General features: G+C 39.0%; 1 protein-coding gene and 1 pseudogene across 1 annotated transcript; one reads left to right on the forward strand and one right to left on the reverse strand.

Annotated features, from left to right (window-relative positions):
- Positions 1 to 20387: 20387 nt before the first annotated feature.
- Gabarapl1 (GABA type A receptor associated protein like 1) lies at positions 20388 to 28851 on the reverse strand. The gene is given in 4 exon segments (NM_001172950.1): positions 20388 to 21707; positions 23010 to 23128; positions 24173 to 24251; positions 28450 to 28851. Coding segments are annotated over 4 exon segments (354 nt in total). The 5' UTR covers positions 28540 to 28851; the 3' UTR covers positions 20388 to 21641.
- A 43212-nt stretch (positions 28852 to 72063) lies between these two features.
- Positions 72064 to 72089, forward strand: part of LOC100724755 (hsc70-interacting protein-like) — a 1189-nt pseudogene continuing 1163 nt past the window's right edge.

Genomic DNA, 72089 nt, shown 5'->3' on the forward strand with positions numbered 1-72089 from the left:
TTTTCTCTATTCTGCTTTGCTTGATAGTACCAAGATTGAATAAGATTCATTATGACGCCCATTCCGATTGACTATTATTTTCTTTTAAAATCCTGTAATGTCTCCAATGCTTTGGTTTTATTCTTTACTGTTTAGTTCAATTTTATTATAACTGCCAATTCTTAAAATAGCAAGAGGTAGTATGGTAACCATTGTTGATCACCTTATATTTTGTTTTTACATTATCTATTATGTCCATCCTTTTGATTTGACTGACTCTGTTCTGATATATCGCATTTGGTTTTACTCTCTTCAAAAAAAAATAATAAGAACTGTGGGAGTAATAAAACACAAAATATGTAATTGTCATTCTACAAAAAAAAAAAGAAAGAAAAGAAAGTGCTCTAAAGGTTTTAACTGCATATATGTTTAAGTGTATAAGATAGATAACCATATTATTGAGTGTTTTTTTGGATCACTGAACAAAACTGTTTGTACTCTCACTGTTTGAAAGTCCACTTTATGTGATTCAATTTTGTAACTTGAACAACTATTTCTAAGATGAGAATATGTAATCTATTAACTAGTGAGTTCTTACTGTTTATTTTTTAAATTTTATATTATGTGTACCCTTTTTCTGTTTTTTTTTTTCCTTTTTTCTCCTTAAATAAAAAAAATTTAAAAAATAAGGTTTTTGTTGAAGGAAGCTTTTAATTCAGTTCACTGAGTTCACCACAAGACAGATGTGAAGTTAGATTTTCTTGATACAGTTTTTAAAAGTCTTTGTATGATATGCTTCGGTTATTTCTGAATGATTTTGTTAATATCATTGTGAAAAATAAAATTGTAATTTATCTCACTCAAGTCAAATGAAATCAACACAGCATGAAGAGTCCAAATGCAACTGCAAATAGCATAATCAACATTTTACAAAACAAATTGAAGAGCTGAACAAAAATTGAAATCCACACATTCCTCTCATTTTCTTTTATTGCTTCTGTTTGACTAAAATCTGGAAGACACAGATGTTTCCATTTGGTAAAAAACAAAAAAACAAAAAAAAAACACTGAGCAACAATAATAAAAAATCAGTCAACTCTTAGAACAGTGCCTCTAGCTAAAAAGAGAAAAAAAAAAAGGAACCCAATGACCTTCAACAAACCATCCATGCAGACTGTAAAGTCCGGATTTAAAATTATAGAATTTTCAGACAGAAATAGGCTTTTTAAGTTAATGTACACAGTATGGGGTTAAATAAATATCATGTCTATAACATTCTTGAATCTGGTTCAAATATGTATGTAATGATACTTCTGTACTATTTAGTATTAGAGAGAGAGAGAGAGAGAGAGAGAGAGAGAGAGAGAATGTGATTGAAGAGCCACTCTACTAATTAGACATGGTCATGATAAAATCATGAATTAAAGCTGAACAATCAAAAATCAAAGCAGAGGGAAAAAAAGAAATTTTCAAAGCAGAAATAATCATTGAGAATACCTAAATATATCACCTGTGGTAATTTTCTTCAAAAGGAAATTACAATGGGGAAACAATTTTTAAAAAGTTATCATTGAGCAAAATGTTTTAAGAAAAAGTGTCTAGCAATGAAGTCTAATCCAGAAAGTAATAAAAATATAAAAATACCACTTGTGAAGATTTTCAAAAAACACTTAATGCCCATGCCCGCCGTATAACATTGGTGATTCTGAGGTCCCCATTTGTCAGATGAAGCATCTAAGCTAGAGAGAATGTTACTATTTTACTCTAAGCTTGAATCTGTAAGTGGAGGAACTGGGATTTGAGGATATAACAGGGAGGTGGGGCCCGATTGGAAGACTCTTCAGTACTTAACCAGCCCTCCTGTGACTGTGTATTATATGCTAGAGATCTACATCAGGGTGCTTCACTGCACACACATACTTGATTTGCCATCATGAAACCCTCAAAATTTAGTTTCTAGATTGGATGGATAATACTTAAAAATACATACCGACTTCAGACATTACTATTCAGCTTCGTATCCTTAGGGAAAGCAAAGTAATTCACTACAAAGTAGCATTAAAATAAAAACTTTAGTACAGAAGACAATAATGCTGGAAAGGAGCAAAGATCAACTTTTGACGTCAAGTCCTATCATCAAGGAACAAAGGAGGTAAGAATCTATGACACCAAATTGGGATCTGTCCTACAGAACAGGTCATAAAGCAATTCTGCATCTTCCTGGTACCTGAGCTTCTTAAAACCCATATTTTTAAAAATAAATTTTACGAGAGTACGTGTCACATTATAGATTTTTCTAATCTGGATATGTCAGATTGCCTTGATCACCTGTTCCATCCTTGGCCAAAGCCTCAAGAGAAGCCTAGTCCCACAATATTAGACACATTTCATAGTATCCTTTTGTGTTACACTATGCTGACATACTTAAGTGACTAAATACAACAAAACCAAGACAAAGCAAAAAGTTGGATGAAAGTTGTTCCCCCTAGTCAGATCTTTCAGAGTTTGAGCCTCTCCAGCATCTTAGTAGCAATAATGAGGTAAGCACTGGGACACACTTCTGGAGTTTCAAAGCTTTGGTGTAAGTGGATGAACTGGAAAAAGATAAAGCCCAGAAACCAGAAACCTGATCTTTAATGCACCCACTGTTAACTTCCATTATATCAGAAGTCACTACAGTCACTAAGAAGTCACTACAGTAAATAACATGGATGGAAAAATCTCTCTAATTTAGACCCAAATAGCTGAGAGAATTGTCCATCTCGCCAACAAAATTTTCATGCAGTACTTTGTTGAAGTAATACATGCTAGATTACATCAGGCAGGATATCATTGGTTCTACGATTTGTGCTCTACATATATAAATCTCTGGGTCAGTGAGGTTGGTTTTCTTTTCCTCATAGGACTCTGGTTATCTCTTAATAGTCATCTAAGCATTATCTACTTACAATAAATTTTAAGAGTGTAAACTCCTACTACTTTTTTCTCCATTAATATGTGAAACATTTTTCAAAGGGAGACTTCTTTCTAAAGAGTTTCCATCATTTAAGAAATACTTTTATTACATCAGCCAGGCTAATACCTGACACATAACAGACATGCAATAAATATCTGCTAAGTGATGAAATTATTGAATGAAATGCAAGCATCATCTCTGGCCCTCATGAAAACTACATTCTAATAAAGAATCATAAAATCTAAGTGAAAAAGCAAATTTAAAATCTAGAAGTTCCAATTCAAGTTATAAATGAAACAAAAAACATCTGAGGTTCTGCAAGAGTGGAAGGGACCTACTGTTACTGGATAGTTTGTTTCAAGAAAATGTCTCCCTTACTAAATGTTACTGAGTCCTGGACTGCTGGCTTTCTCTTCTGGAGTTGGGTTCCAGATTCTTCTTGCCTTGAATAAAAATTGAATCAAAGGAACAAAAAGCTGTGGCAAAAGTTATTTGAGAAAATAAAAGCGAAAAGTGGGAGAGAAACTTGCTTGGAAGAGAAAGCTTGGACTGAGTAAATGGAAAAATAGGGTGAGAGCAAAGGTAAAAATGCATGTTACATCTGGGAAACAGCATGGGCTACTGTGGAAAGTTATGATAACAAAGCTTTCCTAGGGCCGATAGGTCCTTTCATGCTGTCCAAATGTCAAGGAAACCCATGAGAACTTCTGTATACTGATCCTGAGAGGCAATGCTGGGATCCCACTCAAGCTGATGTCAGCTCTAGGCCATTCTGCTGAAAATCTGCTCAAATGCTTGCAAGAAGTCCATGGGCAGGGCTGTGAGAACTGTTCGGTGGTGCAGGAGTCCAGGATCTTGTAATTAACGGGCCACCCTTATTTCCTCCGTCAATTTTTGCCATGCCGTAATCTCCTATCTCATTAGGATCTCTGAATGATCAGAGATTATTATATTTAAGACAAAATAATGAGAATGAGCTTAAGAAGGAGCAGTTCAGCAGAGCATACCAACATATACACAGCCCTGTGATGCAGAAAGCAGAATACAGTTCACAAAAATGACTAAGCGACCCAGACCGAAAGATGATGCTGTTCAAATTGAACCAGACCCCAACCTGTGAGGCTCCAGTAAGCAGACCATTGCCTGTGTTTCTGCAGGTAAGGCACAGGGGAAGTGCTGCTCATCAGTATGGTTGCCATCCAGACCAAAATATTATTGCTGGAGGAGGCCTGAGGCCTGGGGAGAAGCCATATGTGGCAGCAATCTGCCAAGCCTGTGAGGAGGTTAGAGGGACATTGGGAAGAGTAACTGGAATTGCTGAGCACCAGAAGAGGAAGCACAGGCTGTATGAAGACTCATTAAAACAGGGAGAGAGAATGGTTTAAAAGAGAAGACACCATGAAAGTGTTGCAGTATCACAAATACGTGCAGGCATTGTACCTTGAAACACTGAGGCAGGCTACTCTGTCAAAAGGGAATCCGGGTGGTACCCACCACACACTCAGTTTCTCCTCAGAGCCTGTGTCAGGCATTGGAGTATTAGAGGCAGCTAAGCTAGACAAAAATTAATATATAAGCAAAAATGGACAGGGAACTTGAGAAAGTTGATGAAAATTAGGGACATCAGAGTTGTGGCTGGAGGCACATCTGAAGGAGATAAATCCTCAAAATTAAAATCACAATGGGAGGCTAAATGGGATTTAGCTCCTCACAAATTGAAAGGTCCTGAGTTTGATCCCCAATAACAATAAATAAGTAAATAAATAACGTCACAACGGTCAGATTTACATACTTCTCTAGTGGAAATTTGAGATTATATACTGTAATTGGCCCCATCCTCTTGGGATTTCCCACAGAAACAAATCATTATCTTATAGGTGTGGACCATCCTCTCCTATAGATTAAGACTAAGACTCAAATTTGTTGATTAAGATTAATGATGTCAATCATATCCCTTGCTATGTGTCCCACTCCCTTCTTGGATCAGTATTAGTTAAGCTGCTATACTTGTAATTATATTGATTGATAATAGTCTGACCCACGTTGGACCCTCCTCGTGACTTTGCCCTATAAAACATTCTCAGAGAGATGACATTGGCGGTAGTCCACTCAGGATCTTTCCTGTCTCAGGAGCTATTCCTGTTCCCCAATAAACCTTTCCTACTCTTAACCTCCTTTATCTTCTGGAGTTTATTCTTCAGTTTAGAGAACACAAACTCAGTATATCTGACATCTATCAGGTTGGGAATTGTATTTCTCCTACATAAAGATGACTGCAGACTTACTGCAAGAAAGGTGATTTTCTCACTTCCTCTAAGAGATGGTTGGTATTTGGAAACTAGGTTGAAGCACGGATCTTCCCTCTTACCCTGGCTCCTTTAACCTCTCCTCACTGGCCTCTTCTTTCAAAGAAAGCTTGACAGGCAGCAAAGAAAGGACTTATGAGTAATGTTACTGTTTGGTGGTAAGTGATGGGATTTTTTTCTTCTCTTACTGAAGGGTAGGGCATGTCATTGGTAAGTACTTCTGTGAATGATCTGTTGCGTCTTTTTCACACTCCTATACCCGTCTGAAAGTGTCCCCACCTTGGGTTCTAAAGTGTTCCTGTTTGTCTCATCCCAGCCCTGACTAGATACTTTCTTTGATTAAAAAAATTATTAAAAGATACAAATGTGAGATGAAACTTTTCATGAATTTGCCCTCTGATGTGTTGTTTAATCCATTATTAAGTTGCTCACTGTCACTGCAGGTTACATTTATCTGCACATTACATATTGAACTTATAATACATAAATACACGACTTTTAGAAGAGAAATTTAACTATTTCACATTGCAAGTAATTTTTTTAATTCACAGTGTTTCTATAATGGAGATCCTTACACTTATTTTACATTTGCCAAGATAATAAAAGCCAATTTGTTTTCCTAAAGTTAGGATAACAACTGTGAACATATGATACATCTCCCTCCTTTCGGGGAAGATATAAAACAAACTGATGAGCAATGAAAAAGACAATGTCTCCTACTTTTGTTTATTGTCAAGATTCTGTGGTCTTTGTTTACAGAAAAGCGACACACTTGTGTGAATGACTGGTTGAAAAGGGAAAATGATAGCTGTAGCCAGCAGCCAAGGGGGCAGGGAATTACTACATGGGTCTGGTCTGCCACCTAGTGGTCATGCTTACTCTGTCACTGTAGCCTCTGAACTGTGGAGTGGGCTGGAAGTTGGTTTAGGTTGGGGAGCTGCCTTGCAAATTAATCAGTCATTCAGGCAGAGCAAAATAGAAGAGAGGAGACAGAAGATAAGTTGTTTTTTTCTTGATATCGGACATCAAATTCACAACTTTGCGTTTGCCAAGCAGGCACTTACTCTGCTGAACTAAACCCCCAGCCTGTATGGCTTGTTTTCTTACAGATTAAAAAAGAAGATTCATGCTATAGCAAGCTAATTTTTCAGCTCGTATTGTCTTTGATTATTCAGCAATGCAAAACTAAGATAGAAAAAATATAGATCTGGTATAAATTATTCTGTATCTTAGAAATAAAATAAGACAAATTCAGAATATGAGTTCTGCATTAGTCAAAGTTCTCCAGAGAAACAGAATCAAATTATATTTCTAGATCTATACATAGAGATTATGGAGACTATGGGAACTGACACACGCAATTATGGAGGTGGAGAAATATCATCTACTGTCAAGCAGGAGAAATGGGAAAGCCAGTAATGTAATTGAGTCCAAGTCCAGAGGCCTGCAAACCAAAAGAGCCAACAGCAGAAATTCTGAAATAAAGAAAGCTTCTGTCTGAAACAGAGACATAAGGGGTCCTCAGTGGGTTGCCAAAGACTCTGTCTTTTTTAGAGACTTTTATAGAGTAAAACCACTAAATGAGGCAGGTCTAAGGTGAGGAAAACATGGCAACATGCAAGGCAGGTGGGTATGAGGTAGGACAGAACAATGGTCAAACAGTAAGATTTCTTCTTGTGTAAAACTGACTAAATTGGGGACAAATGGGGAAGCGAATCACAATGGAAGCGGGCATACTTAAACAGCAGTGACTCTTCCCATAGGGGGTTGGAATGGTGACTTCTGGCTTCCTGGGGTAATAAAGAGTCCTATTTAGAACATCAATCCTTAGAATGTGGGTGTATTTGCTTAATCTTTTGTCTCAATGCCTGGCCCACAGACGTTTTCCACAGTTGCAAGGTATCTGGCCTGCTCTGGTTCCTTCGAGGAGCTAGCCTTGTCTGCCTATAATATTTCTATGTAACTCAGTTGCTTATAACAGAGCCTTCAGAAGGTGTGGCCTCATAGGAGGAAGTTACACCAGCGGGGACAGGTCTTTGAAGGGGACAATGGACCATAGCCTCTCTCTTGTTCTCTCAGCTTCATTACCACCATGAGAAAACAGTCTTCTGCTGGACCCTCCAGCTACTATGATGTACTGTGCTACCAGATGCCCAAAACAACCAAGCCAAGTGACCATGGTCTGAAACTCTGAAACCGTGAGCTAAGACAACTCTTTTCTTCTCAGACACAGATCATCTCAGGTATTTTGTCACAGCAACAGAAAGCTGACTAACATAGTCTCTGAGGTTATTTTCTCATTAAACATTAGAAAGGAAAAGATGTATCCAGTACCCAGAGCCAAGAACTTTGCTTCAAGCTTTGCTGTTACTCCAGTTCATCAATATCACATGACTGTAGTTAGCAGGACTTCTGATTCATAGATGAGAGACACGTAAGTCAGAAAGGCAGGCATAACCCTAATCTCGGGTCTGCTCACCTTTTGATGGTGTTTCCCTAGTTGCAAAAGTGGATGACAACGTCATGAGTATATTGTGAGGATCACGTATAGAGTGGCCTTTAAAAAGATTTGTAGCCAGCTTTAGTGGTGCACACCTGTATTCCCAGCACTTAGGGAGGCTGCTGTGAGATCAAATTGCTCAGGGTCAGTCTGAACCACTCGGGACAACTCAGGGTTTTATAGAAACCCTGTGTCAAAATAAAAAATAAAAATGGCCCAGAGAAGTTGCTCAGTGGGAAGGGCCTGGGCTCAATTCCAGGACTGGAAAAAAAAAAAAAAGACCCACAAAAACCAAAAACCATTGTTTCTGTGTTTTGCCTGAGTGATAGACTGAGCTTGAGCAACTAATACATACAAAGAACAGCTTTTAAGTTTTCAGATAAGCCTCATACTTGAGAATCCTATAGATATTTTCAGAAGTTTCAAAGAAAACAACCAACCAAATAACATAAAAATAATTTAAAAAAAAAAAAAAACCCTGGCTCTGCCTGGGAAAAACTCTGGCTCCGCCTGGCTGCGTCTGCCTTGCTACCCTCTCAGCCTGAGCTGCAACTGCAGCAGCAAGAGCTGAGCAGAACACACTCCCTGCAGGAACAGAAGGACACCGGTGTCCAGCTGGGCGGCAGCTGCGCTGATCAGAGCCCTGGGAGCAAAGCTGGTGTTGTGCATCAGTAGACAAAACGAGGCATCTCTTGACTGTTCTAGGAGCAACCATAGATCAATAGGAGCTTCCGCCTGCACTCCTGCAATGTTATTGTCTTTTTCCCTCCTATTGGACATGCACTGATTTGTTTCTATGGCCACATGACAGTACTTCTGGCTTCCTGTTTCAAAGAGAAGAGAGGTGGGTAAAACAAACCTAGAACCACGCAATGCATTTTTAGCATTTTTATTGTGCAACTTTGTTCATTTGAGGAATCAGTTATGAAGTATACTAAGCAGGGTAGGCACCGATAAAGTATGCGCATAGAATAAATGTAATAGGTGGGTAATGTTCTTTTTAGTGTTTTATGCCTTGTAAGCTTTTCTATGTTAATATGACATGCTCAAAACATATTGTTAAAAATTAATATGATTTTCTGAATTTCTGGGATTAACACATTAACATTTACCCATGGAAACAAGAAAATTTGTAGAATACAAATGAAATAATAATATTGAAATCTTGCATTTGGAGATAAGATTAAGGGTGTAAATTATTTCTGCATTAGCCTATTACTCAACAAAATTTATATTAAAATAAATCAAAGCATAAGTTGAAGTAAATGCATTAAAATACATTAAAAATAGAAAAATAAAAAGGAAATATTCCCATGCTGATAATGCAATTCTTATAAAATTAACCTAAGGAGAAGGCTTAAGTACATGATAATAAATACTTCTCCGGACAAATGATCCCACTGCCTAAAATGCAAATACTGCAGCTTTTTTTTTTTTTACTTAAATTTATTAAACTCATGACAAATGTAAAAATATGCTGAGCAATAGGGGGAAATGAGAAAGAAATCCAATTTGGATGTTCCTCTTATAGATTGGATTCCAGTGGGAGAAAGAATCAGGAAAATTATTTATAAATATAAGTTTAAAAAATATACATATCAAGCTGTTACATTTTCCATGAAGTAAGTAATCTTTGCAAGCAATGCTCAGAGGGAACTGACTTAAAAGCAAAATTTCAGGGAATTCTCCAAAGAAAAAGAGTGAAGCTATCTATATAAAGAAGCAAATGGTAAGTAATATAACTTACCAATTTATATCCTGCAGTACTTCATTTTGAAGGTTTAGTTTTGCTTCCAAAGGTACCTTACCTCCTTGATAGCTAATTTTGAGATTTGTAGTTTATATGCAGGCTATGAAAATTACCCAATCTGTTTAGTCTTAATTACCACACAGTAGTTTTAGATTTAGCAAAAATGTATTAGGAGTCAGGTATTGGGACACAGATTAACCATTGTTACAATTTAGGTTCCAAGTGTCCTCTACACATCCCATATGTTCCTAGGTGGAGCTTATGGGAGGTGATTGGATCCTAGGGGTGCTACACGCATCAGTGGTGTTGTGAGGAGGAGCTTTTTGGAGGAAGTGGGTCACTGGGGTATTTTTGGAGAGTTTCTCTCTCTCTCTCTTTCTCTCTCTCTCTCTCTCTCTCCTCTCCCCTCCTCCCCTCCCCTCCCCAGCCCTCCCCTCCCCTCTCCTTCCCTCCCCTTTCCATCCCCTCCCCTTCTCTCTCTCTCTCTCTCTCTCTCTCTCTCTCTCTCTCTCTCTCTCTCTCTCCTCCTGTTCTTCCTGCTTCCAGCTGCATGCCTTGAGCAACTTTCCTTCACCAAGCACTTTGGCTGTGCCATTTCTGTCTTGAAGCCAAAAAACCATAGACTGACTAGCTAAACTAACCCTCTCTTCCTATACGTGGTGATGTCAGGTATTTTGTCCTAGGCTTCAAAGAACTCCAGACAATAGCAGAGACTCATCTAAAAGTTATTATATTTTTAAGTAGTATGCTCTAGTGGAACTATATACAAGATGTGGAATCTTGAGAAGGAGGCATTATTTCTAATTTGTAAATGAGGAAATTGATATTAACAAGGATTAACTGGCATATTTATCCAGAACTGCAAGGAGAGAAGGAAAATCCAGTCTCTATTTTATTTCTCTAGTTAACAAATCCACCACTAAGGGAGCAGAGTACGATCAATGCTGAGAAACAACAAACCATCTGTCATCGCTCTTGTGACTGAACTCTTATGACTATACTTTTACAATTCTTTAAAACTCCAAGATCTTCTAAGATTCTTTCTAAAATTTTCATAATTAGTATCTTGCACAGATTCCAGTGGTAGGTTTAGAAAAAGATAGCAAGTCATCTTTCTTCTAAAAATGACTTATACAAATGTGTTCACAAAGTATAAAATATGTCAATACTTAACTTTTTTTAAATGATGAAATTAGTCATCCATGACGGTGTAGTTCCGTAATTCCAGCACTCTGGGAGACTGAAGTAGAAGGGTGCAAGATCAAGCCCAATCTGAACAATTTTGTAATTTACTGAGACCCTATCTCAAAATAGAAGGTTGAATGGGCTGTGGATATAGGTCAGTTTAGAAGTTCTGTGTTCAATCCTCACAACAGGAAAAAAATTGAGCACATTATGAAAATCACTTAACCTGTCTCCAGATATAGGATTCAAAGCAATAATTCTCTTAATGTCTCCCCAAGTAAAGTGGGGAGAAAAAAGGTAGGGAAGTTCAATTAGCTTAAAATTCATAAAAATAACTGAGTTCCGTACTTTTAATAAAATGAACATGAGAATTTAACAGTGATGTTATAACTTTATTCCTGTGTGGCTATCACATTAGGCACATTTATTTATTTATAACTGTATCACAGTGATAAAAACATTTTAAGTTTCTTTTAGGGTATGGGGCCCACATATCTTATGGTTTGGTCCCCCAAAGACCAATATACTAAAGACTTGGTTACCAGCCTATGGTATTATTGGGTAGTGGTGAACTTTTTAAAAGGTGGCTGGCAGAAGAACGTTGTTTAGAGCATACCTTAAAGGGGGATTAGGACCCCCAGCTCCTTCCTTTCCGTTTCTGGATACCATTCAGGCTTGTTGTCCTTTGCTTCATGCATCCACAATGTAATATGCTGCCACAGGCCCAAAGCACTGTGAGCAAAGGACTATAAACTAAAATTTCTGAAACCATGATCCAAAATACACCTTTTTTCCTTTAAGTTCATTTGTCTCAGGCATTCCATCACAGACTACCACAGAAACTTGCTAGCAAGAAATAGGGTCACTGCTCTTCAGTGACAATACCTGATGATGTGGTTCATAAGTTCAAAAGAAGCTAAAGCAGTCCCAAAATGTTGTAAACAGGGCTGGCATGGGTTTGAGCTCAAAAGGCCAGGATGTTAGTAAGAATGTGAATAGAAAAGGCCAAACTAGCCGGGTGTGGTGGCTCATGCCTGTAATCCCAGCATTCAGGAGGCTGAGGCAGGAGGATTGTTGTGATCTCCAGACCAGCCTGGGCTACAAAGTGAGCTCAAGGCCAGCCTGCATGGCGAGAGCTTGTCTAAAAAAGAAAAAAAAAAAAAAAAGAAAGAAAAGAAAAAGCCAAGCTGTGAGGTTTCAAATAGCAACAAGGACTTTATAGTAAGTCCTCAGCTAACAAATGAGTTCCCTTCCAGAAGAACATTTGTTTGTAAATTGCATTCATTCCTAAGTGTAACAAAATGGGTGCTATACAGAATACCTGCTAAACTTTGTAACCCAGTGCTCAAAAGTCAGAAAGTTATTGTATTGGGAATTGGACTAAAGGTCACTAGGTTACTGTCAGAAAAAAAAAAAAATTGTCTACATTTTATCCATGTCTTGAGATTTTGTGTGAGCTTGATTGTAAAGGTAGTAGACTAATTAATCTTGCAGAAATTTTAAGGCAGCACGGTTTTCAGGCTCTAGTATAAGGGCCTGTTTTTAGCAGGATTTACAGTGAGCATTGAGAACAAAAAGATTTGAAAAACAGTTTGGCAGAAGAGGAGTCCATTTAAATTTGTTGTCAAGGAATGTGTAACTGTAATTGCACTATTATAAAGAAGTGAATTAGGATCAGGAGAATTAGAAAGATGTTTCAAAGGTAACTCAGTAAGATTCTACCTATTTAAAGACTTTTGTTTGAGAAGAGAGTCCTGGAAGTATTCAAATGGTACTACTAAGCCAATTCTTTCTCTGAGATTCCAGCCTTTGTGTTTAGCCTCCAGAGACTCAGAGGACACAGCAGACACAGTTCAAGCTGGCCCAGATACAGCTTGCATTGTTAGCAGAACTCTGCATATTCCATATGGTGCTGGTGTTGCCACTGTGCACACTGTAAGCTTTGGAATCACTGAGGCATTCATCAAGATTTCAAAGGAAAGCCTGGGAAACCAGGGAGTATGTGACAGGATTTAAGTCCCTGCTAGCAGTTCCTGAAAGGCTCATGCTTGAAGTTACGGGTGTAAAGCCAAAGCTGCACCAGAGACCTCAGGGAGTTGGAAATGCCAGGAACTCAGGGCATGTACCAAGGAAAGCTACAAGTAGTGAACAGAGCCAGCCCAAGAAAGAGGCCAAGTCAATAGCAAGGTTATTGGGGTGGGGCTGCTGAGTTTATTTGCCCTTTTTGATTTCATTCTTGCCTTGGTCAAATTCCTCATTATTTACCTATTCCTTCCTTTGGAAATGATGTTTACTCCTTTGTATCTTGGAGTACATAACTTATTTTTTTTTTCCCTACAGGGGCATGTAACTGAGTTTGCATTGAGTTTAAGATGACAGAATTTTGAGCAATCCTGGAACTATTAAAAACTTGGAGCTGAGTATAGGGGTGCATGCCTATAATCAAAGCACTTGGGAGCCTGAGAAGGAAAGATGACCAGATTGAGGCCAGCCTGGGCTACATAGTGAGTTCAAGGAGAACTGAATTGGATAGGAAGAACTTGTCTCAAAAACAAACGAAAAACTCCAAGCAGACCAAAAATAATAATAATAATAATTATTATTATTATTATTATTATTGTTATTATTATTAAAAATAAGTAAAATAAACCAACAACAACTCGGGTACATCTGGAGATGAACTGACTATATTTTTCGTTATGAAATGGTCATGAGTCTTTGGGGGTTAGGGAGGTGAATGTTATGGTTTGGCTCTTTTTTTTTCTGTGCTGCATTCTTTATTATTTCATATACACAGCCTCTCATTGAAGAAAAGATAGTTGAGTGTGGTGGCACACTTCCGTCATCCCAGCACGCAGGAGGCTGAGACAGGAGGAACAGAGTTCAAGACCAGCCTGGGCTGCCTAATGAACTCAAGGCCAGCCTGAACTTACAGAGTGAGACCTTGTCTCAAAAAAAAGAAAGAAAGAAAAGAGAAGAAAAGGAGATAAAAGATAAATACTGCCTTGAACTTCAGATGCACCAGTGACACACTCAGGCATCCTCTGACAGGTGACCTGATTGGCCCTACAGCAATCAGCAAGGACCACAGTGCATAGGTTGCACTGGCATAGCAAGCTCATGTTCACAAGCTGTGCAGAAAAGCCGCTTGTCACTAGATTAGGTGGGGCCTATGTGCAGTTGGAGGTTCACTGTTTAGGGAGCACAGCCAAGCCCCTTTGCTGCTGTGCTCAGGCCTGCCAGCGTCCTGAGGCCTGCAGAATGTTCTACCACTGCTGTTTTCTCAGATGGTCCAGATTTAAACTCTCTGGAAGAGCCTCAGATATGTTGCCTAGGCCCAGAAATCTCAAGTTTTTCCTCCTTCCTATTTTTCTGCTGCAGCCCAACTGAGGCAGGGGTGGGGGGTATTGGTTGGTGTTTTTCTACTGCTGACTTGAGATGCTCTCTATACTTTAAAATCACTTTCTATTCCTCATCTCCTTGTTATATTATTTCTTTATCCCTCCCAGGGTCAGCTCTTTCTCTGAGATAACAGACGGCCCTCAGACTTTCCCTTTTCATGTTACAGACACGTGTCACCTCCTCAGGCATCACATGTGAGATCAAGAAGACACACAAAGCACACACCCAGTGGCTCATGGGATCAGACCTCTCTCACTGTCCTCTCCGGAACTCGGTTAGCATTTTGGTGACTGTGGCCCTGATCTCTCTTGGGGAGCAGCCAGGTAGTTGGTACCAGAAGGCTATCAAATCAACACTCCTTCCTCTCTTTTTCAGTCCTCATGAATCAGATCCTCATTGTTTCCTTATTTAGGTTCAGCTCAAGTCTTCAGAAGCCAGGCACCAAGGCATGAGTGGGCTTCAGGATTATATGGGGAGGGCCGAAGATATAGTTCAGTGGTACAAGTGCCTGTCTGGCAAGTGCAAGGTCCTGAGGTCAATTCTTGGTACCAAAAAAAAAAAAAAAAAAGATTATATGGAGGGATTTGTCACTCTGAAGCTCCCAGGGCACTTTTGAACTTGCCTAGAAGTTCAGATTCAGAAAGGTCTGAGGCAAAGTGGCATGGGGTAATCCGATGATCTGCCTGCTGCTTGCTAAGGTAAGCATAGGACATAACCTCCTCGTCAACCTGGGATGGCTCTTGGGAAAATTCTTTGAAGTGAGGCCACTGGCTTCCAAGGGGGAGGTTCAAAGCGTGAAAATCAGGTGGAGACCTGGCATGTGGCTGTTCCACCTCATAAGTCACAAGTACATGAGATCAATCATTCTGGTCAGGAAAAGCTGCACAAGGACACATGGCCCAGGCCTTCAGACACACACACAGAGATCTGAAGTCCTTTATAGTACACTGTGGCTCAGGCAGGCTCAGGATAAGCCATCTGCAACCCTCAACCTTCCTCTGAGATCCACAAATGTGAAATACACGTCTCAGCCAAGTTGAACCTGGAAATCTCTCTTCTGTGTATTCATCCAGCTAACATTTATCCATCCAACCTACTAGGTTCACAGGGGCAGATTCGAGGGACACAAAGAATCTATCTGCTCCCTGAAGAACAGTATTCTGTGCTGGGCATGGTGGTGCCCACCTGGAATCCTAGCTTTCGGAGGCCAAAGCAGGTGGTTAACCATGAGACCAGTGCAGGCTACATAATAAGATCATAGCAAGACTCTGCTTTAAAAAAACAAACAAAAACATTACTTTGTTCTCTGGAGGCCTGGAAAAGTGCTACTGACTAACTGGTACAGAAAGCAAACTAAAGACACAGGAGGTAAAATGTCCTGTTAACAATAGACAAAACAAAAAAAAAACTAGGTTACAGTGTGGGCAAGGCAGGCAAGACAGGAAGAGATGAGGATGCTAATGGTGGGTTCTGGGCCGAGGACAGCTGGGTGCAGCTGGACTTCAGAACAGTTACCCTGACCTACCCTGCCAAACAGTTTAGATCTTTTTTTTTTTTTTTTTTGTCTTTTTCATTTTTATCGGTACCAGGGATTGAACTCATGACCGCCTGCTTGCAAGGCAGGTGCTTATGCCGCTGAGCTAAATCCCCAGCCCCCAAACAGTTTAGATCTTAAATGGCTCCCAACGGCCTATATTCCAAAGATCTGGCCAGCATCCTGTGGTGCCACTGGTGTTTCTGCTAGCAAGCACTTCTGGGGTGCAGAAGTTGCCCGAGATAAGGGCATGACCTTTGGAAGGCCAAGTTTCACAGTTCATTCTTCTTGGGATAGAATTTAATGGATAGGAGTTGGTTACATTTGTTAATGTATACACAGCATTATATATCTAGAAATTTTAAATCATCTAGGTCAAAATGTCAGAAGTTTAGCAAGATTTATATTTAACTTCAGTCAGGTAAGTATGAAATATGTTCAGTCTACTGTGTCTCACATCTAGGTTTCACCTGCTGCTGTAGAAAGATCCACAGTACCATCTTTGATGATAAATAGCCACTGATATCAAGAGAATCAGTCATAAATAGGAATGTAGCTAAAAGGAAAAAAGCTCTCTCTGCTATGTTTTAAGTCAAGTCTAAGAGCTGGCTTCTAAAATATTTCAGTTCAACATATTCTGTTTAATTTTCCCTGATTCATGTCATATGCTACATCTGCTATTTCTAATGAAATGAAAAAGAACTGAAAAATGAGAAGATCCCTGGCAACTAGCCCATGTTACTGGCATTTTTGTTTTAAGTTAAATTTATTTTTTGGGGGGGGACAGGGGACACTGGGGATTGAACTCTCAACCTTATGCTTACGAGACAGGCACTCAAATGCCATTGAGTTAAATCCCCAGTAAGTGAAATTTATTCTTAGTAAGTAAAAATGTCTATTGATTTGCAACAGATTTACTTAATATCTCCAACAAACTAAGATACAATTATGTATCTATTACATAAGAAAACCAAAAATTTCATTTGTATTGATGATAAATGGCCCCATTCACAGAGCCAGTCAAGTAGCAGATCTGGGATTTGAGCCTTACTTTCTGTCTTTCTCGTAAGCTACAATCGGTTTCCAAAGTTCCTTAAATGGCCTGTTTGTAGCTTGTTCTGACTAATTTACTTCTCAATTGAATTACCTAATGCTCATCTTATCAGCACCTACAATTTCAATATTTTGTAGGCACTAACAATATGCCACTGTTCTGAGCAATTTGTGCAAATCAAAAGTTTCTGTCTTCATGGATCTTACTGTCTGAAGAGAGGGGACAGGCAATAAACAAATTATTACAAGTAATCAGTGCTAAGCCAAACCTATCAAGGGCAAGATAAGAAAGACTGGGTGAGTTGGAAGTGGGCAGGGTGTTGCAATATAGAGGCTGTTAGGGTGAATTCCTCCAGATGACACCTGAGACAGGAGGGTTGGGAATTAGGGAACTAAGCAGTGCAAGCACTTGAAATAAGACGTGTTTGGGAATATCACATGCATGTTGCTTAAATCAAGCAATAAAAAATTATCAGGTCTTACTGAATGATGTGAGGCAACTTCGAGCTTATTAGACATATAGAACAGAAAATGTTTTAACTCTCAAAAGAATTCACAATCATTTTATGAAAGAGCTAAGTATCTTGAAACAAATCATAAAGATCTGAAATACACTGCTGTGTAGAAAACAGAACTGTCAGAACAGATTATCTCACACTGGTGAGTATACACAAGAATGACTTCAACCTTCTGTTAGTCACTGTTGAAAAACTATGCACACCTGCCAAGAGTATGGTGAAATATGTCATATGACTATGACTGCTTCTGAGTGTGATCACTTCCTGCTACTTCACCCTTGGCAAATAATCTGGTTGTTTACAAAGTACCAAACTGCGCAGAACTTAAGGAAAATAACATGAGATAACAAAATAATAAAAGTTGAAAACATCAGTTCAGAGATATTACAGCAAGGATATTTGTAAGTTTTCTGGTCACATATTAAAATAACTGAGGAAAATAAATTTTGTGTCCTTGTCACCGTCGGGATGACATGCCATGGCTGAAGCCCTTGCACTGTAATAGTATCCAGGTAAGTTGTTGTTCATCCAGTGAACAGTTGGGCAGCAGGCATGAGCTAGAAAGTAAATACTTTCCTAGGGCTGCACTAGAGACCACCAGGACTCAAGTTTATGGAAAAACAGACTGGTTTCTGAAAGTACTAGATGGTATCACACAGCTAAAAAGACAGCAGACTGAATGCATGGGGTTTGTTCAAATCTGTCAAAGTAGAAATAACTGAAAGCACCTTCAACTAGAAATTCTGTTAAAATTTCATGTAGAGGGTTGGGAGTGTACCTCAGCACTAGAGTGCTTGCCTACCATATGTGAGTCTCCAGGTTTGAGCCTTAGCAAAGAAAAAATGTAGAATAAAAGCTAGATGAAAGTTTTGTTTTCCAGAACAGGATTTTATTGGAGCTGACTTGATGATGTACCCAAAGGTGTTTATGCACGTCTCCCTTCCACACATAGCTTCAAAATCGTATCATACCTGTGTTTAAGTTGATGACACAAACACAACCTAGGATTGTAAGCTTACTAAACAATGTAGTATCATCCAGGCAATGGGAGGTAATTTCCAAAGGGCTACTGCAGTGCCCAGAAAACTAACATGTGAGCCACTGGTGACTACTGTTAACTTACCAGGCACTCCAGTCCTGTCCAGTAGCCACTGCACATAGTTAACTATCATGTTTTAGTTTTTTGAAGTGTTAACCTCTGATTGCAAACAGTCTAACCTTTTTAAAAAGAGGTGCATGGTGTTTCATTCTAAGAAAACAATTTGGCATTGGGGGAAATGGAATAAAGGAGTCTGTCATTGACAAGTGCAATTCTTTTCCTAGTGTCCATTTGCACAGGGTTGAGGTTCTTACTGGGTATATTCAATCTGGGTGGTGCATGCACATTTCCAGATAGAAGGGACTAACTTCAGCTTTTATACTAAATACAAAGTGAGTAACTGTGTGTTTTGTTCACAAAAGTACTTTTGACCTGCAGAATGAATAAATCAATCAGGACAATAAAGTCAAGATTATCTCTGGCAAATGTAGATTTAACCCTCATTTATTTGAGCTCTATCAGTATATGGAAAAACCAGAGGACCCCTTAATCTGTTTATCTCTGATATACCACTTAAAACTGCATTCCTCCCAAAAAGTATTAGAAGTCAACCTAACATAGGATATTCATAGGAGGATACTTCCTAATGTGTTTAGTCATGAAAACCTTTGCCACAGCCCCAGGATAAGCTTTGAAAGACAGGCTGGCAGGAATCCCAGGTCTGGCACTAGAGACAAAATGACTTATAGAAAATCCAGATCCTAGACCTCAGAAGTACCTGGACTGCCTTTGCCTCTGAACTTACCTAAGTTATTCAAAGTTCATGTATCTGTAAAAATCAGTGGGCTACTCTAAAATGGCATGTAACATCCTATCCAAGGATTTAAAGTTCCCCTGCTGCTATGTTCAGATAGAACAAGCAAAGGCTTCTTGCAAAGATAGACCCTCTATTCAAACTACATCTGCCATAATCTACAGACTGTGCACAGGGACTGTTGCAAACGTGGAGGGGAAATATCTGCTGTGTACTTTTTTTGCGATTATTTTGATTTTTTTGACACAAGGAATATGTAGCCCAGGCTGGTCTTGAATCTTCTTGCCTCAGCTTCCTGAGCTGGTATTACATTCGACCCAGCTACTTGGGTATTACAAGTCCAGCTACAACACTGAATTCCTCGGAAGTAGGTTAAGTCTGTTTATTTCAATGTGCAGTTTATAGCTTAACTGAAGTATCAGCTTCCTCTTAGCTTTATTAGGGAACAACACCCTGGTATTTTTGTTTGGACAGGTGTCCATTTTAGTATTTTGTTTGAAATTAATTCCTGCAGAGCTTCCGTTTTTAGAAAATTACGTAGTGCTCACTTTGCTTGGGCTTCTTCCTCTCCTCAGCCTTTAGGTAACTTTTCCCATGAAAACCTGGGCATATTCTAGTTGTTGGTGGAATCCTACCACAGATCTACTTTTTTTGTGGTTATTTTGTTCTTTAGAGCTATCCAGGAAGATACCACCTCCTGATAAAATTACTGTCAAGAGACAGGTTACAGGGCTTTCTGGAGAGTGTTTATTCCTGTCTTGGTAGTTTAGCCTCTCATACAATTACACTGAAGGCTCTTCAGTCAGAACACACTTGTGCAGACTGGAAGAAGTGTTACTTGCTGTTTTGGCAGACAGTGGTCTCAAACAGAAAAAGCTGTGATGGAGAAAAGGTGGTATGGCTGACTTGCAGGCAATCTGGGAGAAGAGAGCAAACTTCAGTACGCAGAATTATATGAGGAGCTCATTAAAAATCAGACACCCACATTATGATTCGGAGTCAGCAAACTGGGACAAGGCCTCAACATCTGCATCTGTGATTAGCACATCTCCACCCCCTTGGCTGTGATACAAGCAGTGTTCCACCTCCAACTTTGTGAAACACAAAGCGATGCCACAGCACCTAATCCGCTGAGGAGAAAAACCATCCATACATCAGAAGCATACTAGGCACAACTGTGACATTCACCCTTAGACAGCTACTCCTGGTCAGAGAAGAGCTGAGCAAACACAGATGCGCTGAACACAAGGGAGCACTCACTGCCAACAGCCATCCCACACGAAGCTTTCTTTTTAGGAGTCCACACGTTGACAAGCTCACACCAAAGAAAGGCAGCAGTACTGAACTCAGTAGAGTTTTACAATAAGCAATTATTTTATTTCCTTGGCCTGACAAGATTGACCTCATTATACAAGAACCTGAAGCTGACAGGACACACGGATTTCCCCCAATGGAAGGATCCTTTTCATTAGCAGAGATGAAATGTCACATCTGAGCGCAAGTCCTGCTCCCCACCCCCACCCTCAACCCTTAAATGAAAATAAACGAATTAAACTCCCATGAATTACTAACGTCATCCCTCCAAACATTTCTAAGTAGCAGCTGCAGTGGATGAAAACCAAAGGAGGGAAGCAGCTGGCCATTGCTTAGCTTTTTCCTGTCTGTGCGTGAGACTGAGGGACAACAGCGAGGGAGCAAAAATTCTGGACGTGTGCAAAGTGTAGATAATCTACCTACCTCATACCTGCCCCTTCCACATGAAAGACACCTCTGTCTCTGTACATGGAAACTGCTAAAGGTAACAAGAAACAACTGGCTTTAGCCTGCAAATGAAAGTGCCCAGGGTTCAGGAAATTCCAAAATAGGTGTGGGATAAGGGGCACGAGAGAGAGAGCAGTTTAAGACAAAAGCTCAGCACTCAAGTCATTTCCAGTTTAATGCTATCAAAACTAACAGGCATCACCTTCTGTAGGACTGCCATTTTCCAAAGTTAAGACAGTTCCTTCTGAATGTGTGGGTGTCTACTGCCACCTCTGGGGTGTGACATTCATATACGAGAAGAGACTATCAGCTGATGCAGGAAGGGGAGAAACAGAAGCAATCAAAGGCTATGGTGCTTTAATTACTGTAGGTATGTTTTGGTCCCCAGGTATGGTCCGCTACTACAGTTCCTAAGGAATTCTTGTTCCCTTTCCTATTTCGTTTTGTGCAAATGTCAAAAATTGAAACTCTGCCCAAAGAGATGGGAATTGCTACTGGATTACATTCACCTCTGGCTTTAACCTGCCCACCTTCTCACCTACTATGAAATCACAAAAGAACTTAGTTCTTGGGAATGCCATGAACTTAGGCTATCTCTATTCTCTTATCAAAGCCAGTCCAGCAGCTCTGTCCTGACATGCTTTCTCCCTGGGCCAAAGAAGCAGCAAAAAAACATCAACTGAGCATGTGAAAATATGACGCCAATGTGTGCAGTGTAATGTTTCCAATGTCTTCACCTTCTGTCTTCTCCATGGTGGGAGCCCTCCTTCTCTTCCCTCAAGTCCCACTCACAGCCCGCCCCACCCCCGAGTCCAGGTGCTCCCATCTGCTGGGTTTCCACCACTCACTTCCCATAGACACTCTCATCACTGTAGGCCACGTACAGAAAATAGTCTTCTTCATGGTTGTCCTAGAAAAATAGATATGATGACAGTTCAGAAAATATTCACACTCATTATCTCTGGGATTCCAAGCCTCATACCACCTAGTAAACCAGGTATGGAAGTTATTATTCACCTCCACTGAAAAAAACAGGGCTGGGATGTAGACCCATGGTAGAGCACTGTCTGCCATGGGCAAGGTCCCGAGTTTGATCCCCAGCAGTAAAAAAAAAAAAAAAAGAATAAATAGGCAGAAGTGGCTAGAATTAAGTTCTGATTTCACAGAAAAACCTCCATTGAGAACACAATACACATTGGTATCATTCTTACTCTTAAAAGTTCATTTTAATGGGGCTGAGGATTTAGCTCAGCAGTGTAAGCGCTTGCCTGGCAAGTGCAGTCATGAATTCAACCCCCGGTACCACCAAAAAAGACAAAAACAAAAGCCTAGCCAAAAGTTCATTCTAGCAACACAGATACTACAAGACACATATATCAGAATAAATACTAAAATGAAATGTATACTATGAAATAAGGCTAGATTAGGCATTACTCAATGTTTATGTAATTCCCTAATGGGAGACAATGAAAAGGCACTGGCTATATGAGATCTTTTAAGGAATAATGCAGTTCTAGTCCTAGATTATAATTATGCTTACAGTAGCTAAAGCCCTTAACAATAGCTTTTCTCAGATTCTGGAATTTTACCAGTTAAACCAAACCATGTAACATAAATGAATAAACTTAAGTACCTGGCCTTAGATTTCACTTCATCTGATTCATTTTGGTGTCAGATAATGAAATATCTGCTTCAAGATTTTTGTTTTGTTCCTAAGAAAAGCTTGAGCCAAATACTCCGAGTTTATATAGGAACCATGAAGACACAGCTTCAAGGATGTTACCTTCAGTGTGAGAAGAGTAGAGCTAGCTTATTCACGTTTGTTTTCTCTGTCTGTTGCTAAATGGGAATATAATGAACTGGGATTGGAGTGAGTTAATTCAGTCACAAATTATACATTACCGACAACAGTAAAGCTACTTTGCAACTTTTTGCTGTCAGGAAGTATTTCCTGCTACTTCAATAAAGGGGAGCCAGCATTAAAGCACTAGTCAGGCAAGAATGAGAAGAGATTTCAAAAGGATTAAATCTAGTAGAGCGCCCAATCTCTACCAGGACAAAAGGTATCTAATCTCCCACAGCCTTACACTGCCACGTGTAAGAGGATCCTGACAAAAAACACCTCCTGACCCACTTCCAGCTATGTCATCAGCATACACTGAATAAAAGCAGGAGGATGGCACCCTCTTCAGCATTGTGACAGGACCATTACCTCATACAGTTGGCCCATGGTTGCGCTAGTGGGAGGGATAGTGTTGTTGACAAAGAAGAATAAGGCGTCCTCAGGTCTCAGGTGGATCCTCTTCCGGATTAAGAAATAGAACTGGCCAACTGAATGTAGGAAAGGAAAAGGGCAAGGAGAAAAAAAACAACAGGGAATTAGTACGAGCTCTAAATACTATCCAAACACGTTCAAGTACCGACCAAGAGCTTTGGTAATAAACAGCAAAACTCAAAGGGGCCTTTATAATCCCTGACATGCCATACTGGTACCACTCCTCCTTAGTTTCAGACCTAATGTCAGCATATCCACTCAAGAATCTAAGTAGCACACGTTGGGGAGCATACACAGTCTAAGACAGCCCCACCTTTGTCTAACACTGACTTGAAATGCTTCTCTATCCCTACTTCCACCCTAAGACACACTAATGGGGGAAGGAGGGCCTGGGACTCCAGTAATATCGGCACTCAACCCACTGTTGAGGCCAAGAGAGGGTTCAGTGTTTAACGTTTTCCTGAGAGTACTGAAAAACTTCCAGAAAAGTGACAATCTGCTGTATTAATTCTGGAGCAAATTTATCTACAGAACCCAGGGTTATCCAGGATACAATGGAAATTACACTAAGAATGCAGGTAGAGACTGAGTATGTTCAATTCCAAATGGAATCTACAAAACATGTTTATAAAAGAAACTACACCTTTAAGAGATAAACATTTAATTAAGAACCTCTAAAATGTGATTCTCCCAAGCCAGGGCTAGTTTTTGTTTTGGAACAAATTATTACCATAGGAACAAGGTTGAATTTTTAGTGGTTTAAAAATGAATGAGTATTGGGGCTGGGGATTTAGTTCAGCGGCATAAGCGCCTGCCTTGCAAGCAGGCAGTCGTGAGTTCGATCCCTGGTACCGATAAAAATGAAAAAAACAAAACAAAAAAAAAAAATTGAATGAGTATCTCATTTTTAAAATATCTTTTGTTTTGCTGCATCTAAATCAAACAAGATACAGTGGAAAATGGTTCAGGTGATGAGTTAGATCACTTTTGATGGTGCTCTCTGACAAATCCCCTCTGTGTTCACCAATTCTCATGCATGTTACAAGTACTGAGAATGGTCTGTCAGCAAATGAAGGTCCCTGGTAGGAAAACAACGTTACCAGTGAGGTCAGAGGGCACTAGGTACTTCCTCTTGTCCAGATCAGGCACCCTGGCCTTAGGAGCCTTCTCCACAATGACCTGGGAAGACAGGAGAAGAATGGGAATCAAAACTAAACACCACCAGTGCTTTCCTTTCATACACTGCCAACCCCACGGGAAGGAAGACTGTCTAGGCCCAACACAATTTTCAACTCCTCACATCACATCACATATCCCTCTTTCTTGATTTTATGTAGTTATAAGTTCCTATGAGGTACACTACAGCACATTTACTTTCTGGTATTTAATTAGAATATCAAGACTTACTGGCTTTTTCTCAGGTAGTTCTATCACCTATTAGTGTTATTCTGCCTTTAAAATGCAATTTACACACCTGTGATCCCAGAATTTGGGAAGCTGAGGCAGAATCACCACAAGGTCAAAGCCAGCCTGGGTTACATGTTAAGTTCAAGGCCAGATTGAACTACACAGGCAGGACCCTCTCTTAGAAAAACAAAGTCTAAATGATTCAATGCTACATTTTACATTTTAAGTATCTCCCAGAGGCCCGCATGTTAAATGACTGGACCCCAGCTAGATGATAATGAGGGTGGTAGAAATCTGAAGAGGTGAAGCTTTAGGCCACTGAGAGCCTAGCCTCCAAGGAGACAGTGAGAGCCTGTCTCTTGTTCTTTCTCATTCATTTCCACACGCAAGGTAAGTAGTTTTACTCCACCATGACATGCTCTTTTGTCAAATGCAGGAAACAATGGAGCCAATTTACCATAGAATTAAACCACTGAAAACGATGGCCAAAACAAACCTGCTCTCTTTAAATTGATTTTCCTTAAGAATTTGTTACACTACTAATGGAAAGCTAACTAAAATAAAATCATAATGAGGTTTATCAAAAGTTTCAATAATCACTATACAAGTATACAACATACTATTAAGTCAAAATGTATTTTGAAAAGTTTTCATAACAAACGAGATTGATAGTAATACATTAAATCATTTATCAATGTTGGTTATATTAGGGCTTAAAGTGCACAATAGACACTTGTTTAATACCTCAAATTTTATAAACATCATGTATTTCTGAAATCAAAAATTCTCTAAACATAAACATTAATTTGAAGGGTAGGACTGGAAGTTTTTAAATTAAATATTGGGGGCTTTACTTAAAGTCAGCGTGTATGAAGCCCTTGGTTCAAAGTGCAGTAACAAAGAATTTCTAAATAAATCAGAATAAAAGCTGGTGTGGACAGAGGTGAGTCTAAGTTGCAAAGAAATAGTAGAAGAGTTTCAGAGGGAGCCCACCAAAGGCCACCAAATGCAGATGGACAGGAAACTGCAGAGCTCTTTTATAACTCAAGAGGAACAGACAGCCTGGCAAGCCATGACAGGCACAAGGTCTAGCAGCTCCTGTGGAGAAGAGACAGAAGGAAACCAGAGGGGGGAGGAGCAGGAAGGTAACAAAACAGATTGAAGCCATAGCTGTGGGGGATTTGGGGAAGAACAGGAAGATAAAAGGTAATTTTTTTAAGGCCTTGATTGATCAGAAGATGTCTAGGTTTCTAGGAAATCCAACCGTACTCCTTGCAGTGAAACCTGAGCAAGACACTCTGGGTCTCAGTTTCCCCTTTTGAAACATGGCTAACACTGGGGAGGCATATTTACATTTTTTAAAAAATAGACAATCCGGGCAGGCATGCTAGTGCACTACCTCTAATTCTAGCATTCAGGAGGCTGAGACCAGCCCCAGTTTGTTTTAAGACCAGCCTGAACAACACAGTGAGTTGAGGGTTAACCTGGACTACATAGCAAGAGCCTGTGGCAAACAATACAAGAGACAATCTATTCCTAGCAGTTTCCTGCTGTTGTGAGTTTTTCGATCCCTATAGCTATTATTTCAGGATCCAATGATCCTCTCTTCTCCCAAGGTAGCTGCACACTTACTGAGGGCCTAAGCTCAAATTATCTGATTAATCTGAATTGGGGGCTTGAGAAACCCTTTCTGTTTCCTGTAAAGACACTTTGCAAGGAAAGACTGAGGATTTGGCCTACAATTTCTGCTACAGCACAGAATGAAAGCAAAATCTCTTGGGACAGGAGTGTAGCTCAGAGGTAACAGTAATTGCGTCTCATGCTGCAGGTCCTAGGGTCAAATCCAGAGACATTAAAAAATTTCCAGCACTCGGCAGAGCCCTTCCAACTCACTTATAGCCACTGTAGGAGGCACAGCATAAATTAAAACATAACTGAAAGAGCCAGAGATCTGAGTGATGGTTTTCATCATTTGTAAATTATAATACAAGTAAAACACTGTAAATTATAATAGAAGTAAAACATTTCGTACTGAACGACGAACAAGAAAACAATCAGGAAGATTAGTGAAAACATGCAGGGCCAATTCAAGTAAAAGACAAACTGGATTCTTTTTTGAAGAAATATATGAGCATTTTAATTTGGGGTCAGGTACACACCAAATTTCATGATTTATGCAAAGCTACCAGAACACAGTTTCTCCTTGTTGAATTCTGAATAAAGAGAATTCTACTTAAGTTACCTTGCAGGAACCAGGCTATCCTGTTAACTCTTTTTTTTTTTTTTTTTTTTTTGTCTTTTTTTCATTGGTACCGGGGATTGAACTCAAGAGCGCCTGCTTGCGAGGCAGGTGCTTATGCCACTGAGCTAAATCCCCAGCCCCTTATCCTGTTAACTCTTGAGGGTAGCAACAGTTTATCTCAGGACTCAGCAATGTAACATATACTGCGTATTATTAATTCTGGCTAATAAAAGTGTAAATTCAAAAAACGATACCGCATAGAGATCAGGGGCTCTCAAAGGTCCACCATGTGACCACCAGGGCTGGAATCCCAGCACTGTCACAAGCCAGCAAAGGCACACTTGTAGGAAGTTACTTCACCTCTCTGTAATTCAGATTCTTTGTCCATAGAATGGGGCTAACAGTGATGTGAGGACTATGTGAACCTATAAACAGGAAGACTCAGAATACTGCCAGGGTACATGGTAAGATGTCTATAAAATTAGCTGTCACTTTTAAGTATTATTAAAGATGAGGATTGGTATCACCAGAATTGAGAGAAACTCTCAAACCTGTCACCAAATGTCCAGGGATCCCATACTGGTAAAAGGTTAGTTCTCACTAAACCTTTGTGTGTAATAACTGGGGTATCTCGATCGTAGACATTACAGAAAAAGCAATCTCTACTGCTGGGCTAATGCTCAGGTTCCTTCTGATAGCTACAAGACCGTGAAAGTCAGGCAAGGATAGGAGAAGAATCCCAAAGCGCACCTGGGTCAAGAAAAAATATCAGTGATTACCGTTTTTTAAAAATTACACATACTTACCCTATAGTCTCCACGTGAAGATAAAAACACAACCAACCTTTAAGCACCCCCCAAGCCCTCACATCTCTGAAATCCAACAGCTGCTGTTCCCTCTACCACACTTTAAAACCTGCCTTCCAATGTGGCTGCGCAGCCCACAGGCCAGAAAACCCAGGCAAGTGGGAGGGAGACAGCGAGAGGGAAAAACACCCGGATGCTGTCAGACACCTTAGTATTTCTCCTTCCTCACTGTCTGCTCCGGTTTTAAGCACTTAAATTGGGTTCCCATCGGACAAGAAAAACCTTTAGTCTAGCCTCACGGGGCCCAGGTATGGTCGGATCAGAATCAGTACCCTAGGCAGGCCGTCTGTCCCCACCTGGCTCTGGAACCAAAAGCAGGCAGGCGGCTGAGCCCAGAACATGACCTTGCATCCGGGCCTGTCTGGCGCCTCCCCCCGCACACAAGCCCTTAATTCTAACAGAAACCAGGAAAGAATCCACTGGCTTCTGGATCTTTTGCTCCCACGCCAGAGGATCTGAGGACCAAAGTGAACTCGATTTCAAGAGAACCATTTGGGCAGAAACCGACCGGAACCAATGCGTAGCTCCGGCCGTCCCCACCATTTCGCAGCACCGCCAGGATTGCAGATTTGCCGCCCGGGCGGACTCTGTACAGAGGGCCCCAGGGCGCGCGTCCAGCCGCACGTGCGCGAGACCTGCTGAGTCACTGGCACGCAGGCTGCGCTCCAGCGCCGCGGCCACCGCTGGGGCGGGCAGGGCCCAGGCGCGGGGCAGGGAGATTCGCAGGCCCCAGTCCCCGATTCGCCACGGTGAAGGTTCGGGTCTCTAGGCCCGGCTTTTCCCCGACACCTTCCCGCGCAAGGGCCCTCGCGACGCCCCCGCACTCTTCCAGTAGCCTTTTCCCCGTCCCAGGGAGGCTCACCGGGACCCTGTCTGGGTACTTCTTTCGGATCTTCTCTCCTTCTTTTTTCCGATACTCGAAGGGATGGTCCTCCTTGTACTGGAACTTCATGATGGGGCGCAGGCTTGCTTTCCAGAGATCCCCGCGCGAGGCCTGCCTCCCTTGATGAAGACTCGCGCGTCTCGCTGCCTCAGGCTGATTTCAGGGCTCCCAGGATCGTTCTAGAAACGGCAGCTCCTGATGCCACAGCACTTGACCAAGGGTTCGGAAAGCCTCGGGACCAGAGCGGGGAAACAGCCAGGTGAAAAAATTCCCAGAGGCTTCCCCGCGAGCAGGAGCACAAAAACACGGGGGCGGTGCGGCGGTGTTGTGACGTCACGTTGACCCGCCCACGCCACGCCCCCAGCGCGCTAGATTGCACTGGAGGGGGTGGACAGGGACCCTGCCTATTTCACAGTCTTTCCTTTTTCTTTATAATTCTCCCATATCGTACCCTGCCTAACAGCAAAATATTTCTCTCGTTGTTTTGTTATGATGGTCACATTAATAGTGGCTATGTACCTGTAAACAAGGTTCTAAAGATGTTTTCTTCCCTCTCTCCTGCATTTCTTGGTTGGGTCCCACAACAAATACACAAGGAAAATGTGGCGTTTTCCAGCCTGGGGACATCTAGGGGTCAAAGGGAAAAATAAGGGCCAAGACTCGGGATTCCTTGGCCGCAGCAGAAATTGTCCCGTGCTTGCCTAATTCACCTTTGCCCGTGGAGTTGCACGCTGGGCACTCCAGGGGCTAGGCTGGCTTTCTTGGCCCATTCCTCCCTCCCCTGGCTGGCCTCGTTTTCCCTGGGTTTTGCTGCAGTTGTTCTTAGGAGGGCAATATAAACGGAGCGTGACTCAGGCGTTTGAAGGTGAAGGGCATGGAATGGAACAAACGTTCTTATAAATGATGACTACTAAGAACCAAGATTCTTTATAAGTGATGACTGCTAAGGACTTCATGCACGTTCTAAGATGGATAATATTCCCTTTTTCCTGTTTATGCAGAAGTTGACCCTGTCTTCTGGACAGGAAACATGAAGCATTTTTAGAGGATTGTGATTCTCAAAACCAATTTTTTTCAAACTGGTGCAAAAATTCACCCAGAGAATAGATGTACAGGTTACAGAAAGCGCTGAGTAGAAGGAAGAAACCACGTGGGTCCTTGAGGCTGGCTGCTAGCACTCCTGTAACCTTCCTCCTCTAAGTCAGAGGACAGGGCCTTTCAGAATAGTAGTGTTGGTAGCGATTCCTGGGGTCCGTAGAAGGATGGCATGGCATCAGAAATGGAAAAAAGGGGTTACGGCTGTTTAGCCCTGCACAAATCGGGGCTGAGTTTTAAAAAATGCTGGACTAGGGGCCATAAAAAGAATTAAGATGTGTTGTTATATGCACCCCAATGCCCATAATGGGTGTAAGTCTTTTTTTTTTTTTTTTTTTTTTTTGTCTTTTTGAAACAGGGTTTGAAGCTGAACATGACTACAAAGAGCCTGTAATCCCAGCACTTGGGATGCTAAGACAGAGGTGGACTCCATGGTGAGTTCAACTACACTGCATATTGAAACCCAGTCTCAAAAAACAAACAAATCAAGGTTTCATTATACAGTTCAGGATGGCCTTGAGCTCAGCAATCACCTCTAGAGTGCAGGGATTACAAGCATATGCCACCATGCCCAGTTTGAATGTAATTATTATATAATGCAAATATGTAGTGATAAAAATTAAAACTAAAAAATGTGAAATACTGGACAATAGCAGCCCCTCTCTATCCATGTTTCCTTTTTCCTTTTTTGGGGGGGAGGGGGGGAGACGGGGATTAAACTCATGACCTCACACATGCCAGGCAGGGGCTTATACTGCTGAGCTAAATCCCGAGCCCCTATCATTGTTATTAAGACCTCAAGTGTCTGCTTTAAAAAGTAAATCCACAAAATAGAACAAACTAAGCTTCATTATTGAAATAAGAAAATAAATTATAAAACCTTAACTTTCTTATCCCCATGGCTTTCAATCCTTTCCATTTATGAAAATGCATAAATTAATGTATTAAATTACATATTTTATAATTTTCATACCTTCTTTTCAAACTGAAGATGGTCACTCACTCATTTTAACTTAGACTCAAAAGGCAGTATAGCTAATTTTTTTTTTTGTCTTTTTTTATCGGTACCAGGGATCGAACTCACACTGCCCGCTTGCAAGGCAGGCGCTTATGCCGCTGAGCTAAATCCCCAGCCCCAGTATAGCTGAATTTTTAAAGAATATTGTAACCAGTAAAGAAATATAATTGTGATGGAGACTAAAATTTTAAATACTGTTTTTTTAAAAACTGCTGGAAAAAAACTGTAGCTAGTTAAAATATTGATTTTAACTTTTAGTCTAAAAATATCTTAGTGTTGCTGCTGGCCATTACGTCTTAATAAACTGAATTCTTTAAAGATTTTAAAATAAATAAAACAAAAATAAAAATATTTTAGCACAGGGGCAATATATGTAGTATGTAAAAAATAATTGAACTACACTTGGTAACCTACATCTGTAGTCTGAAGAGTCTGGAAGCCGGAGGCCAGCAGATCACAAATTCAGGTTTAACACAGGAAATTTTGCAATTTAGCAAGCCATGTCTCAAAAATTAAAAAAGGACTGAAGGATTAACCTCGTGTGAAGGTCCTGAGTTCAAGATCCAGTACCACTATCACCACCACAATAATAATACTACTAATAACAATATGGACATGAATTTCTCATAATTTAGAGGTGAAAGTTTATCTATTTTTTTCCTACTATTAGGCTTTTCTAAATGCTAATACTTTACATTAGAATTCAAAATCTAAGCTAAGTGTGGTGGTGATATAGGAAAATGAAATTTCCAACCTGCTATATGTCCAGTACAAGTTCTTGTTCTCTAAAATCGAAATGAACTTCAGGAACAACAGAAGTTAAATATTTATTGAGAGAAAGAAAGCTTCTGTCTGAGAGCCAGACAGGTGTCCCAAGTGGGTTGCCAGGGACTCTGTCTTGTCTAGGGATTTTTATAGAGTAAAACCATTAGGCGAGGTGGATCTAAAATAGGGAAAACTGGGAACTCACAAGGACGATGGGCACGAGGTGGGACAGAGCTATGGTCAACCAGTAAGTTTAATGCTCAGGTAAAATTAACCAAATCAGGGACAAATGAGGAAGCAAGTCACCTAGCAAGTGAGCATTCTTTATGGATCTGTGACTCTTCCTATAGGGGGTTGGGATGGTGACTTCTGACTTAAAGTGATCCAAACTTAATCTCTTAAAGATTTTATTTAAGGGTGTGGTTGCATTTGTTTTGCCTGAGATCTGCCCCACAGTAAGAGGTATGTGTATCCATCCTGGTCACCAGACATCTGGTCTCTGTGCTGCCTGCCTAGCTCTGTCCAACCACCTATAATATTTCTAACTAGCTCAGCTGCCTGTAACAATGGCACACACCTACAATCCTGACACTCTGGGAAGCTGAGACAGGAAGATCACAAATTCCTGTCCAGCCTGGGAAATTTTTTGACTTAGCAAAATTCTGTCTCGAAATAAAAACAAAGCTGAGCATGGTGGTGGTTATGTTTTGCCTCAGGCAGTCTTGGAGAGCAGGCTGTTCAGAGAAAGCTGAATCTAGAGTTTGTGATTGATGCAGGGTTCAAATCTGGGATTAAGGGTGTGAGTGCTACCAACCTAGTGTCTTGTTTTTGAAATGCCTGCATGCAATATAAGGATGGAAAGAGGTTTCTCTCTCTTTTTATCTGTTATTTTGCTGTCTTCCACCACTTTAAACTGTTGCCACCCTGCCTTGGAGTCAACTGATTATAGATTGAAATCTTCACAAACTGTGAGCTAAATAAACCTTTTCCTCTTTAATTTTAGATTTCTATGGGGGCTAATCAGTTCCCCCAATCTTTCTCCTGAGGGAAATAAAGGAAACAGACACAGATTTTGAAAGTGCACTCAGAGGTCTGGGAGGTCAGTGCCTCAGGCTGGCCAGAAACAATGACTCTTGGGCCAGCCTCCGTTTATTGACTTAAGGCGTTATCATATGACCCAGAGAATGGCAGCAGTCTTATGCTGAGACAGTCTTATGCTGATAAGGACCACTTCAGATATTTAGAGGGCAGCTGTGATTTTAGGCTAATGAGAATCTTGTATATTGATGGGGACAATGGAGAGAGAGGATAGATTAAGGAGTTTGTCCTTTCCCCAAGGTGAAACTTCATTTTTGTTATCACTGGGTTCTCTGGGAACAAGATCTCACTAAATGGATTAGGCTGGTCTTGAATTCACTAGTCTAGGCTGGGCTCTAACTCACAGTGACCCTCCTGCATCAGCCTCTGAGTGCTCGGGTTATTGATGTGCACCACCACAACCCAGCTGTAATTTTAATTTTTTAATAAAGCGTCATCCATAAAACACGTGCCAAATACTATCCGAATGAGACTGGTTGACTGCAAGACCAAGACCAAGTATTTCTTACCACTGAGAGTGGGAAGGGGTGGACTTCCATCCTTAATAATTTGAAAGTGCCCACTTTGTTCTATCCCAACTGCCTCTGCCTGTTAGCCTTTAATTTGGCTTGTAGTATTGGTTCTCTCTTGCTGTAGAGCAAACCACATCAAAACAGTGGCTTAAAACAATATCATTGGATGGCACATCTGAGGTTATAGGATTCAGCCACACAATTCTCTTGAGTTCTCTTTTGGCTTTAGTCAGATAGTGACTGCAGATAAGATCCTTGAAAACTTCAGTGGGCTTCTCCTGATGGGCTGGGGAGAGTTCAACATGAGGCTCCCTGACCATCTCTTTTCCTTCTGTGTTATCACCTCAGGTCTCTTTGTGTAGTGGCAACACAACAGCCATTTTTCTTTCATAACATCTAGAGTCTCTTTGGGCACATTTCCAAAGAGAAAGTTATGATCCTTTGTAAACTAGTCTTTTAAAATCCTGCTGTAGAGAAGCATGCCTTCCCATGAACCAGGATCCGCCATGGGGATGGGGAAGAGACTCAGCAAGAGGCAGAACCATGTCTCCCAGTGAGCCAGCCCTTGCATGAACTGGGAAAGCGGAAGAGCATCCACTGTCCCCCTGCAGTAAACAATTGACTGATTCAGAGGACTCAGGTGAAATGTTAGCAGCTGAGGTGGAAGGAGTAGCTAGATGCTTATATTGTTCGGTTGACTTTGCAGGCCTGGGGATGGCAGTCTTGGCATCTACTTGGAGGATGGCAGTGTGCATGGTGGCAACTGGGGGGATTGCCTCCTGTCTTGTTTTTGAAATGCAGTGATTTGTTCCATTTTACTCTTTTGTTTTATTCCTATGTCTGATAACCTGAGCAACTATTTTGAAGATAATAATATTCAGTATCACGACCACTGTTAAATTTTTATCATCTTGTTTTGAAAATCTAAAAAAAAAAATAATCCTGGTGTAGTTTGGATTTTGAGTGCCCCCCAAAAGCCCCAGGCTTGATGTCCAGCCAGGGGCATCAGTTGGAGGAAAAGGAACCTTTAAAAGAGGAGATCTGGTAGGAGGTTTTAGGTTATTGGTGGCTTGCCCTGGAATAGAGCGGTGAGACCCTCACTCTGTTCTTCATTGCTTCCTGGTAAGAGGCATGCTTCATCCTGTGATTGCTGCCATGATGTCCTACTGTGCCATGCCCAAAAGCAATGGGGCAGCCAGCCCTGAGACAAAATAAAACTTTCCTCTGCGTACATTGATTACCTCAGGTGATTATAGAAATGAAAATGTGACTAATGCTGTTCCTTTGTGGTACTTCTGCCTTGTTTTATTCCTCAAGGCAGTAACAAAGTTCTTCACAGGTTTAGAGGAGAGGGCATAGACTCTACCTCTAGATGGAAAAATGCTGAAGAGTCTAAGGATATATTTTAAAACCACTATCATTCAATCTCATTCCTAATTGACCTGCTACCTTCGCCTCATTACTGCTAGACAAAAGAGCAAGAGAGATTACTGATACCAAAATAAATGTGCCAAAAGCGTATTTTCATTTTCTCCTTGCTCTTCATATCATTCAGTGGTCAGCAGTTCTCTGTAGTCTTTGGGATAAAGTTCAAATTTGTTAGGAGGAAAAATAGAGTATGTATGACCTGGCTATTGCTCCTCTCTCCTCTTGCTCCATCTGCCCCTCCTTCCTCCTCCACCACGGAGAATTGCTCATCTGAAGAAGTCTCATGTGTTCAAACTGTAAGAGTGCTCTCTGCTTGCCAGGCACCTGTCCTTGAAATGATGAAGGCAAATAGATGTTGCTTCCTAGGGATGTACAAGCCAGGTAGAGGAAATGTGGCCCAGGGCTGATCAGTTTCTATATCAGAGATGTGCTCCTGGCGGAGCTTTTTGCTGTATCTAAGCATTGGCTCAATCTGGGAAGAATAGCCTCTCACCAACAAGAATAGCTAGTCAGGTTTGCAATGTGTATCTTATATATGTGCCATCAAATGGTACACAGTCTATAGGGAAACCATCTGAAACTAGGGACCCAAATGCCTCTCTCTCTGTCTCTCTGTCTCTCTGTCTCTCTCTCTGTCTCTCTCTCTGTCTATATGTATGTATATATATATATATATATATATATATATATATATATATATGTCTCTCATTAAAAGAAATGTGTATCACTATTTTTAGCAATGAAGAAGTTTGACTGATATGTTACTTTTAATCTGTGTATAGACAGAAGTTTCAATCTTTGTATAAAATGAAAAAATTAGGCTCAGTTAGAAGATGGTGTCCTGAAAATAGTAAAGTTGAAAACTTGCATTTTTCTTTCTTTCTTTCTTTCTTTTTTTTTTTTTTTACTGGTATCAGGAATTGAACTCACAACCATGCGCTTGCAAGGCAGGCACTTATGCCACTGAGCTAAATCCCCAACCCCTAAACTTGCATTTTTCTAACTTCTACTGCAAAATGGACCTTCAAGCTAATGTGGTTGTGTGCACCTGTCATCCAAGTGCTTGTGAGGCTGAGGCAGGAAGATTGCTGCAAATTCAAAACCATCCTGGGCTACATTTTGAATTTAAGACCAGCCCAAACTGTATAGGTAGACCCTGTCACAAACAGTAAGAACAGCAACACAAAATGGATCTTTTAAGTTAGATATTTCTTTTTCCTTTAGAAACAAGTGGTTTCTCCAAACTGCCTTAGGCTGAGGCATAAATGGCCACCTCCAGCCCACCTCAGCCTAGATAAATGAATAGAATATGTAGACACTGGCACTGGGATTTCAAAATTCAGTTTCTTTTCCTTGGCAGAGAGAGAGAGTTTCCAGTCCAGGAAAGGATGAAGCAAAACCAGACAGGTCTATTAATGTTTCCTTCCCTTCATTGTCCCTTGCTATGAAAGACCCCAAAGACACCTGTACATGGTGAGGTGGTGATGAGGCAAATGGACCTTTTTATCTCCTCTGTGCTAGCTCTGAATAGATCCTCTTTCCTTTTTACTAAAATAAATGTCCATCATTAATTTGGTCAGGCAAAAGCAAAAGAACCTTGCATATGACCTTGCATGGCTGTTGTGAGCACTTTATGTAGTCAGTATGTTACTGTTGTAGTCAGGGGTTATGAGAAGAACAAATAAAATCAGGACATGGGATTTATGACATTATTTTATGATGGTCACCCAGAGTTAACACAAGAAAGTGCAGGAAGTCTATCCACAACACCAAAGACATAGAATATTTAATCAAGGACCTGGATCCCACAGCAATGTCCTGTATGAGTCCAGATGAAAATCCAGAGCTCATGACAGTGCCTCCCACAACTCCAACTGGAGGTCTAGAGTCCACAAGGACTTACACTAGTCTCTTTTTCAAATCCATGCTGGGAAGGCCCAAAGATCAGTGGTGGAAGCTGTAAAGTCTATGCCAGCAGGGTAAAGGAGCTGTGCTGGTAGGTTGAAGGTTCTACACTGGAACTGAGAAGTCACATTCATAATAAAGACCAGGGCTGTCCTGAAAAGCACACTGCCATAATCAGCAATACAGAGGTCCCAAACTCCTCTGATGATAAGCACAGTCAAGTACATGCCAGGAAGTCAGCATGACGTTTGTTATGGAGATTAAGTGGCACACTTCTCCCTCTCTGGAGGCCAGAAGCAATGCTCTATGTAAGAACCAGAGCTTCTCCAGGAGAACTAATGGCTCAAACAGCAACATGTAGGAGAACCCACAATGCCTCAATGCTCAATGCCTCAACACCTCCACATCTCTATTTATGCTGGCAACTTTCCTCAGTTGGAACACCTATACTCAGCACCATGGTGATTTAATTCTGCTACTGTTAAGTTGACCACTGATCTGGCCTGCAGATCAACAAGTTTGGAACTCCTGGAGGAGAAACGGGGATTAAATAAAAGACATGGGGGAGACAAAAAGAGACGAAGGCAAGTTGATGTTAACCCAATCAAGCCTCCGGTTTATTGAGAAAATAATCACACCTTTTATAGGCTAAGGGCGGGAGCTGGGACAGGAAGAGGTTAAACAGATGAATACAACAGGGTTACCATCACATCCGGATAAGTGACGTAAGCAGAAGAGGATTATGGTTAATGTAGGCAGACACAGTGCCCATAGGAGAGAGAGAGAGAGAGACATCTAGGCAGCAATGCCTGTCACTCGGCTCCCTACATCTCCTCCCTTTTTATATTATTTAATTAAGAGTATGGCAGGCCCTGTGAGGACAGCGTCTGTCTTAGGTCAAGGACCTCATTGCATGAACCCAACCAGGCCTTACCCGTCATGGGCTTGCAGAACAGCAGTTGGTCCTGTGCCTGTCTTAGGTGGCTGTTGGAATTAACATGTATGTCCTAGTTGCCCGTCTCTGACTGCCTGTCTATTGCCCCAGGGCAGTCAGGCCGCATCATCATATGGGCCACTCGTGGGAATTTTTTCCCTGTAGGTTTGTTGATCTGTCATCTCTAGCTGATGGTAGTGTATCTGAATGGGCTTTGCCATAAATGTGTCTATCCGGTTATTAATGAACATCATAATCCTCTGAAAAATACAAGACTCACAGAAATGAGAAACAATAGGTCAGCTAGGGGACCTAAAAGTGGGACTAGGTAAGGGAAAAACTCCCCCCCCCCCCAAAATCAAGGAGAAGGGGTTGACAGCCATTTGTTGGTGTCTCTGTATGAAGTCATTTTTTTGTGTCTTGGAGCATGCCTTGTATAACACTGGATGTAGTCTATTTGGCTGGCGTATGTTTTTCTAGATCGAGAAGAGCCTCTTTCACAGTCATGGGGTTCTGTGTATGGCTGTCAGTAGTTGTAGTCTGTTTGGCAGGGGTCAAAATCTACCATGGGTGTGGTGTGGCTCAAGAAGGCTGGTTAAGCAGCATAAGGCTCCAGGGAGATGTGTCACCTGTAAGAGAACACAGGGGATTGTGCCTCAGGAAATAACATTATTTCTGGGCGTTATATGGGGTCTTTGAAGAACTGTTTATTTGCTTTATGAGGCGTTTAGGTAGCCATCTAGCTTTTCTATCTTGTTGAGAGTAAACACACACTGAACCTCGTCCCCAGATAAGGACTGGATCAGGGCCATTCCACACATTGATTAGTGGGTCTCTCCATAAAACAGATGTAAACCGTGTTTGAGTCTGAGTATGCCAAAACCGAGATGCTGCGGAGCAGCCTGAAGCATCCAGGGTCAGAAAATTTAAAATAAAAAGAGCATGTGAAAGGACATTTTTAGGGGACCCCTGGGTGGGGTACCATGTCTCCCTTTTTATTTTATCTATGGTGAATTTAAGAGAACGATGCGCACGTTTAACAATGTCTTGTCCCTGAGGATTGTAAGGTATACCTGTAGTGTGGAGGATATTAAGGCTTTTACAAAATTGAGCAAAGGAGGTGCTGGTATAGCCAGGGCCATTATCGGTCTTGAGCTGTTGAGGACATCCCAGAACTGAGAAGGCTGACAGCATATGGGCTATAATGTGTTTAGCAGCTTCTCCAGTCTGGAGAGTGGCAAAAATGAAGCCACTATAAGTGTCAATAATGACATGTACATATTTTAGATTGCCAAACTCATTGAAATGGGTAACATCCATTTGCCATAAGGCATTAGGAATTAAACCTCTAGGGTTGACTCCTAGGTGTTGAACAGGTGAGTGGATAGCACAAGATGGGCAATTTTTTATAATTTGTCTGGCTTGCTCACGGGTAATTTTGTAGAGAAGGCGGAGGGTGTGAGCATTGAGGTGATGTAGCTGGTGGGCTTGTTGGGCCTCAGACACTTTGGAGTCTTGAGCCATAAAAACCTGTGCTCGTATAGCAACATCAGCCAAATGATTTCCTTGGGCAAGAGGCCCTGGGAGGTTGGAATGAGCTCGCAGATGACCGATAAAGAACTTATGACGCCGAAGCCATATGAAGCATTGTAATTGTTTGAACAGATTTGTAGCTGGGGAAGCATGACATATAATAGCAACAGTCTCTAATAATGGAACAGACTGAGCAAGGTAAGCACTGTCAGTATACAAATTAAATGGTTGGTCAGAGTAAGCAGCAAAAGCTGCAAGAATAGCTTTTAACTCTGCTAATTGTGTAGAGGAAGTATCTGCCTGGAGGGTAGAAACATTGTCTTGAGATATATAAGCAGCTCTTCCAGAGGATGAGCCATCAGTGAATAAAACCAGGGCACCCGGAAGGGGTTGTGAAGCTGTGACTTTAGGGAATATAAATGAGTGACGATTAGCAAAGTCAACTAGCTTATTTGGAGGGTAATGATTGTCAATAGTCTCTGAATAGGAAGCTAAGGCAATAGGCCACACTTTAGTACTCTGAAGTAGCCAATCTATTTGGTCTTTTGTAAAAGGTTGAATGATAATGTCTGGTTTTTTGCCAAAGTAACATTTTTTTTGTTTTTTACCCTGGATTATTAGGTCTGAGACAGCTTGGAAATAAGGCAAAAGTGTTTTTTTTGGAGAGACTGGTAAATGGACCCACATGAGGGGAGCTTGTTGTTAGAACACTGCTGTAGGGCAAAGCTTTGTATTAAAAATGAGAAACTGTAAAGGCTCATTGTAGTCCATAAAGGAAACAGTTTGTTGAGCAATAGCCTCTTTTACTTTACTGAGCGCTCTCCTGGCATCAGGTGTAAGCTCTCGGGGGGAAGTTGGATCTATGTCTCCCCGAAGCAGCGCATAAAGGGGCTGTAAATCATGTTTAGTTAGTTTTAAAAATGGTATGAGCCAATTAATATCTCCCAATAGTTTTTGGAAGTCATGAAGTGTAAAGGAATAGAGAATAAGCAATCTTTAAGATCTATGACAATTTTAAAAAATCTTAAAGGAATGGCACTGAGGGGAGGCCAGGCTGTAGAGGCCCCTTTAAGACCATTGTCTTATTTATTGCCCTAAGGTCTTGTAGCAGCCTCTACTTCCCTGACCTTTTTTGGATAACAAAGATAGGTGTGTTTTAAGGGGAATTACTAGGAACAATGTGGCCTGTATCTAACTGGTCCTGCACCAGCTGCCTTGTGGCTGTAAGCTTTTTAGAGTTAAGGTTGTTTTTAAAGGCTTATATGAATCCCCAATTTGCCATGGAGGCACAGGGAGTTGTGGGCTGCCATCCTGGGACCTGCTGATCATGTCAACAGGTGGAAGTGGTGGCAGATCACCATGTATAAGGACCTCTAACAGGCCATCATTCTCTGCATCTGAGAAATCAGAGGCTTTAGATTTTTCTGAGGATGGTTTTGAGGTAGATTTAAGGGAGTCGCGCAAGGCAGCCTCACCCAGTGCAGCTGTCTCCTCAACCTGAGGGTCTGCATGCCTCTGGGCAAGCAGCTCAGAAATTAAATTTTAATATGTAAAGGTGGTCACAGGAACCTTTTTTGGACCGAAAACTCTATAATAATCTTTTAAAACATCTCTTACTGTATTCTACCTCTTGGTATCTATAGAACCCTTTAGGGGGAACCAAGGGCAAACCTTATGAATAAACTGAAAATACTGTAATAATTTTTGTTTTTTAACCCTTATCTCTCTTGTCTTTAATGCCTTTATAAGGCCTCCGACGAACAGTTTATGTTTGCTCAATACTTGACCCATGTCGGGAAAGGGAAATGGGGTTGTCGTTCACTCACCGTGACTCGGGCAGGACGTCGGGTAGTCGTCTGCGCAGGTCTCGGCACTTGATTTAATGTCCTGTTGCTTTAAGCTTTAATCCTTGATTTAGTTTACTCATTCCTCGGCCGAGGTCTCTGGTTTAATTTGTTTTTACTTTCGGTTTAAGCCGGCTGTCTCTCGAACGGCTCCCTCGTTAACTTCTCCGTGCCAGGGGCCCCACGTTGGGCGCCACTTGATCCGGCCTGCAGATCAACAAGTTTGGAACTCCTGGAGGAGAAACGGGGATTAAATAAAAGACATGGGGGAGACAAAAAGAGACGAAGGCAAGTTGATGTTAACCCAATCAAGCCTCCGGTTTATTGAGAAAATAATCACACCTTTTATAGGCTAAGGGCGGGAGCTGGGACAGGAAGAGGTTAAACAGATAAATACAACAGGGTTACCATCACATCCAGATAAGTGACGTAAACAAAAGAGGATTATGGTTAATATAGGCAGACGCAGTGCCCATAAGAGAGAGAGAGAGAGACATCTAGACAGCAATGCCTGTCACTCGGCTCCCTACAGACCACCAGTTTTTAACCTATAACAGTTACCAACCACCTTACAGCAGAGTAAAGAGTGTGAACAGACCAGACAACTGACTGATACAGTGGTACCTTGGTTCATGAATTTAATTGTTTCCACAATTCTGGTCATAAACTGAATTGTCGTGAATCTAGTCAGATTCAATTTGTCAGGTTCATTGTTGAACTTATGGGGAAATTTGATTCAGTTCACAACCAATTTGGCTTATGATCAGAATCATGGAATTAAGTTCATGAACCAAGGTGCCATGCTTTTACATCCCCATCCCAGTGAAGCAGTAACTTTTGTTCCTGAAAGTGAAATTTTATCACCTCCTGCTACCATAGCAGAGCCGCCAAAATACAAAATTATCACAGCTTAACAAACTGTCTTTGTTCTACTGCCCATCCTTAAGGTCCGTGCCAAAGACCAACCCCCTTGACCAAAAGTATAAAAGATGGAACATGTCCTTTGTCCTTTGCTTAGCCATTTTGGATTTATCAGTTGAGCTGATGTACATCTAAAAATAAAAATCCTCCTGCTTCCCATTTGGTCTCTCCTGTCTCTTACATCCTGCAGCATTTCTAGCAAACATGAAGGGAGTGGAGACAACAGATTTTGCTGTCTGCAAGACCAAAAGGATCAAAGCTGCAGGAGTCCTGAGACTTCTGGCACCACTGTGTGAAACATTAACTTGGAGAGGAAATCAGTCTCCCCAAAGCCCAGAGAACTTTCTCCTGTCAGCTCAAATGGATCCTGATGGGATTCAAGATGATTCTGGGACAACAGCATGCTACAGGACAGCAGTAGGGATTTGGGGTCCCAAGGTTGGGAGGAACCCATCCTATTAGAATGGAAGAGGAGCTTGATCATTTCCTGGGATGTACCTAGTAATCTGATGTGGATTGCGTCACATGAAACCTATACCCCAAATAGAAAATACAGGAATGGCTGCAATTGGAGTCCTGAATAATCTGACCTGGACCAAAATCAAACTGCAGGAGTGGTCTGCAGTGATAATTGGCTCAGAAGGGTGCTAGAGACGTGGGGGTGACCCAGCACAAAAGAGGCTCATGGTCAGCCTGATCCAGACTAAGTCAGATGAAACTTGTATCTCAATTAGGAAATGTGGGATTGGTCAGTGGCAAGGGAGGCTTGCATCGAGTGTCGGAATTGTAGGAATATCCTGCAGTGGGAGAGGCTAGAGAATGCATTACTGGGATGAAAACAATTGGAAAAGGGGAGGTGCAGGAATGTGTGTGTTTGTATGTGTGTATGAACAGAATAGAGGGTGTGAGGGAAATATATAATTGTATATGAGTGAGGGAAGCAAAGTATGTGAGTCTGAGGTTATGATGGGGAGTGGGGAAGAGAGGCAATCTAATTAGTCTGAAAACAAGTAATTGAGAGAATGCTTTGCAATGGACAAAGACATGAGAAAGCTGCTTAGTTTTAGTGTGCCAAGATATACAGGTGGGATGCAGCAGGCAGGCTGATAAAGAAACTAAAAGGAACCACCCTGCGAAACAGTGATGTTGGCGACCAGCCTGGATGGGAACTAAGTGAATGCCTGAGCAGCAGAATGGTCTGGTGACTGGGCTGGGATGGAGGCACAAGGCCAAGAGTTGTAGGCCCAGCTTTACCTGCTAAGATTGGAGGGATAAAGCAGGGGTCATCTTTTCATTTAAAAGCAAGTATGGAGTGAACTGTGTTTGAGGTCGCCTCCCAGCATCTGGAACCCCACGGCCAGCTCTTGCTCTGCATCCCCAGCCTGGTGCTGCCAGCAGGAGTCTCAAAGCAAGAGCAGCTCCATCTTGAGGCTGAATGGCCAAAGTTCTGTTGGGCCTAAGGAAGTTTTACAGGAAGAGTCAAATCACAAATTTTTAGCTAATTGGTAAGTATACTTTTGGTTTTCAGTTTGAGTTGGAACGTTGAGTTCCAATTTGAGTTGAACTCTTTTTTGTTTAATTTAAAGTGTAAAACATTTCTTGTGTGTTTTAAATTCTTGAATTGCAATTACAGGGTTAACTTGCTCTTTTATGTGCTCACTGTGGTTTAAGATAAGAACACTGAAAGAAAAAGATAAGAACACTGATTGAAGGTTACTCAGAGACCTGTTGACAATCAAATTTATAAAGTAACAATCTGACAGAACAAAAGAGAGAAAAGGATACTTTAAAATCCAAGTGGCAGAAGCTAAATTTGTTATAGAAGGTTATAATAAATGAGAGAGAAAAAAAGTAATAAATATGAGAGAGATCTCAGAAATACTCCAGGGAACAAATGCAAGTTCCAGTCAGTCTTACAAGAGACTTTGTGAAGCATTCTGACTGTATCCCCGCACATGGTAAATGCAGCCTTTGTAAGAAAAGCTTAGGGAGACATCACACAAAAGGTATGGAAGCAAGAAGGTTTTGCTGGCATGCATGTGTTCCAGCTTTTAGAGGTAGCTACCAAAGTGTATGTAAATGAGAGACTGACAGGAGGCTCAAAAGAAAGCAGATCTGTTAGAAGGAGCTCTTATGGGAAAAGACTGAGGTCACTAAGAGGTGAGGGCATGAACCCAAGTGGTACAAGGGCCAATTTGAGCTAGAATGTGCCAACTGACCAAAGCAACATTGAGATTGAAGTATGAAATGTAAAAAAATATGGACATTGGTAAAATAAATGCCTAAAAATAACAGAGATTATAAAATTTCAAAAGTAGGAGTCTGCCTATAAAAAGCTATCAACCACAACGGGGAAAAACAGATGCTGGCCTCATTAGACTGACAGGAACTAATGTTTACCAGGACTAGGACAGACTGAGATCCATCCCTTAAGCACCGAGGAGCCCATCGTCACAGTGAGAATAGGGGGCCAACTGATGGATCTTTTGGTAGATGGTAAAACTGAACACCTGGTAATGACATAGCATTGGGCTATTATGCAAAAATGTGACTACTTTTAGAAGCACTGGAGTCATAAAAACAGGTTGTTTTTCCAGTCTGAGATGTGTATCATAGAAAAAAAAAAAGTCCAATGTAAGTTCTTGTATCTTCCAAACTGTCTAGTTTCCCTGCTAATACAGGATCTACTCAAAAACATGCACAAATTACCTTTTTGCCACAGGGATAAAGGAAAAGGCAATACAATACAAGGCTGATGTTGAGGACTGTCTTGTCTTGCTGCACAAAACATCAAAGAGGGAGCTCAAATAATAAAAGGGGTTGGTGGAGAATACACTAAGGCAACAGTGATGAATAAAAAAGATCCTTGCACTGAGATGAGCTTTGAGAAAGCTGCTGACCGGAAGACAGAGCTAAAACGAGCAGACATCAATCCACAGTAATACTGAGAACACATCACAGAGTGAGAAACTGGAGGCTGCTCAGCAGTAACACTTGGCAGCAGAAAAAGAAAACAGTGGCACCATGAGGCTGAAAAACATACGAAAAAGAGCCTAACAACTGAGGAGAAGGTACAGGGCAGTGCGAGGCTGTGCTACAGGAAGCTGAGTGACTCAAGTCAAAGACAAAAAAGAGATTTGATGCCTGTACAAGTGAACAAAACAAGAGTCAGCTCAACAGCTACAGCTGGCCCAAGAGGCTGCCCCGAGGTAACAACAGACCGAGGAAGAAAACATATGAGCATACTGGAGTGGCTGCTTCATGAGACAGAGGCAATTTGGCGAATGAACCAAGGAAGCCGAGAAAACTTAAGAACATGCTGAGTATAACACAACACAGTCTTACCAGTAGATAAAAGAGACAGAGAAACTAGAACAGTTGACAGAGACATATACTCAGGCCAAAGGATGAGTGAGTCCGGAAGCACAAAAACTGCAATGGAACATACAAGAGGAGATGATACCGTGAAAAGAATAAAAGACACAGCATCTGGAAAGATTTTTATTGGTGACAGAGTTTAGAGGCAGAGATCCAAGCCCATACCTAACAGTTAGAGATGATAAAACACAGCAGATTACATACAGCTGGAGACCACTGGGTACCAGCATGGTAGGGCTAAGGCAAGCTCCATGTATGTGAATGGAGGGAACAAGCACAAGAGGAGGCTAACTGCTGATAGAGACAAATGCCAGAGGAGAGCCAACACAAGCACCAACCAGAGGCAAAAATAATCAGACTGTAACTGCAGGCCAACAGGCAGAGAAGTGACCATGGAAAACAGAGACAGAGTAAACACACCAAGTACCTAGAGAAAATTCAGTTTAACACAGAGGCCAAGCTACAAAGCAAGCATTCCATTGCCTTGCCAATGCAGGGGGTTAATAAGTTTACTCTGGGACAACAACAGGCCATTTAGGTACTGCATTCAGTTAAAACTTTAATGGACCTGAGAGGACACTTTTGATTGACATATTTGAGGATGTGTTGTTATCAGGGGCTCACATAAATCTATAGACAATAAATACTCAAGCCAGTCACTTTGCTCCCAGTTGAACTAGAAGACTTCATTCGTGGCTGTATGGTTGTGCTGAAAGGCTTCTAATGAACAGGATACCAATGGTATTCAACTCCATGGGAAAGACCCTATCCTCAGCTTACCAAAACCTTGCTGAGAAGGCAGAGCTAACAGCCTTGAAAAAAGTCCTTTTGATGACAAAAGGACAAATAGGTTAACATCTATACCGACTTCAATATAAAAAAGAGGGGTCTTAATGGCTGGGGGAAAAGAGATAAAGTTTGAGTAAGAGATTTTATAGCTCCGTAATACAATATGGGCTCTGAGAAGCGTGGCTGTTACATATTGTAGGGGGCACCAGAGGCCTGGGACATTAAAAGCCAGAGGTAACCAAACGATGGACATGGAAGCAAAACAATCTGATAACCCTCAACCTGCAAATGTGCGTGCTTTCCAGTTAGGCTATGAAAATGCCAATGCAGATTGTAAAATGGTTTTGGCTCTTCCTAAAGTAAAAATAGTAAATAAATATTGTGGAAGTGATTAAGACTTGCCAAGATATTTGGACAGAATCTCATAAAGCCCAAGTTCTTGCAACAACTTTCCAGGCTCACAAATGTTATAACTATGGCAAAGAAAATAACCTTCAAAAAATTCTAGAAATAATAGTCAAACTAGACAAAGAAAACCAAAACAAAAATGTCCAATGTGTACAAAAAATATAAACTAGACTAATAGATACCACTCTAAATATGATATAGATGGAAACCCCATCTCAAAAAATGGGAAAGAGAGTCTATTTCCCTGTACTCCAAAAGAAACAGTGAGCCAGTCATGGAATGTTCATGCCCCATCATGGGAGCTGACTTACAGCTACAACAGTTCCTTTATATGTGGATCACAGGACTAAACGCAGCTACCACAGGTAATGGTGGACTTCACATGACCCTAATGGATGACATAATGTTAGATAAAACTATCAAAGTTAAAATCATAGCCAACATTTGAAGATCTCCATAATCTGGATATACAGGTCTAATTGTGGACAGTTCTAGTTATTATGCTAAGAAAATCCAAATTACCCTGATTTATGTGACTCAAGCTGTACAGGACAATAAAAATGATAATAACAAATTTGGAATTCATGTGGCTAACTTGTTTTCTTTTTTTTTTTTTAACTCCTTGATTTCATAAGGGCAAACAAGAAAATGAGGCTTGTTAGTAGAGAGGTCTTTTGGATCACTAAATTGTCTTCAGAACATCCTCTACTCACTATTTTGGCAAATCAAAAAACTGTTAATGAACTTATAGATTCTAGAACTGATATGACTATCTTAGAGAGGGGAGACTGGCCAAAATCTTCAACAGTTTTCCCTTTCATGATTGTTTCAGACTTGGGAGTTTTAAAAATGTTACATCAAAGCAAGATTTTTTTTTGTCTTTTGAAGACAGGGTCTCACCATGCAGTTCAGGCTGGCCTCAAGCTCACTTTGTAGCCCAGGCTGGTCTAGAACTCGCAATGATCTCCTGCCTCAGCCTCCCAAGTCCTGGGATTATAGAGGTGAGCCACCACACCTGGCTAAGGCAAATTTTGTAAAACTTCCACAATTCTGGAAGGACAAACATATTAAACGGACTTTTATCTTGATTTGCCAGTAACACTTTGGGGAAAGGACCTACTTTCTCAATTGGATGTATGTATCAGTACCTCCAAACCAAATTTACCTTAAGGGCCACTGCCATACTCCTGTCTTTCAAGCTTCAGTGAATGCTTGGATTACCAGATTGGTTAGAGCAGTGGCCTTTAAAAAGGGAGAAACTTAAACAAGCCCATAAATTAATAAACAAAGCTATGTAACTAATAATGGCAAGCCCTCTAATAACCCTTAAAATGAACTAACTTAGTTCAGCAGCACAAAAGTCTGCCTGGCAAGCACGCGGTCATGAGTTCAATCCTCAGAACAAAAACAAAAAAATCTCCCTTCCACAAAAAAAACAAACAAAACAAAACAAAACAAAAAAAACAGATAAGTAGAGACTCTGACATGACCTCCATCAAGTTAATGCTCACATAATCCTTTTGGGAGCCTTACAAACTGGTATTCCTAACCCTTAATTTATCCTCAGACTTATTGTCTTATAGATGTAGACCTTAAAGATTTATTTATTTATTCATTTATTTTTATTATCCCACTCCATGAAGAACACAAAGAAAAATTTGCTTTTTTTTCTCCTTAATTCAAGTGCCTCCCCCAAAGCTATCAATAGAAAGTCTTTCCCCAGGGCCTGGTAAATAACCTGAATGTATGTCAAAATTGCATCGTTAATGCTCTAAAACCTTCTCCTCAGTTTTCCCTGACATTTTTATTTAACATTATGTGGATGATATTTTGCTTGCACACCCAGACTCAACTGTTCTGTCTCAGATTTTTACTCATTTGGTTTCTCATATTTGGGATGCAAACTTACAGATAACATTTGAATAGTTTCAAATAATTTCCCCTTGGAAATGTTTAGGATATGTTATTACTCAAAGAACTTTTTAAGCTCAATGAATTTCCCTTATCATTCCTTCTAAACTTACTTTAAATTCTTTACAAAAACTAGGTCTGGAGATTTAGCTCATCAGCATAAGCACCTGCCTTGCAAGCAGGTGGTCGTGAGTTCAATCCCTGGTACCAATAAAAAGTTAATAAAATAAAATAAAATTCTTTACAAAAACTCATAGGACACCTTAATTGGCTTTGTCCTTCCATGAGAATTCTCAGTTATAGTTCCCAAAGCTTAATTAACTCTTTCCAAGAGGACCCTGATCTCACTTCTCCATGTACTGTATCACCACAGGTTAAAAAAAGAATTAGCACAAACTGGGACATAGCTTCACACTAGATACCTTACTCAAACAGACTATCTCTCTACTTATTCTCAACACACCTGACAGTTCTATCACACTTTTAGGCCAATTCCTTCCATCTTTGAAATTTTTGAAATGGATTTTTCAAACTCATCATCCTTAGAAAAACTTTGTACAAAGTTTTAACAAAGACTTCTTCTCTTAGAACTAAACAAACATCAGTATCCAATGCTTACAGGAGCTGATCTACAACTCATCAACCCAGGTCTCACTAAATTAGATTTCTATGCTACCTTTTGGCAATATAAAAACTAGTAGACTGATATGGTAGACTTTCTTGGCTCCTTAAAATTTTCTTCTCCTTAAAATAAAAAGCTTGATTGCTTACAACTTTTGCCCTTTTTACTTTCTTCTATTCTCTTTTCCATCCTAGTAGTATATGTACGTACAGTCTTCTTAGATGGATCAGGAAAATCTGGCAAAGTTGTTTTTGTATATAGAAAAAGAATAATTCTTACAAACACTTCCTTACTGACCAACATTCCTCCACACAAATGATAAAAACCAGTGCTATTTCTGTCTTACAATATTTTTGTGGTCATCCTCTTTTTTTTTGATCATCCTCTTAATATTTTTTCTGACTCCACTTATGTTGTAGGGAGCCTACAGGTTATAGAAAACACTCATAATGGTGAAGAAATTCTCTTCTACATGGTCATGTTTCTCACCTACATTCTCACTCTAATCTTGCTGGTCCCCCTTACAGAAAGCAACATTCATGTTGACACTTTTGTTATGCTTTCTACTTCTGTAGAAGAGATTATTGCTTCAACTCAGTTTTTTTCCATCAGTGAGCTAAAGTACAGATTTGTGCTTTGTTGGTATATTTTAGATACATGTGATGATCACATTTATCATAGGGAATTTGTACCTGTACATGGCATATTTTGTGTCTTCTTTTTCCATTACCTTCCCCTCCATTCAGCCCCTCTTCTCCTGATTATCTATAAAACCTTTGTTTCCACTTACTTCCTTCTATTTTTTTTTACTTCTCCCTTCTTTTCTCCTTCCTCTTTTTTCTCAGTTTCTGTTGTGTGCCATATTAATTTCCATCCTTTGACTTTCAGTCTATGGATCTCTTTTCAACTTAAATGTGTTTATGTGTTTCTTGTATGCCACATATTGCTTGATATTCCTTCTTTTTAAAATTTTTTTTGTACCAGGGATTGAACTCATGACCTCACACTTGCCAGGCAGATGCTTATGCCGCTGAGCTAAATCCCTGACCCTTGGATAGTCCTTCTTGATCCATTCTACCAGTCTGTTTCTTTCAATTTGTGAATTAAGACCATTTATATTAATGGCTATAACTCATATGCATTGACGTCTCCTTGACATGTTATTTATGTTGTTTCCATTTCACCCCTGTTTAATTGGTTGCCTTGCCAGGTAGATTCATTCTGTTGGGGTTTATGGAGTTGTTGTCTCTTTCTATAATGTTCTTTATTTATAGCATTTTGGAGAACTGATTTGGCCATCATAGAATTCCTCAGGTTTTTTTTTTTCTTTTTGTCCTGGGAGTATGTTATTTCTCCATAAATTTTGAAAGATTGTTTTGAGGAGTACATCGATCTGGGTTGGAGATTATTTTCTTTTGGAGATTGAAATGCTTCCCTCATGGCTCTTTTTGACTTGAGAGTTTGCATTGAGAAATCTGCTATGATTCTGATGGGCTTCCCTTAATAGGTGATTTATTTCTTTTCTCTAACAGCTTTTAACGTTCTGTTCTCATGTTGAATTTCTGGAATTTTGACTATTATATGATTTGGTGTAGACTATTTATTTGATACCAGGAACTGAACTCATGACCTTATGCTTGCCAGGCAGGTACTGTGCTGCTGAACTGTATGCTTGGCCCTAGATTTTTTTTTAAATCATGACTGATTGGCTTTCTATATGCCTCACTTTTCTGTATATGAGATTCTTTTTCACTGCATGAGAAGTTATCTGACATTACTGATAGATATCTTCTAGGTATAGCTGGCTTTTGGGTTGGTTGAAAAATCCTGCCTTTTCAATTGATTGTGGATGACAAGTTGCTGCATATTTGGCTTAGGCTCTTGTTTCTTGGCACTGACCTAGTATTTTTTTATGTCCAGTTTTTGTCTTGGCATACCAGGAAGAACATCTGATTAGAATAATTATGTCACCTTGGCTAAAGTAGTACAATCAACAATAACAATAATATTAAATACAGTCTAGGAAATAGCAAACTGTGGTAACTATTAATTTGCAAACTTTACCTGTGTGAAATAGACTTACAGTTATATATACCAAAATCTAAAGCACACTAGAAAATTGTATACAATAAATTCCCTCACTGTGGCTATTTTACCACCAGGGGAGAAAATTTAAAAGGGATTAAGGAAGAAAAAGAAAAATAGCAAAGGAAGACATTATAAGCAAGGCTGGGGGAAAAAATTACACAAACTTGGTGAAACTTGTGAAGACAAGAATGAGAGAAGAAAGAAAGAAAAATAAGAACAGAATAAATCAACAACAAAAGCTAGAAACCATGTTTGCACTCATAAAAACAAGAACAATCAAGAAGAAACAAAAGAAAAGCAAGAAAGATTAAAAAAAGGAAGAAAAAAAGAAAAAAAAATTCCACTTCAAAGTATGTCTTTGGTTTTACTGGTAGACAATGTGGACTAACAGAGTCCAGATCAAAGTTTATTAACCCCAGAAAGTCAGTAATAGTTTAACGTGTGGCAGTGGATAACCAGAGGAAGCCTGCACCTTTATTTAGTTCTCCTGAAATCTCGGGTGGTTTCTGGATGTGAGGCTGGAGCACAATTCATTCAGCCGGTAATACACCACGTGCTTCTTGACAGCTTGAACGTGGCTGATTGACGTCGAGGTGACTTGGACGCAGAAGCCTCACGCTAAAACTGGGAGCCATTAGATCAGCCAGATTTCAGCTTCTCTGTGTTTTGAGCTTAGTTTGCCACTCTCCAAGATGGCTATCAGCCAATCACGCTCTCTGCGGCATGTCTGAATCTAAAACACTTACCAGCCATTGCAGTCTGCTACATGGACTACTCCACTCCCCTGGTGCATTTCTCTGCAGAAGCCTTTGGAGTGGCCAGTAGTCACCATACATCCACAGGTTTGAGCTTCCCCTCTCACGCAGTGAGTCAGGGTTCAGGAAGAAAGCCTTCTTCTTCATCAAAGTCTCTCTCTTCACATTCCCCATGGGCTTCAATATTTGCCTCAGATATTTGCTGGATCCCAAGAACCCACTTCTCTCCTGCTTCACAGTCTCACATCGCTAAATTCCAGTGTCTGGACACAAATATTCCAGAGACTGTTTCCCACAGAGTGTTTCATCACTCTGCTGTCTTTCCAGAAGTTCTCTATATTTGTTTTTTAAATTTTATACATAAACAAAACTGTGAAATTATTCATACTTGCCCTGACTGGCAAAAATAGGTATACTCTGCTTCTTATGTAGATGTCAATCCTTGTGATTTGAGAATTAATGAAATTAAATAAATAGATGTAACTCACTATGTGTCTTTTGGCAAACTCAAATACATTCGTGTCATTGCAAACACATATGCTGTCACCTTATTGTCTCTTTTCTAGAAAATTTAATCTTTTGATGATGACCAATACAAACGTCATCATAATATATTTTAATTTTTAATAACATTTATTGGGATATCTCCCATAGGACTATGGATATCACTGGGGCCTCCCATTAATAAACAAAACCTGGGATATGATTCTTCCTAGGCAGCTGCTCCTTTATTCACCAAAGGGAGCTCTGATCAATAATCTTCCAACCCCAAAGTGTCCGCATTTAGTTACCTATGAGAAAACCAATTTTGACATCACTTCAAACAACTGGAAAACCAGGGAGAGACACGCATTTTAAGTCCATGAACAAAATTAACTTATGAACAAATGTTCCAAAAATGTAAAGGAAAAAAATGTTGAGCTCAAATAAAAAACAGCTGTTTATAGATAGGACAAATAGACAAAAAAAAAAAATACACAGACACTCTTCCTACAATATTAGGATACACTCAAATATATTTTTGTCAAAATGGAATTATAATAACTTTTTTACAATTTTACAAGTTTGTAATTATAAACAGACTAGTCAGTAACTTTTTTTCAGTTTTGTCTTAAGAACACTGGTAACTTTTATGTCCCTGTTTTCACGTAGCTTTCACCACAGTTGTCTTCATGCACTCTGTCACCTACTCGGAACTTTGATTCCCACTTTTCTAAGGGAAAGTTTTATAGAGCACAACCACGTGGACACAACGTGTGTTACAGTTATGATAAGCCAATCAGATTATAAGTATAGTCATTTAGGTAATATTGATCCAACGGGGAAGCAAGTAGATCGCACATTGGAACAGAGTTTTTCAGAAAGGGATGAATCTGAGGGTTTTGGTCACCCACTGAGGTGGCTGATGTCTGTCAAAATTTTATTAGACCAGGTGTTACCACTTACCTTAGGCCTGATCATTTTGTCTCTATCCGTTTTGTCTTGTTAAGCTTAGTTTTGTTTTGTTTTGTTGAGATATGGTTTCACTTTGCAGTTCAGGCTTCTTTGTGTGTGTGTGTGTGTGTTTATATATGAGATTCTCTTTCTCTTTCCTTTTTTTCTGCCCATATACTTTATAGAAGATAAAGGAATTCTCCCTTGTCTCTTTACATGCCTTCTGGTTTTATCCATATCTCTCGATTTCTCTTCTTTCTCCTGTGTCTTATTCATTATCAGTTTCTTTTTCCTTTCCTCTCCTTTTCATTTGTCTCTTTTAAACAGCCTCTCTAATGTTTATATCAGTAGAATCTTTTTCCTTCTCCATTTCTTATTACTAATTATATATCCATTTTTCCCTGTTATCCTCTTCTAAGTGTATAACGTACACTTACCATCATTAGAATCATTTACCCCCTCATAGTTCCTCCTCCCGATACCACAGAGCAGAGGATTTAAAAATTTAAAAATAAGTAAAAGAAAAATAACTTATTTTTTCTTCCCTTCCTTTATCTAGCATTCCTCTGTTCCCAACCTCCTGGGCTTTGAAAAGCTGATTCTATAAAATGACCACTGAATGCCAGTTTTTACCAATATGATACTTAGTGCACACTAACTGTGGGTCACAACTTGGGTAGTTAAGATGCTTATACTTAACTGTGGATTTCTTTTTTATGCTAAAGAAAGACCCAAAACACGGTTCCATAGTATGTTATTTCTCAACTGTAATAGATTAGCTTGCTACTGCTATAAATGATTTAATTGCTTAGGGATACTCCTGATTCAGTGGACAATATTTTGGCAGCTGTTTGTCAAATCCACTATCACATCCAGGAAGAAGGACAGCAAGAGTTTCTAGCTGAAGAACTCAGACTGGATCAGATTGCCAATGTGCCTTCAACCTAGCTGAAAATAATCCTGAGTCTGAGTTAGCATTAATATCGCAGTGGGGGAATGAGAGGAGTCATTGGGGTGTGAGCACTAAAACTCTGGCAAAGAGGCTACTTGGGAATCATATGCAAAGCCTCATTGGAATATTTAATTTGTGTTCCTATCTTGCACCTTACAGGTTTATATTTTTGCATGTTTCTTGATTTATTTAGTAATGTGGGGTTATGTTATGTCTTTCATGGTTTCTTGTTGGCTTTTTGTGGATTTGTTCTTTTATTGGCTGTGATTTAATAGTTTTCTAGGTTCTGTCCTTTGTCTTAGCTCCCTACCTAGTTTTCTCTCCTCAACTCTAAGATAGCATTATTCACATATTTCTTTATTTTTTTCAAACATGTAAACTCTGCCTCCCAAGCTTTTAGATTCTCCATACTTAGCTGCCTTATCTCTGATATTTTCATTTTAAAAAATGTTTTGGTAAAACATGAAAGATATGATATGAAGGGAAATCAGAGTATAAGAGGAAGACAGACAAAGTTCATGAAAAATAGTGATTTGTGCTTATGTTGTTTGATTAGTTTTCTATGCCTATATCTTGTAATCTGAGCCACTAACTGAAAGAGAACAATAAACAATATATTAACCATTGTTCATCTCCTATAGATTTGTTCTAAAATTCTATATCATTGTTTTTTATCTTTTTAGAATAAAACTTAAAAATAAATGTTTTAGGATTTTTTGAGACAAGGTCTTGCCCTGTAGTTCAGGCTGGCCTGAAATCACTATGTTGGGACCCTGAATGCTGGGATTATAGGCATGTGCCACAATACCTGGCCTCTAGTGTTTTCCTTGATCTTCTTCATCCTAAATCTTTGACTCTCCTGTATCTAACTTAGTTTGTCTTCTCTATGAGTAAGTTCTATCAACGACATAGCTTTCATTGATCACAAAGTAAATATCTTCTCTCCCTTGTTTCACTTTGCCCCCACAAAATATTCTCTGACAATTTTCAATAGTAAACCTTCAATTCAATTACAATGACTCAAATAAAATCAAACCCCACATCAATCTTTTTTTCCAGCTACAACTATTCAAATCTCTCCCAAAGTGCATAATCCTCCTTATCCAACCACTTCCTTTTCTTCCCAACCCACCTCACCTACCTTATTGCAGAACAGCCACAAATAACCAACTGTCATAATATGCATAGAGAATAGGCAGAAATGAAGAAGTGTAATTGCAAAGACTATCATATAGAAGTGTAGTAAAATGGAATTAGTGGCTTCTGTTACAATAAGAAGCGATTCTTTTGGCAAAACATAGGTACTGATTCAAAATCACTTAAAGTAAATAACAAAAGGAGTAAACACTAGCACTGGACATACAAAGCTAAGAATTATTCATAGGGAAGAAATATCATACTAAAATTTTTCATATAAGTCGCAAACTCTCCTCACTTCCCTTGTCTCCAACCTGCATTAACTCTGCAAACAGAATAGGAGGAAAAGATGACAGTGTATAATTTTAAAAAGAAATATATATATATATATAATTCTTTGAACCACCATAGCTCTCCCAAGGCCGAGCAAGGGCTCACAAAGGGAGAAGAGAAAAAAAAATACTAGGCAAATTAGCAAAAAGTTCATAGAAAAGATAAATAAAAGAGATGAATTCAAAGAGGAAATAAATCAAAATTTCACAGCAATTTCACTCAATGTACCCATGGTAAGTTTTGGGGAAATAGCTGAAAAACAAATGGACAAGTTAACCAAAACAATTCAAAATCTGAAGGACCGATTTTGCAAGGATAAGAAATGCTGAAAAATTTTTCAGATAAAAATACCTGAGATAAAAACCTGTATAGAATTCTTACATTGTAGAAATGACTAGTGTGAAGACAGTGTCTAATATTGGGACAAAATAGTGACTAGTGATAAAGAGCTTAGGAAACTAAAAGGAAAATAAGAGAACAAGAGAAGACTCTCTGGAAGCTACTAGATGACAATAAAATACCAATGTATGGCTAATTGGGGTTAGAGAAAAACTACAAGATAATGCAAATGAATTCACTAACATGCTCAAATAAATCATGGCAGAATACTTTTCATATAAGAAAAGAGTTCAAATTACAAGTAAACAATTCTTACAGAACACCAATTATGATGAAAAAGAAGCCTAGCAAGGCATATCCTTATTGAATTATCAGATATCCATCAAAGCAAACCAAAATTTTAAAAGCAGCCAGAGGAAGACAAAACTCACATATGAAGCTAAACTAGTTAGAATCACAACAGACTTCTCAACACAAACCCTAAGGGCTAAATGATCTTAAAGTGAAGTATTTCATAAGCCCTAAGAGCAAATTACTTCCAAGTCAGATTAATTTATCCAGCAAATCTATCCTTCAAAACAGATGGAGAAATAAAGTATTTCCATGAAAAACACCTGCTCAAAAGATAAATGAGTACTAAATCAAGAACATTGCTGGAAACAATGAATTGGACACAGCTAAATACACAGAAGAAAACTGTAAAATCAATGAAAAACAGCAACAAAAACATCAGGAAAAGAAAAACAAAGGACCCACCAATAGATAAAGAAGGCAGTAATTGCTAATAATCAGCATAACAGAGTAACACCTCTCAATGTTAATGTTCTCAAATCTCCAATTAAAAAACACAGACTGGCAGACTGGGTCAAAAACAGACTCCAACAGTCTACTGCATTCAAGAAGTTTATATAATCCAAAAGATATTCAATGACTAAAAATTAAAGGCATTTCATGCACGAGGGTCCTAAACAAAAAACAGAGACAATAATTTAATATCAGAAATGGTAAGCTTCAAGATAAAACCAATTACAAGAGACAAAGACAGTTCCTACATAACTAGATAAAAGGAGAATAATCAAGAAGAGAAAACACTGATAAACATATACGGATCAAATATCGGAGCACCTATCTTCATACAACAAAACTGCTGAAAACAAAAGATCAAATAATTACCAACACAATCATTATAGGGGACATTAATATCCCATTTTTGTAGAGGTAGCTCAACTAAATAAAAAAATTCAGAACTGAAGTACGCACCTAAATATATGGATGTAATAAATATATACAGAGTATTCCAATCCACTAAGTAGAGTGTACATTATTTTCAGAAGTACATAGTATTTTTTCCAAAATAGATTACATACCAGTCCACAAAACTTGCTTAAAACAACAGAAATTAGCTCATATATACTATCAGACAATTGTACAATGAAAACAGAAATTAATGACAGAAGGCATTTCAGAAAACTCAAAAGCTACTAGAAAGTTAAAAAAAAAAATACTCCCAAAGAACCAATGAATCACAGAAGAAATCAAATAAGAAATTTAAAATTTTACAATGATTGTGCAAAATTTCTGGACATTATAAAAGCAATCCTATCAGGAAATTTCATCATAATCAGTGCTCACATTGTGAAAACAGAGCAGGGTCAAATAGACAATCCTGTCAAAAAATTTAAGATACTTGAGGAAAAATAACAAACCAGCCCAAACTGAAATCATGCAGGAAAATTATAAAGTTAAGATTGTAAATCAATGAAACTGAGACAAAAATGAAATAACAAAAAATCAACAAATCAAAGAGCTGGTTGAAATAATAAATAAATAAAATAGATAAGTCTCTAGCCAGACTTACAAAGACAAAAAGAGGAAAGACTCTTATTGCAATTAGAGGGCTGGGAATGTCAGAAATGAAAAAAGGTGAAATCATAACAGACACTGTCAAAATCTGGACGATAGTAACAATTTTGAAAAATTATATTCCACTACATTAGCAAATTTTGAAGACTCCTAAACACACACAAAGCACTAAAACTCAAGAACACATATTCTTAGCAACCCAATGACATGCAATAAAATTGCCATGTAATAAAGACTTTACCAGTTAAAAATACCCGAGATCTAGTGGATTCACTGCAGAATTCTACAAAATCTTTAAGGATGTTATATCACCTACAATCTTCAACTCTTCAAGGACATTAAAAGGGATAGAATACTCCAAAGCTAATTTATGGAAAGTAGGGTTGCCCTGATCCCAAAACTGGTCAGAAAACTCAGCTGACGGAAATCTATAAGGCATTCTTCTTAATGAATATAGATGTAAAAATTTTCAACAAGATATTAGCCAAAAAATGAAGCACATTATCAAAAAGGTCATATATAATGATTAAGGTCTCATCCCAAAGATGAGGATGGTTCAACATACTTACATTAATCAATGTAATATATCATACATACACAAGCAAGATAAAAAAATCATGATCATATCAATAGATGCATAAAAGTCTTTTTGGCAAAATTTACCAGCCCTTTATGATTAAAAACTCTGAAGAAAACAGTTATAGAAGGACCTTACCTGAGTATGATAAATGTTATGTATAACAAACCAAGCATCATTCAAAATGGAGAAAAACTAAAAGCATTCTCCCTAAAATCAGGAATGAGACAAGAATGTCCACTCACTTGTTTTATACAATGTCCTACTTGAAATATTAACTATAGAAATTAGATAAGATACAGAAATAAAAGAGATACAGAGAGAAAAGAAAGAATTCAAAATATTATTTGCAGATGGCATGATTTTTATGTAGAAGATTCAAATAATCCACCAATAACACCTCTTAAATTAATAACTAATTCAGTATTGTAGTAAGATACAAAATCCACACAAAAAATCATTAGTATTTGTGTACACAACAGTGAACAGAATGAGAAGGAAATTATTAAAACAATGCAATTTACAATAGCTCAATGAAAAATGAAATACTTAGGAATTAAAACTAAGGAAATGAATTCTTCTGAAAGCAAAGCTACAGTACTCTGAGGTACATGAAGAAGGTGATTGAAGAAGACATCAGAAAGTTGAAAGATGTATCCTGCTCCTGGATAGGTAGAACCAATATCATCAAAATGGTCATACTCTCAAAGCTCTTATACAGATTCAGTGCAATCCCAATCAAAATACCAAGTGCATGTTTTACAATTGTAGAAAAAAAATCCTAAAATTCATATAGAACCAGAAGAGACCCAGAACAACAAAAGCAAATATGGTCAAGAGTCAAACGGGAGGTATAGCAATACTTGACTTCAAACTACACTATCCAACAACCATGATAAAAGCAGCATGGAACAAAGACAGATACATGGATCAATTGAACAGAACTGAGGAGACAGAAACTTCCTCAGACAAGTGCAGCTTTCAAAAAGGGACCTAAATCCTATGTTGGAGGAAAGAGTATATTTAACAAGTGGCTCTGGGAAAACTGGTTATCTGTTTGCAGAATATTGAAATTGAACCCTTATCTGTTACATTTACTAAATTAAAATCACAGTGATCAAAGATCTAAATGTTAATACAGAAACATTAAACCTAATTAAAGATAAAATAGATAAAACAGATGAAAACATAGATGTGAAAAAGGATTTTTAAACAGAATGTCAATTGTACAAGAAATAACTAAACTTAAAAATTGGGATTGTATCAGAGTAAAAAACTGTACAGCAAAAGATCAGTCAGGAGACTGAAGGGATATCCTATAAAGTGGGGAAACTTTTAACAGCTACTCCTCAAACAGAGGACTAATATCTAAAATGTTCAAAGAAATAAAAAGTTAAACCACCAATAATTAAAGATCCAGTCAAGAAATTGGCAAGAGAAATGAAAAGATACTTCACAGAGATAGAAATACAAAGATCAACAAGTACATGCAAAAAATCCTTAACATCTCTGGTCAATCAGTGAAATGCAGTAAGATTCCACCTTACTCCAGAAAGTACAGCAATCATTAGGAAATCATTAGCAATCAAAAAGTGCTAGTGAGACTGCACTGTTGTTGGAAATGTACATCCGTAAAGCTATTATAGAAATCAGTATATGGGATTTCTCAAAGAACTGAAATTAAAAATTCCATATGACCCAGAGATATGTTATACACTGACAAAAAGAGTTTCGTTATGTTTGTGTTATGTTTACCAATGCCCAAGTTATACCTGTAGGGCTGTCATACTGTTCTGTATGTGCCACCTTCCTGGCTGACATAACTGATATGTTAATCATTGCTACCCTCTGCAAAGGACAGATGTTATCTAAAATTGAGTGCTAAAATTAGTTGACAAAGGATTGTAAATTCCTGTGAGACTTCTGTGTCTTCTGCAAAGGGAAACAAAGGTCTTCCTCATTCAAGGATTTTCTCATTTCCTGATCCATGCCCATAACCCCTTACTTTGTAAATTGCACTTTCTACAAAAAGTCTGAAAAGTTTTGAGCGAGACACACAGCTTTTGCAAACTCCAACTGCACTGTGTCACTGGGCCCAGGATAAAATAAATCAGCGCTGCTTTTTTAAAATCATGTCTTGCCCCATTTTTGGACACCAAGTTGGGGAGCTCATTTTTGGGCTACAAGAGATATCCTTGCTAGGTATCTTCCTCAAAGTGCTTAAGGTATCGTACTACAGTGATACATACATACCAGTGTTTATAGCAATTCAACTTGTAATGGCTAAATCCTGGAAACAGCCTGAATATCCACCATCAGAGGACTGGGTAAAGAAAATGCAGTATCTGTATATAATGGAATACTACTCTGTCATACTGAATGACAGGCTCGAGACCTTTGTAGGAAAATTGATGCACCTGGAAATATACTGTTAAGCAAAATAAACCAGACACACAAACTTAAATACCATATGGTATCTCTCATTTGAGTGAGGCAAAATACAGAGAGAGTCAGAAGGACATGGACCTCTTTTAAAGTGGTTGAATACAAAAAGCTTGAGGCAGGAGGGGACATAATTAGAATAAAGGTATGTCACACACAGGAACCTAATAACTTCAATTAGTATAACATTATATGCCATAATATGTGTTAAGATTAATAATATCAAGGAGAATGAGAAGTGAAACAGGAAAATTGGAAAGGGAGAGAAGCAGGGAGAGGAAAGGGGCAGGAAAATAAAAAAAGAAACAAACTATGATATGCAAGTATAATGACTCCCCAGTGTGATTGTAAACTCCATAATCTGCAAACACATATTAATACAATTTTAAAAAATTTAAAAATGTGTAGTGAGAATTAAAAGACCAGACAAATGATTGAAGCATAAATCCTGGAAAGCTGAAATGTAGAGAAGAGGCATTAATCTGGTCCATTTTTTTCGTAACTTTTTCAACACCTAAGCTTTTATTACAGAACTAAAGTAGTATTGTCTTAAGTGACTCTTCAGTCTCCATGAAGGTCACCATGTCTTCTGTATTTCTTCCCTTATTCATCTTCTCATGACAATTTCACATTGTACAGGTTACATTATTCCTTTTCCTTGTGCAAAAATCTAGAGGCTTTCACTGAATTCAAGACAAAGTCTAAACTGCTTAAGTTCACATTTAATGCCTCCCATAAAATGATGTCAGTTTGTTTTTCCAGATTCATTCATATTATATTACACTTGAATTTTTGTTATACTCCATAATTCACATTATGTAGTTGGTACATGATCTTCTATTGTGTACTCGATGTTAAAATTTGATCATCCTTTAGGATTAGATTCAGAAGCTACCATTTTAATGGCAATCTCTTTGAACATTAAATCTGTCAGAAATTGCGAGTTAGAAATGGTGCAATTCTGACTTGATCAAGACAGAGTTACCAGGAGAAGGACACCGGCCAGTATTAGTCAGAGAAAGCATATCAAATAGTTGCCACAGCTGAACACTGACTGTTTCTGGGACAGTCCATTAATCATTGTAATTATTTTGCCAGTCAGCTTGTGTGCAGGCAGACTGCCCATTCTGGGCTCTTTATCATCGCTCAATTTGCTTTACCAACAGAAAACAAAATACTGTTCACAGACTTTGCAATTTTAATCTCTTGTCTCTTCATTAAAAGATTCCTATTTTTTCTTTATTTCCAGACTATCATATACAAGTAAACTCTTATATTAACTAGCCAGACCTTATAATAAGGATTTTACAGCTATACTTTTAAAGTCAACCCAGAAAGAATTTATTCTGTATTTTTTGAACTAGACCTGGGCCATATGCAGGCTACTGTCCTGTTTGCTTCCATACTATAGACACAACTGCTTACTACAGTTCAAGTGAAAGTCCATTTTGCCCTTGTTTAAATGAATACATGCCCATTTCAGGCCTACTCATAGAGGAGCAGTTTAGTATTATCAACATCATATCCTCCTGTTGCATAGATATTGATACCTCCGTTCAGGTGTGGCCAGCACACTGGACACCCCTTGAGTGGACAGGATTTTCAGGTTTTTCTTTTCTTTTTCTTTTTTTTTTTTTTTTTTTTTTTTTTTTTTTTTTTTTTTTGTCTTTTTGAGACAAGGTCTCTCTATGCAGTTCAGGCCGGCCTTGAGCTCACTTTGTAGCCCAGGCTGGTCTCGAACTCACAACAATCCTCCTGCCTCAGCCTCCCGAGTGATGGGATTACAGGCATGAGCCACCACCCCCGGCTAATTCTCAGTTTTGATGATTTAGAAGAAATTGTTTGCTTGCTTTTGTCCCCTACAGTATAATCAACCTAGAACACATGATATGTCTTAATTCTTTTTTCATTCCTTCCTGTCTCCTCATCTTCCTCCTGCATCATCTCTTGGTGCCTTCCACTTTGCAAAAGAACTGTTTCCCTATTTCCTATTATCTTTTATTTTTTCTTTACATTTTGGGTTCATCGTATAAGTGAAACTGTGGTATTTAAGCTTGTGTGTCTGAGTTGTTTCATTTAACATTATGGTCTCAAGGGGTCCATTTACCTATGAATGCCTCAAGTTTGTCTTCATGGAAAAGTACAAACTTCACATTTTTTTTATCTGTTCATGCATTGATGGACATACAGGTCAGCTCCAACATTTACAATTAGTTGTGCTAGTAAAAACATGGGTATGCATGTGTCACTGTCATAAGACGTCTTGGAATTTTTCAGGAAGAGGAACTGCTAGATCAAATGGAATTTCTAGTTTTAGTTTTTTGAAGAAACTCCATACAGCTTCCATAATGGTTAAACTGGTTTATATTCCCAGCAACAATGTGGAAGGGCTACTTTTTCCCCAGAGCTATCATAAGTATTTGTTATTATCTGATTTCCTGGTTATAGCAATTCTTCCTTAAGTAAAGGATTCTCAGTGTTATTCAGATTTCTGTAAAGGACAGAGGTATTGAAATTGTTTCATTTGTTTATTGACTGTCCCATTTCTTTTAAGTGCCTATTCATTTCACTTGCCCGGTTTTCTAATTGGGCCTTTTATTTTGGGTTATTTAAATTTGTTGAGTTTCTTATTGATAGAATTGGATTCCCAGTCAGGGAACCATATGATAGAATCCTGGTGTGGCCGAAAAGATAAGAAGTATGAAATAGAAATGACCTTTATTTTAAGAATGCGGGGAGAGAGCCCCTGACCCTCCAGGAGCTGGCATTCTCTCCAGGGTCTGGCAATCTCTCCAGCGGACACGTCGGGTGGGGGCATACACGTAGCTTAGGTTTGGGGTGGTGCCTAAGGGGCATTAGTGATGCATACGTAGCCCTTTGGTATTCATTCCGCGCCACAGGTAAATTCCTAGGGGCGGGAAGATAGAGCTCAAGATAGAGCCCTCTGGTTTCACCTCCCAGCTTCACCGGCTACAGTGCCCCAGCTGGGCCAAAATCTTTTCACTTATATATTCTAGATATCAGTTCTTTGTCTGAGGAATAGCTTGCAAAATTTCTTTCCTATTCACAGATTGTCTCTTCACTCTGTGAGCTGTTTCCTCTGCTGTGCAGAAACTTTTTAATCCCGTATGATCCCATATGTTGATTCTTGTACTATTTATTGTGTAATTAGCATCCTGTTCAAAAGCCTATACCTACTTCTTCAAGAGTTTTACCTATCGGGCTGGGGAGAACATGGCGGACAGACAACAGCAACTACTGAAGGCTCTCTGAAAGGCTCGGCTCAGAGGCCAGGAATGATGCGGACTAAGGAGATACGAACCAGTAGAGATATGCTCTGCTGACTCAGGAACGAACTGGGCTGAGAGAATCCAACTTAGAATACAGTCCTGGCGCTAAAATAGGAACAGAAAAGTCTCGGTGTGGAGGCTCGACCCCGCGCCATTGGAAACCGCGATTTGGGTTTCCCGCCGCCCGGCGGCTGGCTGCCTCCACAGCGGCTCGGCAAGGAGAGACGCGCCGAGCTCTGGGAACGGGAGTCTGAGAACGGAGTCGGAAACAGGACGGACAAGGAGGCGTACACGAAAACTGACTGGTGGCAAGGTGAGCGAGAAACTGATCACCTACCACAGTTTGACTCCAGCGGAGGTCTCTCTGGGCTCAGGCAGTCCTGTAAGAGCAGGTGCGCAGCAGTGGGCGGGAACAACTAGCCAGCGCAATTTGATCAGGCTGTGGCTGACAGGCAGGGAAGCCGGGCCTCCTGTGTAAGCTTGCATTTTATAAGGAACAGAAAATATGGGGAAGGGAAGCAACAAAAAAGGCTCCTCGGCCCCCAATCCTGAGAATCAGGCAATAGTGGACACCGCACCAGTATACATTAAGCGCCATATAGAGAGGCTCATAGACCAATTCAGGAATGAAGTTATCAATGCCTGAAGCTAGAAGTATGCAGAATAGTTAGAGAAATGCTAAGCACCACCTAGGAAAAAGCAGATGGTGGAATGGAAGAACAGAAAAAGAGGGGAGAATTGCTTGATGGAGAAAACAGAGAAAGCATTGAGTATGTGAAGCAGGTTCAAAGGGACTATCAAGAAATTAAGAAGTCTATCCAAGACTGGCATAACAGCTTGAAAGAAACTAAGGACAGACTATCTGAACTGGAGGGCAGACTTGAAACATGGGAGAATGAAATGAAACACTTCTTAAAAATAACAAAGAAACAAACAGCAATAATACAAAGACAAGAAGATGATAAGAGGAGCCATAACTTAAGGATTAAGAACATAAAAGAAGAAGTAGGGACACAAACAAGTGAACTACAAAAGCTACTCACAGAAATAATCCAGGAGAATTTTCCTAATTTAGCAAAAGGTAAAGATACTCAGATGTATGAGGCATACAGGACCCCAGCTACCTACAACCCTAACAGAGAAACACCCAGGCATATAATAATAAAAATTCCAGAAATTCAATACAAGAACAGAATATTAAAAGCTGTAAGAGACAAGAAACAGATCACTTACAAGGGAATACCCATCAGAATTACAGCAGATTTCTCTTCACAAACCATCAAATCACGAAGAGCATGGGGAGAAATAATTCAAGCTTTGAAAGATAATAATCTCCAGCCAAGATTGAGATATCCTGCACAACTGTCCCTGGAAATTGATGGAAAAACGAGGTGCTTCCAGGATAAAGAGGAACTGGGGGAATTTGCAACCACTAATTCAACCCTACAGAAAGTATTGCAGGATATTCTAAAAAAAGAAAAATACAAAGAACCCAGAAATAGTGGCGGGGAGGCCACAACGAATGGAGCAGAGAACAAAATGAAGAAGACAAACTGACAGCTACTGACAGAAAAAGAGCTCAACAGAAATGAGACAGAGAAGATTGGATGATAGGAACAGCTTTTTTTGGAGAAAATGACATCTTAATAGGTAATGCTGATTTAGTACCATCTTGTTTTGAAGTCTCATCTAGCTTTTGTTCTTCTGTCTCCAATGGTCTAAACAGGTTGTATCTTATTGGATTTTGTTATGTACGATAGTATAAGCAAAAACCTTTTAAAGACAAGGAGATTATACAGAAACCATTGTTCATTTTCTGTTAGTCGATTCTAAATATTCTGTAATGCTGTCATTCTCTTAAATGGTTTTACATTGTTTTGATATACTTAATGCTACAGTATACGAAGTTGTACTCAAGGATTTCAAAGAAAGAGACAATATGGTAACTACTTTTAGGTTAGGATTATCTGGTGGTGAAATACTATTCTGCTTAAATGGTTATGTTTTGATCTGCGCTGTTTTGTTGTTATGCCCTCTTTTATCTCAATCTCCACTCCATTATTTACTTTTTTATCTTTATCCTTTTAATTAAAGGAAAAAAATAGCAGGATATATTATAGTAACCCACTTTGACTTTTCATTACCTTGATTTAAAGCCCTGTATTACTCTCACCATCTGGTTTTTAACTGATGTTCCCCTATTCTGTTTTGCTGGATAGTATCAGGTTCGAAAGTTTAGGCATCAGCTGTGAAGATAATGAGATTCATTATGACGCCCATTCTTGTTGACTTTTATCTACTTTTGAAGACCTATAATGTCTCCAATGTTTTGGTTTTGTCGGTTTTATTCTTTACTGTTTTGTTCAATTGTATTATAACTAACGATATAGGCAATTCTATTAGAGATAGCGGGAGGCATTATGGTAACCATTGTTGATCACCTTGTATTATGTTTTTACATTATCTATTATGTCCACCCTTTTGACTTGACCGATTCTGTTCTATTAGGTCACATTTGGTTTTACTCTCTTCCAAAAAAGTAATAAGAACCGTGGGAGCAATGAAACCCAAAATGTGTAATAGTCATGGTACAAAAGAGAGGAAAAGAAAGTGCTCCAAATTATATAACTGCATGTATATTTAAGTGTATAAGATAGAAAATGATATCACAGAGTTTTATTGGATCAATGAACAGAACTGTTTGCAGTATCATTGATGGAATATCCACTTTACAAGCTTTAATTTTGTGACTTGAACAATTATTTCTAAGATGACAATATGTAATCCATTAACTAGTGATTTCCTACTGTTCATTTTTTTTTCTGTAAATCTGTATAACTTGTACCCTTTCCTTGCTTTTTTTTTCTTTTCTCCTTAAATAAAATTAAAAAAAAAAAAAAACCTTTTAAAGACAAGGAGATTATACAGAGACCATTGTTCATTTTCTGTTAGTCGATTCTAAATACTCTATAATACTGTCATTCTCTTAAATCGTTTTACATTGTTTTGATATACTTAATGCTACAGTATATGAAGTTGTACTCAAGGACTTCAGGGAGGGAGTCAATATGGTAACTATTTTTGGGTCAGGATTATCTGGTGGTGAAACACTATTCTGCCTAAATGGTTATGTTTTGATCTGCGCTGTTTCGCTGTTATGCCCTCTTTTTTCTCAATCTCCACTCCACTATTTACTTTTTTATTTTTATCCATTTAATTAAAGGGAAAAATATAGCAGGATATAATATAGTAACCCACTTTGACTTTCTGTTATCTCGATTTGAAGCCCTGTATTACTCTCACCATCTTGTTTTTGACTGAGGTTCCTCTATTCTGTTTTGCTGGATAGTATCAGGTTCGAAAGTTTAGGCATCAGCTGAGAAGATAATGAGATTCATTATAACGCCCATTCTCGTTGACTTTTATCTACTTTTGAAGACCTACAATATCTCCAATGTTTTGGTTTTGTCGGTTTTATTCTTTACGGTTTTGTTCAATTGTATTACAACTATTGATATAGGCAATTCTATTAGAAATAGCCGGAGGCATTATGGTAACCATTGTTGATCACCTTGTATTATGTTTTTATATTATCTATTATATCCACCCTTTTGACTTGACCGATTCTGTTCTGTTACATCACATTTGGTTTTACTCTCTTTCAAAAAAGCAATAAGAACCGTGGGAGCAATGAAACCCAAAATGTGTAATAGTCACTGTACAAAAGAGAGGAAAAGAAAGTGCTCTAAACTATATAACTGCATGTATACTTAAATGTATAAGATAGAAAATGATATCACAGAGTTTTATTGGATCATTGAACAGAACTGTTTGCAGTATCATTGTTGGAATGTCCACTCTACAAGCTTTAATTTTGTGACTTGAACAATTATTTCTAAGATGGCAATATGTAATCCATTAACTAGTGATTTCCTACTGCGCATTTTTTTCTTCTGTAAATCTGTATAACTTGTACCCCTTCACTGTTTTTTTTTCTTTCTTTTCTTTTCTCCTTAAATAAAAATAAAAATTAAAAAAAAAAGAGTTTTACCTATCTTATATTCCAGTCCATTATGGTTTTATGTTTTAGATCTGCAATTCATTTTTTTTTGTTTTATATATGGTGAGAGATATGGGTGTAGATTTAATCTGCATGTAGATAACTAGTTTTCCTAGCACCATATGATAAAGAGGTTATCTTTTCTCCAGTGTATAGCTTTGGGCATTTTGTCAAAGATCAGAAAGCTAAGTGTGCCTAGTGTTATTTCTGATTCATTTTGTTCCATTTTGGTATACGTGTCATTTTTGTGCCAGTACTGTGGTGTCTTTGTTGTTGTTGTTGTTAAAATCACTATAGCTTTGTGATCTTTCCTGCTTTGCTCTTGTTGCCCAGGATCTCATTTGCTATTTTGGGTCTCTTCTTGCTCTATCTTTAATTCTAAAATTGTTTTCTCTAGTTCTATGTGAAATGATATTGGCATTTTGATTGTGAATGTATTAAGTCTGAATGTTGCTTGTGGATATATGACCATTTTTACAGAATTTCTGGAGAGGTACCACCTCTCCAGGAACAGAAGATACCATTTTCCTGTGCCCTCTTCAATCTCTCTTTTCTCCTTTCTTTCCATCTCTTATGTTTTTGCACATGCATCAGCTTCCTTTATTTCTCTTATAATTCTTTATAAAGTTAGTTGTCTTACATACAGATTAACAACTAAACTAATAGGCCAAAAACATATAAAACACATGAGACAACTGTCTTAAATCAAGGTACACTTTTAGATTGCAGCTTTCTTTTTTTTTTCCTATCATGTATCTGTTTTTCACTTTTGACTTTATATACTGTTTTTAATATAAGATAAATCATGCCATTTCAGATAGTGTGTTTGATTTATTGCATTTAAGGTTGTAGGCTCATGGTACATCCATTTGCCCACAAATGACTCATGTTTATACTTCTTTGTGGAAGAATAGTATTCTATTTTTTTTTTTTCTGCTTTTAAGACAAGGTCTTGCTATGCTGTTCTGGATGTCCTTGAGGTTACTTTGTAGCCCATGTTGGTCTCAAATTCACAATGATCCTCCTGCCTCAGCCTCCTGAGTGCTGAGATTACATGTGTGCACCACCACATCCAATAAATAGCATATTGTGTAAAAAAATTATCTTTATGCATTAATTTGTTACCTGACTCCAAGGTTTAGCTGTAATGAACAGTGTAGCCATATACATGTGCATGCATACAACACTGTAGTATAACTTTTTTTGGAAAACATCTAGAGGTAAAAAGCTGAGTCAAATGGTATTTCGATTTTGAGCTTTATTTAGACTCTACATACTGATTTCCATAGTGATTATACCAATATACTCTCACAAATAATGTCTTTGTTCTACCTTGTAGCCTGACTAGCATTTATTATTGGATTATTTCTTGATGATAATCATTCTTTCTGGATTGAATTGGAATCTCAATGTTGTTTTAATTTACATTTTTGAATGGCCTGATATGTTGAACATTTTTTCATGTATTACTGGTTATTTGTATTTCATCTGAGGAGATGCTCATTTTTCAATTGAATCGTTAAATTTTGGTAGTCTAATATTTTAAGTTCTTTATATATTCTAAATATATATTTTCATATGTTCTATTCATTTAGGGTATAAGTAGATGACAAACATTTTTTCATTATGTAAGTTGTCTCTTCACTCTAGTGGTATTTTCCTTTTATGTGCAGAAGTTTTTAAATTTGATGTGATTCCATTTGTTGATTTTTTGGTATTATTTTTTGTGCAAATGGCATTCTGTTCAGAAGGTCTCAGTCTACACCTATGTGTTCAAGAGTTTTAATTATTATCTTCAAGCAGATTGTTTTTGTTGTAACACTTAGATCTTTGATCCATCTTGACTTTAGTTTAGTATTTGGTGAGAGGCACTGATCTAGGTTCAATATTTAGCGTGTAATAGCCAGTTTTTACAGCATCATTTGTTAAAAAACTTTCTTTCCTCCAGTGAAAGGACCTGGCCCACTTGTCAAAGGCAAGGTAGCTGAGTTTGCCTGCACTGATTTCTGCAGACTCTGTTTTGTTCCATTGATTTGAAAGTAATTTTTTCCCAACTATTTTATCTCTGTATTTTGTAGTATAACTGAATCAGGGGTTGTGATGTTCCCAACTTGCCCCTTTGCCCAAAATTGCTTCTGTTATTCTAGGTTTCTTTTGGATCCATATGTTTTCCCCAGTTCTTTAAGGAATGATGTTAATATGTTAATGGTTATCTTGTTAAATTTTTATATCAGTGTTTGGAGTATAGCCATTCTGATTTTATGGGTTCTGTCTAGTCAGGAATAGGGAATGTTTTCCCAATTTGTGATATCTTCTTTGATCTTCTGTTTCACAGTGCTACAGATTTTACTGTAGAGGTCTTTGACTTTCTAAATATTGTGAGAAGTGACATTTCCCTAATTTCTCTCAGTGACTTTTTATGTACAGGAACATTATTGATTTTTGAGTATTGACTTTATATTCTGCTGTACTATTGAATTCAGTTATTTATTGCAGGAGGCTTCTGGTGGAGTTTTAAAACTGCTTGATGTAGAAAATAATGCTAGCATCAAGTAATGATTATTTAACTAGTGTTTCTATACATATTCATTTTATCTTCCTCTGGTCTAATTGCTTTAGCAATGTGTTTTACCATAGATATCTTTTATCAGATTGTGATAAAGATCTTTTATTCCTATTTTCTTCAGAGATTGTTTTTAAAAATTATAAATGGGTGTTGAATTTTGTTCAGTGGTTTTTCTGAATCTATTGAGATGACTCTGATTTTACCCCAGTTTCTGTTTATATGGTATATTATATTTTTGGTTTGCATATATTGAACCATCCTTATGTCACTAGAATGAATACAAACTGGTCATGTATGATCATTTTGCGAATTTGTTGCATCCTTTTTGCCCATATTTTATTGAAGATTTTTGTTTGTAAATTCATTAAATAGTGTGGCCTATGGATCTCTTCTTTAACTGGGTTTTTTCCTGGTTTTCAAATCTGGGTAATGTTTGCTTTCAGGAATGTCTTTGGGAGTACGGTTTCACTTTCAATTTCATTAAACAGTTTGAATAATACTGATACTGGATCTTCTCTAAAGTTCAAGTAGAATTTTACATTGAATTGGTCAGGACCTGGGCTTTTGCTGGTTGATCTTTTTAAAAATTACTTCTTCAATTCATTCCCCCATATTGAATTATTCAGGATTTTCATATCTGGTTTTGTTTTGGTAGTTCACTTATATCTAGGAATGTATCCATTTCATCTGAATTTTCCATTTTCTTAGCATATATATTCTCAATTATGGTATGAATAATCTGGATTTCACCAGCATCTGTTGTGATTTAGTCTTTTTCATTTCTAATTGCGCGAATTTGGGTCTTTACTTTCCTTATTTTGACTATATTGCTAAAGTTTGTCTATTTTGCTTAATCTTTCAAAGAATCAAGTTTTCAATTCATTAATTCTTTGTACCTTTTTAATGTCAATGTCATTAATTTTTGCTCTGATCTTTGTAATTTCCTTCCTCAGACTAGATTTGAGTTTGGATTATTCATGTTTTACTAGGATCTTGAATTGTGTCACTAGATTATATATTTGAATTTGTTCTGTTTGTCTGGTGTGTGAATTCACTGCTACAAACTTCCCTCAGGACTACCTTTGTTGTGTCTTATAGGTTCTGCATATGCCATATAGGCTATTATCATTTGATGTAGGAACTGTGTAATTTTTTCCATTAATTTTATTCATGATACATTGGTTACTTAAGAAATATTATTTGATTTCCATGGGTTTGCATAGTTATTGTTGTGTCTTCTCTTTTTGATTTCTTTTCCTTTTTTTTTTTTTTGGTACCTGGGATCGAACTCAAGACCTCACACCTGCCAGACAAGCACTTATGCCGCTGATCTAACTCCCTCCCTGGTTCTTACTGTTAGTTGGAACACTCTGCTGAATGATGTGAAGAAAATCAATCTAAGAATAACCAGCATGTGTAAAAAATCAGATGACAATACAAATTGCGTGAAAAATCTGTTCACCGGAAACAAGTGACAAGGATCTAGTCGGTTCTGCCTTGTGGCAAATGCCCCCTTTTGCGTGGTCTTACCATGCCAGTGTCCCAACCTGGGATTGGACTGCAGCTTCCACAGTAGCTGTGTGCAGTGTGCTGATCATGGATCCTCACAAAGTAAACGAGCT

This window comes from Cavia porcellus, unplaced genomic scaffold (assembly GCF_034190915.1).
Source record: "Cavia porcellus strain 051 isolate PalLab524CR breed Dunkin Hartley unplaced genomic scaffold, mCavPor4.1 scaffold_27, whole genome shotgun sequence".
NCBI classification, from domain to species: domain Eukaryota; kingdom Metazoa; phylum Chordata; class Mammalia; order Rodentia; family Caviidae; genus Cavia; species Cavia porcellus.